General features: G+C 65.8%; 6 protein-coding genes across 12 annotated transcripts; 1 reads left to right on the top strand and 5 right to left on the bottom strand.

Moving 5' to 3' along the window:
• Positions 1 to 9,541: 9,541 nt before the first annotated feature.
• Positions 9,542 to 11,088, top strand: PAXX (PAXX non-homologous end joining factor). 5 transcript variants are annotated; one of them, XM_082842222.1, is made up of 7 exons: positions 9,542 to 9,715; positions 9,787 to 9,847; positions 10,089 to 10,138; positions 10,240 to 10,342; positions 10,507 to 10,578; positions 10,715 to 10,799; positions 10,903 to 11,088. In XM_082842222.1, exons 1-7 carry the CDS (start codon positions 9,591 to 9,593, stop codon positions 10,956 to 10,958), a joined length of 552 nt encoding a protein of 183 aa, XP_082698348.1. In that variant the 5' UTR covers positions 9,542 to 9,590; the 3' UTR covers positions 10,959 to 11,088. The 5 variants fall into 5 exon arrangements, with proteins under 5 accessions (XP_082698348.1, XP_082698350.1, XP_082698347.1 ...); XM_082842224.1 differs by having other exon boundaries at positions 10,899 to 11,088; XM_082842221.1 differs by having other exon boundaries at positions 10,240 to 10,430.
• Positions 11,089 to 11,760: 672 nt separating this feature from the next.
• Positions 11,761 to 13,607, bottom strand: CLIC3 (chloride intracellular channel 3; the record flags this gene model as incomplete). Its single annotated transcript, XM_082843717.1, has 6 exons — positions 11,761 to 11,919; positions 12,003 to 12,172; positions 12,244 to 12,359; positions 12,470 to 12,623; positions 12,675 to 12,780; positions 13,572 to 13,607. 6 exons carry the CDS (start codon positions 13,605 to 13,607, stop codon positions 11,761 to 11,763), a joined length of 741 nt encoding a protein of 246 aa, XP_082699843.1.
• A 2,862-nt stretch (positions 13,608 to 16,469) lies between these two features.
• ABCA2 (ATP binding cassette subfamily A member 2) lies at positions 16,470 to 37,436 on the bottom strand. 2 transcript variants are annotated; one of them, XM_082842887.1, is made up of 48 exons: positions 37,319 to 37,435; positions 33,616 to 33,709; positions 32,513 to 32,624; positions 32,268 to 32,431; positions 31,846 to 31,973; positions 31,605 to 31,715; positions 31,077 to 31,295; positions 30,426 to 30,796; positions 30,049 to 30,208; positions 29,081 to 29,209; positions 28,833 to 29,000; positions 28,665 to 28,761; positions 28,371 to 28,544; positions 28,200 to 28,302; positions 28,007 to 28,121; positions 27,001 to 27,191; positions 26,751 to 26,901; positions 26,471 to 26,675; positions 26,190 to 26,354; positions 25,922 to 26,102; positions 25,611 to 25,823; positions 25,328 to 25,524; positions 25,056 to 25,238; positions 24,716 to 24,900; positions 24,212 to 24,332; positions 23,709 to 23,945; positions 23,424 to 23,630; positions 23,069 to 23,171; positions 22,650 to 22,969; positions 22,364 to 22,577; positions 22,168 to 22,273; positions 21,958 to 22,069; positions 21,821 to 21,881; positions 21,564 to 21,738; positions 21,308 to 21,423; positions 21,076 to 21,223; positions 20,851 to 20,974; positions 20,596 to 20,728; positions 20,336 to 20,453; positions 20,044 to 20,222; positions 19,822 to 19,963; positions 19,618 to 19,752; positions 18,503 to 18,606; positions 18,328 to 18,420; positions 18,125 to 18,227; positions 17,912 to 18,049; positions 17,631 to 17,837; positions 16,470 to 17,204 (listed from the first exon to the last, which is right to left on the bottom strand). In XM_082842887.1, the coding sequence occupies exons 1-48, from the start codon at positions 37,382 to 37,384 to the stop codon at positions 17,169 to 17,171; spliced, it is 7,314 nt and encodes a 2,437-aa protein (XP_082699013.1). In that variant the 5' UTR covers positions 37,385 to 37,435; the 3' UTR covers positions 16,470 to 17,168. The 2 variants fall into 2 exon arrangements, with proteins under 2 accessions (XP_082699013.1, XP_082699014.1); XM_082842888.1 differs by having other exon boundaries at positions 22,364 to 22,969; positions 37,319 to 37,436.
• A 2,538-nt stretch (positions 37,437 to 39,974) lies between these two features.
• On the bottom strand, positions 39,975 to 41,088 carry FUT7 (fucosyltransferase 7; the record flags this gene model as incomplete). Its single annotated transcript, XM_082842941.1, is given in 3 exon segments — positions 39,975 to 41,003; positions 41,006 to 41,034; positions 41,037 to 41,088. Coding segments are annotated over 3 exon segments (1,110 nt in total).
• A 5,362-nt stretch (positions 41,089 to 46,450) lies between these two features.
• On the bottom strand, positions 46,451 to 52,249 carry NPDC1 (neural proliferation, differentiation and control 1; the record flags this gene model as incomplete). 2 transcript variants are annotated; one of them, XM_082842943.1, is made up of 9 exons in its annotated part: positions 46,451 to 46,613; positions 46,682 to 46,778; positions 46,911 to 46,993; positions 47,078 to 47,162; positions 47,252 to 47,318; positions 47,389 to 47,559; positions 47,647 to 47,781; positions 48,943 to 49,089; positions 52,138 to 52,249. In XM_082842943.1, 9 exons carry the CDS (start codon positions 52,247 to 52,249, stop codon positions 46,545 to 46,547), a joined length of 966 nt encoding a protein of 321 aa, XP_082699069.1. In that variant the 3' UTR covers positions 46,451 to 46,544. The 2 variants fall into 2 exon arrangements, with proteins under 2 accessions (XP_082699069.1, XP_082699070.1); XM_082842944.1 differs by having other exon boundaries at positions 46,911 to 46,990.
• Positions 52,250 to 54,737: 2,488 nt separating this feature from the next.
• ENTPD2 (ectonucleoside triphosphate diphosphohydrolase 2) lies at positions 54,738 to 59,970 on the bottom strand (the record flags this gene model as incomplete). The annotated part of the gene is given in 10 exon segments (XM_082842929.1): positions 54,738 to 54,941; positions 55,061 to 55,195; positions 56,135 to 56,254; positions 56,344 to 56,598; positions 57,055 to 57,118; positions 57,120 to 57,262; positions 57,316 to 57,475; positions 57,657 to 57,807; positions 58,306 to 58,423; positions 59,857 to 59,970. Coding segments are annotated over 10 exon segments (1,464 nt in total).
• Between the last annotated feature and the right edge of the window lie 3,548 nt (positions 59,971 to 63,518).

Below are 63,518 nucleotides of genomic sequence, written 5' to 3'. Positions count from 1 at the left end.
AGCGGCAGCTGAGCCGGTTCTGGTCAGGTGCCCACAGCCTGCCCCCTGCCCCCCGTCCGGGAAAGGCCCGAGGCCCAGGGCAGTTTTTGAAGGCGTGGGATTAGTGCACTCAGGCTGGGCAGAGATACGGGTTTGCGGGGACCAAGAGGAAGGTGGCCGGAGTGTCCGTGCCCCGCTGGACTGGGACAGACTGACTGAGTGGGCTGGAGACAGGCCACCCTCCCATCTCCCATGGCTACCTGAGAGTCTCCAGTCCCCTGGCCTCTGGCCTGGGCCTCAAGGGCACGGCCCTGCCCGTTCGCCAGGCCTCTGGCACCAGAGCTGAGCCAGAGACCCGAAGCACGGTCTCCCCTCCCCGCAGTCCCTCACCGTCTGCTAGCCCCCGGACTCCTGGCCGGCGTGGCCATTCTCAGGCCCCTGTCCTGGGCCCTCCTGGCTCGCAATGTGCAGTGCCCACTGCAGCCTGCCCACCAGACCCCACCCAGGCAGACGTCAGCCAGGCCCCGCCCGGGCACCGAGGGTGTGAGGCTCAGAGGTGAGGGTGGACTTCTGGGACTCTTCCTGGAGGAGGGGACCTGAGGCTGTACCTTCGCCAAGGGCTGGGGGCCACGTCCCAGAGCGCCTGCCGGGCCTTCGCCTCCCCTTGCTTCGGGGCATACGGCCCCTCCCCAGGAGGAAACACCTGGGCTGGCCGGGGGTGGCTGGAGGCCACTGGGCCAAGGTGCTCCAGGGTGCACCTCGATCGTGAGCCCATCACAGTGGGCTCCGTCCCAGCATGCCAGCGCCCCAGGGTGTCTCAAGGGCCTAAAGGCGCAGTGGGAGGGGCCACCTCAACTCTCCTACCTCACCCCTGAGCCCGTGCAGTCGACGAGAGACACCCTCCACCACGCTGCAGGTGCTGCTCGCGGCATCCCCAGGCCAGGCCCAGGTCCCCACCCAGGCCAACTCTGACACCAGCCAGGTGTGTCCAGACTTCCCTAGGCCAGACCTGCTCCTCACAGACAGCCTCTTCCTGGCTGCGTTCTACCCAGAGAGGCCGGAGGGCTGGGGTAGCCCAGCCCAGTCCCGCCCATGCCCTCTCTGGCCCAAGCTTAGCTCATGTCTGGGGACGGGGGACAGAGCTCGCGTCCGTCTGGTCGTCCAGCTTGGGGTGGGTGTGCTGCGGAGGACGGCAGGCCCCTCGGCCCCGCCTCTGGGCTGTGCTCACTGCCACTCCCCAGGCCTCAGACCGGATGAGTGGCAGCTGCCCCGCCCCCCGATTCCAGGTCAGGGAGGCTGTGGCACAGGGGCTGCCCCCCAGCTCTCCCTGTCCCCTCCCTGCAGTTCCAGGGCATCTGGTGCACGGCTGGGGCGGTGTCAGATGACCAGGGCTTCCTGGACTCCAAGGACAGCATGAAGATGCCCGTGGTCTTGGTGACCCCCTTGGCCAACGGCGACCTGGGCCTCAAGTTTGGGTACCCCACGTAAGGGATCCCAGGAGCCCCACCTCGGACTGGCCGTAGGCCCGGCCGGCGTGAGGTCAGACGTGAGCCAGCAGGAGCCAGAGGTGTCCCTGACCCGTCAGGGAGCCAGAGCCAGGCCCGACCCTGACCCTGCGCCAGGCTGCGGGGGCCGTTAAAGCAGCAGCTGCAGCTCGCCTGCTCCCCGAGGGGCCCGCCTGAGGCCTGGGCGTGGAGGAGCAGCGTCCTTGTGCGTGCGTGCGTGCGCGTGTCGTGCGTGTGCGTGTGTGCGTGAGTGCGTGCGTGTGTGTGCTGTGTGGGGTGTGCGTGTGGGTGTGCGCGTGCGTGCGCTGCATGTGTGCGCACGTGCACGCATGTGTGTGGGTGTGCGCGTGCGTGTGTGTCTGGAGGGGAAACCGGAAGGCCCCACAGACCCCGCAACCCCAGGCTGTGTCCCCCTGCCCCCCACGGTGTCTCCTGACCTGTAAGTGAATTATAAAACACCTGTGTGATTAAGGTGTGACGGCGGGGAAAGGTGGGCCCTGGGACAGGCTGGACACCATCACCCACGCGCGGCCGTTGGCAGCACCTAAGTGGCAGCCGTTTGTGTCATGGTCGGGCAGCGTCCTCAGGGGCTGGGGGCTGGCCCGGACCCTCCCCGCTCAGGGGGCCCAGTGGGGCCGCAGCGGCCTGGCCGGGGCTGCTGTGCAGGCTGCTGGGGTCCTCCTTCCCAGGCCCGATGGCGGGTGCCAGAAGACGGACGTGACCCTCACCAAGGATGCCGTGGACGGGCGGCTCAGCAGCGCGGGTGAGGTGGGCAGTGCCGGGAGAGAGACAGAGGGTGGGCAGCGGCAGGGCTGGCTCGGCCAGGGCCGTGCGGAGGGGACGGGGCGTCCTGAGCCGGCGCCCAGCTCAGCAGGCTCTCGCTTCCCCAGCCATGGCCCAGACCAACATCCGGGTGGCTTTCACCGACTACAAGCACTTCACCGTGTTGTACTCCAAGACGCAGAAGGGGGATGTTAGGAACGTCTGGCTGCGGCTCTACAGTGGGTGATGGGTGGTGGGTGACCCAGCTAGAGCGGCAGCACTCCTGACGTGTCCCTCAGCCCATCACGGCCTTCTCTGGGGGCCACATGCAAGGTTTGGTCTGTAGTGCCCACGTGCCCTTCGCAGCAAGCTCTGACTCGGTGGCAGGTGGAACCACCATCTCCCAGTGTCTCCTTGGGGTCCCTCCCCACCCCCTGCTCCCCACTTCCCCCTCCCTCTCCCAGCCCTGCCTCTCTGCTCACCGGCCCTCCCTGCTCTCAGCCCGGGCCCCAGAGCCATTTCCTGAAGATGCCCAGAAGATGCAGCAGCTGGTACCCCAAGTGGGCTTGAACCCCAGCCAGGGCGCCCTGCTGCCCAAGTCAGGTGAGCGCTGTCCCCGAGCCGGCTCAGGGCTGCAGGAGCTGAAAGACCCTAGACCCTGATGGTGGGGGGCGGGTCGGGGGGAGCCAGGGCCCAAGCCTCACTCCACTGGCCCCGGACCCAGAACAGGAGGACCCCGGGAAGGTGGGCGGTGCCCTGGCCGGTGCCCCTCAGGAGGGGGTCACAGGCCAGGAGGCTTGGCTATTCCGGGGAGGGTGCAGCGCCTCCAGCCCGGGGAGGGGGCACTGGGTGTCTCCTCGGGCCCTGCTCTCTTCCACAGGCCAGTGTGCTGGCGCCCTCGCCTAGGTGAGTGCATGGGGCTGGCCCGGACCCAGTGCCCTGCTGACCCAGGGAGGCCCCTCCTGGCCAGAGGGCTGCACTCTGGGGGTCCTCCGTCCTGGGGCAGCGGCGGGGAGGGACAGAGTGGGGCCCCGGGGCGGGCCCAGGGAGGGCAGGAGGAGGTGAGAGGCTGCCGCCCCTCCCCACAGCTGCTGTCCGGTTGGTTTGCAGTCAGGGACCCAGCCCAGGGGTTGGAGCAGAGGGCCGTGATGCTGGGCCTCAGGGTACCCAGCCCTCCTCAAAGAGCGGCGGCCTCCCTCCACCCCCAGGCCCCAGCACCATAAACTGTCTCGAAAAGCCAGCGCTGTGCTTCTCTTGGGTGGGGGCAGGAATAGGGCGTTGGGGCAGAGGAACCGTGTGGACCAGGGCAGGGGTGCTCTGGGTCCCCCTGAGGCCTGGGACCCGCCCGGAGAGGGACAGTGCGGGGCTCAGCTCCAACCCTGCAGGGAGGCCCCTCCATGGCCGGTTCTGGGGACCCAGAGGGACTGGAGCGGGACTCCTCCCACCCAGGCAGGCGTTAGGCCTGGGAGGGGCCGAGGCTTGGCCCCACGGGTGGTAGGATCCTCCATCGGTCAGACAGGGCATCACAGTGGCTTCCCTGGGACCCCACTGACCCCGGGCGCCAGGCCAGGGGTGCTGCCCTCGCTCCATGGCGCAGACTTGCGTGCAGTTGCCCGACCCACACCCAGCGCGTGCCTGGGCTCCACAGGCCCTGGGGTCCTCCCAAACCGAGCCCGAGGGGGTCTGCGCCGCTTCCCACCCCAGGCGGCCTTCCAGCACCCCTTCTCCCTCGACCCCCGCCCTCAAGGCAGAGCTCTGTCCTGCCGTTGTGTTTCTGAGGGAAACAGCGCGGTCCTTCAAGGACTGGTCCTGAAGGATTTGAGGGTAAAATGGCACAGTACCTGTCACGTAACTAGTTCAGAAGAAAATCGTACCAGCTGTAAATATGTCAAAATGTTGATGGTGGTTGCATCTGGGTGACGGTTTGTTATACTATCATTTCTGCTCTTCACTCGGTTAGACAGTTTTCCTTAGAAACACAGCCCTGTCCTACCAGACGGCGAGGTCGCTGGGATAAAGAGCCCCGCATCCCAGGGACCGCAGACAGCCCCTCCACGCCTGCACCCAACACCTGGAGGCCCCGCCGCCGCCCCTGCCGCCTGGCCGACCTGCCGGCCTCTGGGCCTCTGCAGACACTACAAGGGCGGGGTCTCCCCCCTCCCCCCAGCCTGACACCAGTCCCACTACGTGGGAGCAGGTGGGAAGGCCCAGAGATCCAGCACCTCCCACCCAAGATGCCACCTGCCAACCAGCAGAGGCGCCGCAGAGAGACTGGTGATGAACTCGCAGTCAACTTGCTTTTCTTTTCTGCCCCTGGCAGCGCCGTGTGGCTGGTGGGATCTCTCTTCCCCAACCAGGGATCAAAGCCGGGGCCCCCGGCAGAGCAAGTGCTGAGTCCTAAGCACTGCACCGCCAGGGAGCTCCCAGTTGATCTATTGACCGACTGATCTATCGGGTGTCATTCAGCTTCCACGTGGCGCAAGAGAAGACGTGGTGGAAATTGCCCAGGAGCAGGGATTTAAGGCGGGGCGGGGTGGGGGAAGAGTCTCCAGCAGGCTCTCGGTCCCTTCCTTCCCCACTAACTCATCCCTCCCATGTCCCCTGGGAAGGATGTGGAGTGAGGAGATGCAGTTTTCCCTTCACGGCCCATTGGGGGGCAGTCCCCAGGGCCCCTCTGGACCCAGGAAGGGTCATGCCCCTGGCGGCTGCGGATCAGCCCAGTCCTGCATTCCCAGCTCCGGCCACACGGGGGCGGACTTCAGCCAGTTCTCCACCCGGAAGCCCAGGGCTGCGTGTGTAAGATCTGTCGGCTGGCACCCTCCTCTGCTCACAACTACTCCAGTGGGTCCCATCTCACCGAGAGTAAAGGCCAAAGTCCTTAGGTGGCCAACAAAGGCCCCCCGATCGGCCTTCTTCTGACCCCACCACTATGACTGCAAAGAGCCGGGTCACTGGAAAAAAGATTGTCCCAAACCTCGGTGCTTCGGGTGCCTTCAGCCCTCGGACCAGCCTTTCCAACGCCCTCCTGACCTCCAGAGACGGGGTCCGAGGAACCACGGGGGCTCTTCCCAAACCTCCCTCTTTTTTTTTTTTTACTTAAACTGTGTCTTGTCTTTCTTTTTAACCCTCCCTCTCAATCAGCTGAGGTTGGTTACTGATTATTTATATTGACGAGAGGAAGAGACGAGTTTTGTTTGAGCTAAACTGAGGACTGCAGAGCAGAGACCCAGATTCAAGAAGCACTTGACTTGTGTTCCCCAGGCTACACAAGGGGGGAGGCCTATACAAGCAAAAACTGCAAAGTTACGTAAATTGTCAAGAATTAGAACTGGAGCTGGCAATAAGGAAGGTGCTTATAGAGCAAGAATTGGTTGGGCTGCAAAATGCATAGTTACCAGGAGAGATCTTGAGATTAGAAGGTTGCTGGTGGCAGCAACTAGCAGATGCTATTTTGAGAACAGTTGGTCATGACCTTGAGTCTGATACAGTTCAGAAAATTCAAGTCCCCAGTGATGCAGGAACTGTCTGAAACCACATCCGCGATGGCCACCTGGCTCCAATTTGGATGCCTGAACCACAGTTTAATATCTTGTCAGAACAACAAACATCAAACGTGACAAGGGTACATTTCTTCAAGTTTTCAAAACAGATTAGCAGGTACACAGCAAGTCAGCATGACCTTGGCGTCTGGGAAGGGAATCCCATCTTCGAAGGAATACTGGCATTGGTGTTGCTGGGGAGGGGGCGGCACGCAGCATTTATCCCTGTATTCAAAGTGGACATTCTAAACAATCAGGTAATGCATTTTTCTCCTCCTCCTCCTTATTTTTTAATGGTTAAAGCAGATATACAGTTTACGTTTGACGGGCCATAAGACAGACTGTTCTAATTAGCATAAAGTTCAAGCCAAAGTATGTCTAATCCAGAATAACTTCCCCATACCTTAATATGTGCAAATTTCTTTCATCAGCTGTGTCTTCCCGAAGTACTTGTTTAATTCTTTCTGTGTTGAGTGTGCTCCTGCTCTTTTCGCTGTTCTAAGACACAAACTTTAGATGGGAAATTCCTGAGAGATCTCCTTCCTACCCCTCCTTGTTACGTGAATGTGACCGCAGTGGGCTTCTCATATGTGCACTCTCCCTTCCACATGGGCATGGGACAGGACACCCAGGAAAGGTCCTCCCTGGCGTCAAGGGACGAAAGTTGCTGAATCTGTAAAAAACCTGACCGTTGACCAGCAATGCTTTTAGAGAAAGCATGTAAAGATGAATAAACAGAAACCTTATTTAAAATAGTCAGGAGGCTACAAGGGGGAGACCTCACCCCATACTGTGCAGCCTCAATTGCAGACCAACAGGAAGGTTACTAGTTACTACCTAGCGGGAGAAAGGAAGATTTTTCTTCCCACCCAGCAACGGCCCAGCCAGTGAGAGACCAGCACAGTTCAGCCAATGAAAAGCCACCACACTTCCAACTCCCAGTTTCCTCCAATGGACTCTTCTGTTTAGAACACCCCACCCCATTCCCCCTTCTCCTCTATAAAAGAGTTTCCCGTCTTTTGTTGTTCAGATTTGCCTGTGGTTTCCCCTAGATTGCAGGCACTCGATTGTGATTCTTTGCTCTTCCCAAATAAACCCACGCTACTGGCAAAATAACTGGCTATTTTATCGTTTTAGGTCAACACATACAAGATAACACAAGTCCAGGGATTAAGGACCTGATACCTTTAGAGGTCATTATTCAGCCTACCACGTTCTACCTAGAGACAACTTCCTAGAGCCTGAGCACTGTGCCTGGAGGGACTAATGTTTAAGGCTGTCCCGGGGGCTGGTGACTCCACACTCACATCTCTGGGCCTGATCCTCTAGAGTCTTGTGTACACAGCAGCTTTCATTCATCTCCATCAGACATACAGCCATATCAAGAGCTCATAAGACGAAGGAGAGGCGCCCACGTCCTCTCCAGTCCTGCCTTAGCCCAACCATCTTGGAAAGAGCACTTCTTTTTTTTTTTTTGGCTGCGTCAGGTCTTAGTCGCAGCACGCGGATCTTTCTTTGCAGTGCATGGGCTTCTCTCTAGCTGTGGCGTGCAGGTTTTCTCTCTCTAGTTGTAGCACATGGGCTTAGCTGACCCTTAGCATGTGGGATCTTAGTTCCCCAACCAGGGATCGAACCCGCGTCCCCTGCATTGGAAGGTGGATTCTTTACCACTGGACCACTGGGGAAGTCCTGGGAAGGGCATTTCTACTCTTCCTAAATGCAGGGGTCACCATGATCTCTCCCCTCCTCCCCTGCACCTCTCTCCAGCTCCACTCTGAGCCCCTGGCACAGCTCTGTCCTGAGGAACTCAGCAGCCCTCTACTAGTCTCCCTGCCCCCTCACCTCCACTCCCACAGCCCTTCATCCCCTCACCTCATGGCATTCAACATGGGCTTTATACACATAAATCAGAAGTGCCGCTCCCCAGCCCACCCCCGCTTAAACCCTCCAAAGGCTCCCCACTCTGCATTCACTCACTTACATATTTATTGAATATCTCTATGTGCCAGCCACTGTTTAGACACTGAGGATACAGCGGCAGATAAAACAGAATGTCCTGCCCTTGTGGACCTCATGGGGAAAATTGGCAATAAACAGGATAAATAGCTATATTAGTCACCTACTGCTGAAGACCAGATTACCCCGAAACTCAGTGGCTTTAAACAACAGCGTGTATTGTCTCCCAGTTTCTGAGGGTCAAGAATCCAGTCCTGGGTGCTCTGGACCCTCGGCGCAAAATCTCTCGTGAGGCTGCAGTCGAGCCACTGGCTGGGGCTGTGTTCTCATCAGAAGGCTCAGCTGGGAAGGGGTCTGTGTCTCAGCTCCCTCACTGGTTGTTGGCCAGGCCTTGGTCCTTTGCCACGGGACTCCTCATGTCATGGTGAGCAATTCCAGAGAAAGAAAGAAGTGACAGCCCATCACTTCTGCCACATTCTATTGGCTAGAAGCCAGTTACTCAATCCAGCCCACACTCAGGGCAGGGCTACACAAAGGTGCAAACGCAGGAGGCACGTGGTTGGGGGCCATCGTAGAGGCTGTGTCACAACACGTTAATCAGAATGTACTCTATGTAGTGACAAGCTGGAAAACAGATGAAAGAGGAGAGAGGACATGAGATGTTGGGCCGGGTGCTGAAACTGGATATAAAACAATAGGGAAGGCCTCACCGAGAAGGTGACTTTTGAGTGAAGACCTGAAGGGAGTGAGTAACTCTGGGGAAAGGGGGTGCCGGGCAGAGACAACCGCGAATGCAGAGGTCCTGAGGCAGGAGCCTCATGGGAAGGGGCTTGTCGCGTGAGGGTTGTCGAATAGGAGGAAGCAGGCGACGAGGCAGGCCTGGCTGCAGCCATACTTGAAGTGCATCAGCACAGCCTACAAACCCACCTGCCGCCCTCGTACGCCTCGCTGCGGGCACCCTGGCCTCTAGCAAAGCCCTGAGCACAGCTGCTCTGTGTCCACTATGGGGCTTCCGCAGAGGCTGCCCCCTCTGCCTGGTACCCTCTTTCCTGGCGCGCTCCACCTCTCTCTTCTTCCAGGTCACAGGCACTTGGCACGACCTGAGGATTGCATGTTTCGTTTGTTTATTTGTCCATCCCATGAGCTCTCACAAGCTCCAGGAGATCAGAGACCTTGTCTCTTGATCAAGGTGTGCCCAAGGCCAGGGACAACACGAGGCAAAGAACAGGTGCTGGGTAAACATTGTGGAATGCATGAACGAGTGGCGGAAGCCTGTTGCACCGGTTACCGTACTTTATTCACTTTCGTATTTTGACTTGTTTCAGTTGACAATAGGAAGCTGGGTGCGAGGGGGAGGCCGCAGCGATCAGCGAGGGGGTCAAAGCAGTCTGAGGCCAGAGCAGTGGCCGGCGCGGCCTGCGCCCAGTCAGGGTTTGCGCGAAGGGGGGAACCCCGGACTCAGCGGGGACAGAGCAGGGGGTAAGGCTCAAAGAGACCCCGAAGTGTGCGCGGGGTCCCGAGTCCCCGAGCGCGCTGCACAGCCCTTGTCCCGTAAAACAGCTCTCAGGACACGCCGGCCCAGCCCGGGAGCCCCGCCCTGCGCACGAAGCTCCGCCCCCACCGGTGCAAGCACGGTCCCGTGAGTAAGCCCCGCCCAGCTAGCCCCGCCCCGCGCAGGCCCCTTGGGCACAGCTCGGCACTGCCCCCCCCACCCCCAGCCCGCCCACTGGCACGGGCCCCGTCCCCGCTCCGGAAGCCTTCCGCCCGCGCAGGCGCCCTAGGTCCCGAGGCGGCCCTAGGTCCCGAGGCGGCCCTGGATCCGCCCGGTCCCTCCGCCTGCCGAGGTGCCATGGTTCCGCCGCCGCTGTCGCCGCCGGTCTGCACGCTGCCGCCCGGCCCCGGACCCCCGCGCTTCGTGTGTTACTGCGAGGGGGAGGGCAGTGGGACGTGGGAACGCGGCGGCTTCAACCTCTAGTGAGTAGCGGGGTCCGCAGGGCTGCGGGCAGCTCTGCGGGCGGTCCTGCCTGACAGCCCCTCCCCTGCAGTGTGACGGACGCCGCGGAGCTTTGGAGCACCTGCTTCACGCCGGACAGCCTGGCGGCCCTCGTGGGTAACAGGGCTCCTGGGCGGCCGGCAGCCTCCAGCACCCCACGCCCGCAGCGCGGACCACGTGTGGGATCGAAGGGGGCGGCCTGGGATTCCCCGGAAGGGTCAAGACACCCTTCCCACGGCTCTGTAGCTGTAGTCCTAAGATTGGTCCCGGGCGGCTCTGGGTCGGGCAGGTTTGGGGTGTCCCCAGTATTCCTAGGGTGTCAGGCACCTGGTGACCAGTCCCTGTGCCCTGTAGAAAGCCCGTTTTGGCCTGAGTGCGGCTGAAGACATCACCCCCCGCTTCAGGTGAGCCCCTGAGCGGGGTGGGGGGGGTGGGGGGGCAGGTGGGATGGGGAGCGAGCGGCGAGTGGGTCTGGTCACAGCGCTCAGCCCGCCTCCTTTCCCAGGGCAGCCTGCGAGCAGCAAGCTGTGACTCTCACCCTGCAGGAGGACAGAGCATCCCTGACCCTTTCAGGGGGACCCTCTGCGCTGGAATTTGAGCTCTCCAAGGTGCCGGGCCCAGAGGCAGCCTCCAGGTTGCAGGCACTGACACTGGGCCTGGCAGAGCGCGTGTGCATCTTGGAGCGGCGGCTGGCAGGTAGGGTGGGGGGTAGGCATCTCACACTCTCACTGGGGTCCCCCTGCTGGGGCCTCCATTCCTGCTTTCTCCCCAGCTGCTGCAGAGGAGACGGCCACCAGCCCCAGGAAGAGCTCCCGGCAGGTGGGCCCTCCGCTCTTCTTACCAGGTAAGGCCTGTCACTGTGACTTGGGTTGGGTGACTCAGTTTCCCCAGAGAGAGGATCTGTCTGTGTGGAGAAGGGGTTGTGGCCTTGGCATCCTGCTAGATTCAGGAGCCGCCCTCCCTCATCCTCTTTTCCCCAGACCCGGATCCTCAGAGAGGTGGCCCTGGACCTGGGGTCAAGAGGCGGTGTCCGGGAGAGTCTCTCATCAACCCTGGCTTCAAGAGGTGCCCACCCACTCCCCCTCCCTCTTGTGCCCAGGGTCCATCCGTGGACCCTGCCCGCCCGTCCACACCCCCATGGTGTCATTCCCTCTTTTCTCCCAGCAAGAAACCAGCTGGTGGTGTAGACTTCGACGACCCCTGAAGGTGCAGCAAAAAGTGTGACCGTCGGGAGGCTGCTTGCCAGGGGAGGGGCAGCCCCTGGGACCCTCCCACTGGCACCTGCCCATCCCGCTGCCAGGCAGGAACAGGCCTGCTCCTCCAGCCCCTTCCCCATCAAATAAACATCTTCATCTGGCGGAGGTCACAGAGGTCAGGGCCAGGCTCTGGTTCCTGGGGGCTGGCTCCAGGAGAGGGTTCAGGGATTGCCAGGCCTGCGGTCTGGGCGTGGGGCCGCGTCAGGCTCTGCGCTCCATGGTGGAGCTGCCCGGCTCTCCCCACCTGCCCAGCTGTCCCTGCCTGGCCAGCCCAGGAGCCAAGAAGGTTGTGTGAGGTGGGGCTGGGGCTCTGAGAGGCTAGAACTCTGCTCTTGTCCCTCCGGGCACACGCCTCCCTGATGCAAACCCCACGTGATGACCAGGGAGATGGGGGTGGCCTGCCTGCCACCTGGGGCAAAGCTGAGGAATGTGGGCCCGCCCTCCGGCCTGGAGACCCGAGTTGCCCAGACGGGGCTCTGTTCCCCACCCTCCCCAGCCATCCTGCCGCCCCACCCTGGCCTGACTGGTTTGGGAGCCCAATCCAGTCCCGCCATCCCTGAGGAGTGGGGGTATGGACCGCGCGCCGCCCACTGGGTTCTCTGCCGGTCCTTCCTGGCTGTCATCTGGAGCTAAGCGTCTCACGGTGGGAGTTTGGGGGTGGCAGAAATTGCGGGGCTTCTGGTCCTCGTATGTCCGTACCCACTCACTGAGGCAGAGATGCCTTTCTGGGGCTGCAGAGGAGCGGGCAGGTGGCGGGGAAGGCGGGCGCGCTAGCGGGGGCGCACGGCGGGCCGGTAGGCCGCCAGGATCTCGGCGCTGTGTGGACACGTGTAGTTGAACTCTTTCTCCTGCAGGGCGTTGTCCGGGTAGCGGCGGACGCTGCGCAACTCAGAGGGGATGGGCGCCTGGCGGAAGTGCGCGCACACCGTCTGCGGGCGAGGGGCGCGGTCGGGGTCTCCTCGAGGGTCCGCCCCGCCCCGCCTTGCCCCCCCGGCCCGGCGCTCCCGTTCACGATGTGCAGCTTGGGCAGCAGTCCGCAATCGACCAGCGTGAGCTGGTCGCCGTCCACAAAGCGGTGGCGTGACTCGCGCAGCTGCGGCTCCCGCGCCAGCTCGTGCTCCAGGGGCGCGCGCAGGTAGCTGTCCAGCTTGGCGAGAGCGCACAGCAGATGCTGGTACAGGGCTGGGGGCGGGGAGCGCGGTGAGGAGCCGGCCGGGGGCGCCACTCCCCCCAGCCTCGCCGTGTCTCCGGACCCTCCTCATCATTGTCCAGCGCGGGCACCGGGTTCTTGATGAAGGCGGAGAATTTGTGAAAGACGTCATTGCCCGCCGCGGTGGACTCCCTGTATCTGGGCGCTAGGCTGGGGAATCTGAGGGTGGAGGGGTTTTGGGTCAGACCCTTGCGGGGCCCCGGGCTCTGTCCTGGGGGTGTCCTGCCTGAGGGCCCCATCTTGCCCCTCCCACCGCACCGGGCCCTCACTCTGGGGGGCCCAGCGTCTCCTCCAGAAACTCCTCAATCTGCAGCGTGTCCGTTTTGGCGTCGCCGTCATACAGCAGGACAGGCAGCTGCGAACCCGGGGCAAAGTCTTTCAGCACATCTGGGGACCTGTGGGCACAAGGCAGGGTGCCAGCGGCTGGCCCAAGGAGGGCCAGAGCCAGCAAGGGGTTCCCAGGGCAGGGCTCACCTGCGGGGTCCACGGTGGCGAGTGTGAAGGACACGCCTTGAGAAGCAGGATCGTGGGGCCTCTGACAAGAAGGGCAGTGACCCACGCTCTCGCTGTCCTCACTCGCCTGGATGGGAGGCGTAGAGGGACGTTGGAGCAGGGAGCACACCCAGGAGCCCCGCGGCCTCCCACTGCCAAGAGGTTGGAGCAAGGCTAGGGCTCCAACTCAGTTGGGCATGGCCTGGACAAGCGGCCGCGAGGGCCCTTCACTCGGTCCCTGGGAGGCGGGGAGGGCTGCAGCACTGCTGAGAGCCTGGAGGCTGGGCCAGGGCACCGGGGTGAGGGGTGCAGAGGCGGGAGCCTGGCTCTGGAGCTTGGTCCCTCGGCCCTTAACTTCAGAGCCTGGGCTGAGGCCAGGCCCCTGGGCACCAGGGCCTGCAGGCTGGTCGCAAGGGTGGGGTGGGACAAGTGAGCTGTTTCCGGAGTGATTTACTTTGCTGCATCGGGTACCTCGCTGCCCCGGGCTTCAAGGGTGGCAGGAGGCCAGGCCCTGGCAGCCCCTCACTGGGGTCGGCAGATCTAGGCACGGAGGGCTGCCTGGCACAGCCCCTCTTCTGCTGCATTGACCCCAGCCTCCACCGGGCCTCGGCACTGCTCCCTGCCTGCTACGTGCCCGCCCCCCAGGGGCTTTTCCTTCAGGAGGGCTGGGCTGTGCCCGGGAGTCAAGGCTGGGAGTCAGGGTGAGGCCACCCCAAGCCCTTTGGGAATGGTTCACCGGCGCTACCCCCCTCGCCGCCCCCACCTACGCAGCCTCCAAGGACAGCCGGAGCCTAGCGCAGGGCAAGGGGTGCGGACCGTGCCGCAGAGACCCACCCTTCAGCCCTCCCCAGACCTTCTGCAGCCCGGCCAGCCCGGCACCTTGACAAACAGCCGGAGCTTGGCGGTCTCAGCCATGGTGGGGAGCTTTGAGCGGCGGCAGGGCCCGGGCGAGGACCTGCGGAGCGCCCTTTAAGGTTCCCCGAGCGCCCCGCCCTCCCCGGCCCGGGAGCCCGCCCTGTGGCGTCACCTAGGTGGCGCACAGGCAGCCAGGGCTCAGTGCCGGCGTGAGGGCGTGACCGTGGAGAACTGAGTGCTGGGAGCTGGAACCGGGCGCCACGGCTTGCGGGGCGGAGTGGTGGAGGAGGCCAGTGCACTGGCAGTCGGGGTGCCGACCTGGGAGGGGGCAGCTCTGGAGCAGGGCCACCCCCACCGTGAGCCCAATAGCCCTCCCTGCAGTGGACACCCCCGCCGCCTGTGAGGGTTCCCAGCCCAGAAAGCCGAGGAGCGGGAGGGAGATGAACAGCCCGGCCACAGCCTGTTTCCGCATCTGCCGACCAGGGCACTACAGGAGTGATAAATCCTTGGGAGGGACGCCCCCCGCCCACGTACTGATCTCCGTTAGATACAGCCCCCCCCCCCCACCCAGGGCAGGGCCCACATTCCAAGCGTGCCCAAGGGGGACGGGCCGGGCTCAGGTGTCTTTACCCGGCCGACCCCACACCCCTGCCCCTCCGTTGTGGGCTCAGGGCGGGTTTCTCCCTGCTCTTAACCTTTAAAAGAAAGAACGTTTGGGGTTAGAAGCCACAGTCTTCTGAGCCATGGGGACCTCGCGCCCCCACCCCCGCTCCACCCCCCCACCTTGGACTGGAAGGAGGACAGAGGAGGCTGGGGGAGTTGGCAGCCTCACAGGTGTGCGCCTGCCGGCCCGCCCGGATACGCGCCACTCACTGGACTCCCCGCACGGGCCCAGCGCCTGGGGGGAGGGGGGCTTAGGGAGGAGCCATCGTGGGGCAGCGCCACCTGGTGGCAGCCAGTGGGCTATGCACGGCGCCTTCCACTCCAAGCCCAGGGCCTCGTTCCCCCGTCAAGGCCCCCAGCCCGACAGACCCTCTCCGGCAGCAACAGTGGTCAGCGCTCCTGGCAGAGGCCCCCTGAGCCTGGGGCTGACCTCGACATACTGTGGAGTTGGGGCCTGGGCCTCCGGACCACCTGCCACCACCATGGGGCTGCTCCTCAACAACTGGGGGGTCTCCCGGCTCCCTTCCTGCTTTCCTGCCACCCTGGAGAAGGGCCGAGGCCCCTCCACACCTGCGCCTGTTCGCCAGACGTCCTGTGTGTAAAGGCAGCCTTACGCGTCCGTTAGAAAAATGGTGGCATGGACAAATGAACACGCGGTGCAGAAAAAAGGAAATAAAACACCAACAGGACACATGACAGTGTGTTCCGTTGTACACGTATTCCAAGAACAAATCAGACCGACATGCATACGGTTTGTGGTTACAACGGGCAGAAATGTGGCAACCACGTTCTTGGCAAGCGTGGGGGAAACACACTCTGGGGGCGTCCCTGGTAAACAGCACCTGCCACTGAGTCGTCCCCATAAGTACACGAGGGACAAACGGGTGTGCAGTCCCCCGGGGTGTGGCAGAGTCCCGGTGCGTCCACAGGGGCGGACGGAGGAGGTGGGTCTCACTAGCCTGAGATTTACTAGCGTTACAGGCTGAACTGTGTCCCCTCCAAATTCATATGAAGTCCTCCTCCCCAAGCCCCCACCCCTCAGAATGTGACCATATCTGGAGAGGGGGTCTTTACAGAAGTAATCAAGTTAAGATGAGGTCATTACGATGGGCCCTAACCCAACATGGCTGTGTCCTTATAAAAAGGGGAGGGACTTCCCTGGTGGTCCAGTGGTTAAGAATCTGCCTTCCAAAGGAGGGGACCTGGGTTCGATCCCTGGTTGGGGAACTAAGATCCCACATGCTATGGGACAACTAAGCCTGCGCGCCACAACTACTAAGCATGCAGGCCACAACTAGAGAGAAGCCCACGCACCGCAACGAAGATCCCGAATACCGCAACTAAGGCTAGACACAGCCAAAAATACATGTTTTTAAAATATATACATACATATAAAAAAGGGGGAGATGTGGACACACACACAGGGAGAGAGCCCTGTGTGAAGGTGGAGGCAGAAATGGGGGTGACGCTTCCAAAGCCAAAGGCCCCAAAGAAAACCACCAGCACCTGGCAGGGCAGGGAGCAGACCGTCCCTCACAGCCTCGGGAGGCTCCAACCTGCCGACACCTCGATCTTGGGCTTCTGGCCCCCAGACGGTGTGAGTAAATTCCGGTGTTTAAGGCGCCGCGGTTATGGTACTTTGTTATGGCAGCCCTAGCAAACCAGGCCAAGTGGGAGAGAGAAACCCAGCAAACTGAAAAACTACCCATTAGTGTATGTCACTCTGAGCCTATGCTTGTGTGTATCCTGCAGGCTGACCTCTGACGAGTACAAACACAGACATTCCATTTGTGTTTTCTATCCACTTGCATTGTATGAAATTTCTACCATGTTTCAAAGTTTTTAAAGAAGTGAGAACAAACCTGTCGTTACCAACATTAACCAGACCACAACCTACCCCAGCCATTTGCACTGTCCCTAAGCAACCCTCCCCGCCATCCCTGCCACATGCACAGAGCAGCCCCCCGAGGGCCCTTGGGGGCTGCCCGCCCTCCTCCTTTCACAGTCCCTGCGGGGCAGGCTCGGCCTGGCCCGAGGTCCCAGGGCTGCTGTCCTCGACCTCATCCCTGTGTTGGAAACTTCTCTCCTGAGCCCCGGCCTGCAGGGGGAGGAGCCCACCCCTCCTCCAGGCTGACCCAGTCACCCTCCCCCACCCTGAGCCTGGCCTACGGGGCAGGGGCTGTACCTTGGCATCCAGAGCGCCCACCTTCACCCCACACCCCACCCTACACACGCAAGCTGGCGTGAACTTTTTTGTTTATTTATTTAAAACAAACATCTGTGCGCTCCGTACGGGTCTGGCTCCCGGGTGGGCGGGCAGGGGGCCAAGCTGGGTGGGAGAGCAATGGCAGCTGGAGTGGGTGGGGAGGGGGTCCGGCCCCTCACCGGGCCGGTGGGGCCAGCTTCCCCATTTCTGCTACCCGGCCCACTGCCCCGTGGCAGCCCCCTCCCCGGCCCACGACAACGGCTCCCTGTGGGAAACCGGGGTGACGAGGCTCGTCCTGAAGCAAAATGAACAGACGCCTTGGGTGGGACCTAACCCCGCCCCCCAGTCCCAGGCTGGCAGCAGCCACCATCCAAACTGGGTGTAAGAGATCCGCCCGTTCAGGAGGGCAGGGGTCGCCAGGAGAAGTCGGGCGGTGCCTGGCAGCCCGGTTCACCCCGTGGCCCTGGGGGTGGTAGGCAGAGCTGGGCAGGGGCGAGGGGCTGGCCAGACCCCAAGGCTTTAAGGCAGAGCAGGGTGAGGGTGTGCGCAGCCCGGGGCCGGGCCAGCCTTTGGCACAATGAGGGGAGGGCGGCGCGATGGCCGAGGAGGGCGGGGCTGGAGGGGCCTGAAGCCCTCGGTCCTGGACCTCCCACTCCAGGGCCTTGGCGGGCGGGCACTGGGGGCACAGGGTGAGATCTCAGCCACCGCCCGACTTCCGTTCCCACAGCGTGACCTTGACCCAGCTCCGGCGGTCAGCAGAGCGTGTCCGTGTTGAAGGAGAGCTGGGCCTGCGGGACAGGGACAGGCCTGGCTCGGGCGTCTGGCCCCGCGCCTGCCCCAGGCTGGCCCGCACGCAGGCTCTGCCACCTCTGTCCGCCCTGAGCTTCCTCTCAGGGGTCAGCTCCCCGCGTGGCCTGCCTCTGCCAGGCCGGTGGCTGCTGTCCCCAGGCTCTGCTCCCCCCACCTCCGCTCTGCCTGTCTCTGAAATGCCCTCCGTTTCCAAGCTGTGCTGAGTTCTGTGTGGGTCTGTCTCCTCTGCCTGTGCCCAGGCCTCCTGTGTCCACTATAGTCCTGACCATCAGGCGGGTCCCTCTGTTCCCGTGAGCTCAGGACAGCAGGGGCCCCGGGGCCACCCCCCAGCCCCACCCCCACCCCCACCCCGAGCCTGGGCTCTCTGGCCGGCTTGGCTGCCCTGACTCTAGGACCCCGCTCACCCTCTCCTCCTCGAAGCTGATGAGGCCCTCGTCCTCCGTGTCCAGGTCCTCGGGCTCGTCGGCCACGAGCGCCCGCAGCTCCGTGGTGGGGGGCCGAGGCCGGAAAAAGCTGAGCAGGCGGCCCAGCGGGGACTGCAGCGCCGAGGGGGGCTCTGCCTCCTGCGGCTCCAGGTTGTCGCTCTGCTTCTTGGCGAAGTTCACGAACACCTGGTGGGCAGGGGCAAGGGGGTGGGTGGGGGCCAGCCCAGGCGGGCCCGGCGGCCCCGGCCCAGGGCACTCACGTTGTCCAGGGTGGTCTGGCTGACTGAGTAGTCCTCGAGGCCCAGCACGCCCACCACCTGCTCCATCTTGCTGAACACCTGCGCCAGCGAGATGTGCTCCGACTTGAGCTGGTACTGCACCTTTGTGTGGTGCCGCTCCTGGCGGGGCACAGCGGTCAGAGGCCGCTCGGCAGTGCCGCCCCGCCCCGCCCCTCGCCCCGGGGCCCCGCCCACCTTGAGCACGGCCTCCGGGAAGTTCCTGCTGAAGAACCGCACCACGTCCTTCACGTTCTGGCTGCCCTTGGTCCTCACCGTGATCATGTAGCCGTCCCCGAACCTGCGGGACAGGCCCTTGGCCCCAGCCCGGCCGCCAGGGGAGCCCAGCCTCCGCCTGCCGCGGCCCACAGCCCACCGTCCCTGCCGCCCCCGCTGCTCACCGGTTCTTCAGATGCTGGATGCTGCCCAGACAGCGCAGGCGCCCGTTCACCATGATGGCCAGCCGCGTGCACAGCGCCTCGCACTCCTCCATGCTGAGGGCGAGACGCACAGGCTGGCACGGGAGGTGGGGAGGGCCCGATGTGCGGGGGCGGGGGGGGGTGGGGGCGAGCGGACCTGTGCGAAGTGAGCACCACCGAGCGCCCTGTCTTGATGAGGTCCAAAATGAGGTTCCAGAGGAAGCGCCGAGCCTTAGGGTCCATGCCTGTGGTGGGCTCGTCCTGGGGGTGGTGCCAGGCTCAGCTGCTGGACCCGTTCACCCCAGCTAGCCCCACCAGCTGCTTCCTGCCCGGCCCCCCAGGAAGACAAAGGCGGGGCACCCGACCCCCGTCCCACCCCCAGGCTCACCAGGAAGACGAATGCAGGGCACCCGACCCCCGTCCCACCCCCGGGCCCCCCACAAAGACAAACACGGGGCACTGGACCCCCATCCCACCCCCGGGCCCCCCAGAAAAAGGGGGGCACTTGACCCCCATCCCCCCAGGCCCCCCAGAAAGACAAAGGCGGGGCGCTTGACCCCCATCCCACCCCCGGGCTCACCAGGAAGATGAATGCAGGGCACCCGACCCCCATCCCACACCCGGGCCCCCCAGAAAGACAAAGCCGGGGCACTAGACCCCCATCCCACCCCCGGGCCCCCCAGAAAGACAAAGGCGGGGCACTGGACCCCCATCCCACCCCAGGGCCCCCCAGAAAAAGGCGGGGCACTTGACCCCCATCCCACCCCCAGGCCCCCCAGAAAGACAAAGGCGGGGCGCTTGACCCCCATCCCACCCCCGGGCTCACCAGGAAGATGAATGCAGGGCACCCGACCCCCATCCCACACCCGGGCCCCCCAGAAAGACAAAGCCGGGGCACTAGACCCCCATCCCACCCCCCGGCCCCCCAGAAAGACAAAGGCGGGGCACTGGACCCCCATCCCACCCCAGGGCCCCCCAGAAAAAGGCGGGGCACTTGACCCCCATCCCACCCCCAGGCCCCCCAGAAAGACAAAGGCGGGGCGCTTGACCCCCATCCCACCCCCGGGCTCACCAGGAAGATGAATGTAGGGCACCCGACCCCCATCCCACCCCCGGGCCCCCCAGAAAGACAAAGCCGGGGCACTAGACCCCCATCCCACCCCCGGGCCCCCCAGAAAGACAAAGGCAGGGCATCCGACCCCCATCCCACCCCCAGGCCCCCCAGAAAGACAAAGCCGGGGCACTGGACCCCCATCCCACCCCCGGGCTCACCAGGAAGATGAATGCAGGGTACCCGATGAGGGCAATGGCTGTCGACAGCTTCCGCTTGTTGCCTCCGCTGTAGGTACCGGCAGGCTTGTCCGCGTACTTGGTCAGCTCCAGCTTCTCCAGGGCCCACTTCACCACCTGGGAGGGAGAACGACGTCAGGGGCCCTCGCTACACACCAGCCCCCTCCCCCGCCGGGCGACCCTCACCCGGGCCTCATCCTTCCAGGGGATGCCGCGGAGCCGCGTGTACAGCTGCAGGTGCTCCCGGGCCGTGAGCTCATCGAACAGGGCGTCGAACTGTGGGCAGTAGCCCAGGCTCTGCTGCACCTGGAGCAGCTCCTTGAGCACGCTGAGGACACAGCGCCGTCAGCACAGGTCACTGCCGTCGCCCCGCCCACCCGCCCGCCCGCCCACACCCGCGCCCCGCACCTGTGCCCGTTGACAAAGGCCTCGCCCCCCGTCGTGCTCTCGTCGCCCGTCAGCATCTTGAAGGTGCTGGTCTTGCCCGCGCCGTTGACGCCCAGGAGGCCGAAGCACTCGCCAGGACGCACGCCCAGGCACAGGCGGTCCACAGCCAGGATGCGCCCGAGCTTCCGCGACTTGTACACCTGTCAGAGGTGAGCGGGCGGCCCACTCAGCGGGGCAGGCGGGCCGCCGCCCGGCCGGACTCCACCTGGGCCCACCCTACCCCGAGCCCCGCCCCCACCCGCCCAGGGCCCACCTTGGTCAGGTTCTCGATTTTGACCATGTCGTTGTCAGCGTCGCCCCGCAGCACTCGCTGCCGCTCGCTGGCCACGTCCACGTCGTCCTCCACGGGCTTTGTCGACACGGGCATGCGCCTGGGAGAACACGAGGGCATGGCCGGGACCCCCGCCATCGCCCAGCGCTTGCCCCACCGCGGCCACGGCGGGAAGGAGGGCGGCGCCCAGCCTGGCCCCCCCCCACCCCGCCCCGTGAGTCGCCCGGCGCGCGCCCACTCACTGCGGCTGCCGCAGGAAGTTATACTGGCACATGATGGTGAGAAGGAAGCCCACGAAGCCCTCGACCGTCATGGCCACCAGGCCCCTGGTGACAATGTCCCACTCGAACGGGGACTTCATCTTGTCAAACTGGCCTGTGGGGCAGCTGGTTCAGGGCTGGGCCTGGGGCCTCAGGAGCCCCCATTCGCCCCCAGGCCCGGAAGCCCCCCCAGCCTCCCCGCCCAGGGGCGCACGCTGTCACCCCTGCCGGCCTCACCGATCTTGGCGTAGTACTCGTTGATGTACTCGTTGTAGGCCATCTCCATGAGTCCGTGGCCCAGGTTGTAGTTGGGGAAGATGAGGAAGCAGCTTTTCAGGTAACTGTTGACAACCTTCAGGTCCTGGAGGCTCACGGGGGTCAGGGCACAGCCTCAGCCCCGCCGCGCCGCCATCCCATCACCCCAGCGCCCCGCCATCCCATCACCCCGCCGCCCCGCCCCACCTTGTCATGCTCAAAGAGCTGCAGTAGGAAGGTGGCCACGGTGGCCGTGATGCCGATGAAAAGGTTGATGACAATAAGAAACACATAGGCCGAGCTGGGGACCTCGAACCAGAAGGAGGCCGGGTACATGATGGGGGTGATGGACCACCTGCAGGTGGCAGGCGGGCGGAGGTCACTGGGCGGCCTGAGCCTGCCCTGCGCCCACTCCCCCCGCCGGCCCACTCCCCCTTACCCGTAGAGCAGGAAGAGGGAGAGTACGGCGGGGAAGTTGGTGGGTGACGTGTAGGCCGGCAAGTCAAACACAAATAGGATGATGACACAGCAGGTGGCCGGGACCAGGTAGTTGAGCTACCAGAGCAGGGGTGGCAGGTGAGGGGCCAGGGAGGGGGTGAGGCCCGGGGGCGGGGGTGGGGGGCCCGGGGGCAGAACCAGGGGCCCAGCAGGGGACGGGGGTGGGGGACGGGACAGCCAGGGGTCTGGGAGCACACCATGTCCCACACGTAGTTAGCCAGCCAGTAGATGACAGGGTTACAGCCGCTGACAAACTGCAGGTGCTTGGCCTTGGTGGACTTCTCAGCCACCAGAAAGACCACGAAGCTGGCCGGCACGAAGGACATGGCCACGATGATGAAGATGGCGATGACCACATCCGTGCCCTGCAGCCTGGGGGCGAGGCGGCCCTCAGCCCTGCGCGGCATGCAGTCCCACAGCGGCACCCCCCGCCCCCGCCCGCCCCCGCACCTACAGGTAATCCAGAGAGAGGCTAGCGCTCGTCTTGTTCATGGGATGGTTGGTGACGGTGATGCCTGCGGCACAAGGAGGGCAGCCTCAGGGGCCTGCTCTGTGCCCGGCCTGGCCCACCCCCCGCCCCAGCTCACCCACCATAGGCCGCAGGGCTGCCCTTGCTCTTGGGCAAGTTGGCACGCAGGATGGCATTGTTGAGGCTGTTGAGGTAGGTGGGCATGCTGTGGTAGCCCTTGTTGTTGTAGAAAACCTGCGGGGAGTACACAGAGACCCCGAGAGCCATGTCGGTCCCTGCAGACCTCAGGCGAGGGCCAGAAGGGCCGGGGCCCGGGGCCAAGCGGTGCTCACCTGGGCTGCCCGCCGCACCGCGATCCTCCGCACCATGGCCGGGGCCCGGGCGCCAAACGAGGCTGGGATGGACTTCTGGACGTTGCCGAAGGTGATGGCCCCGTACCTGGGCAGCAAGTCGAGGACCGGTGAGCCAGGCGGGAGACGGGCGTCTGCTCCTCGCCCACGGCCAGCGCGCCCCTCCCGCCTGGCTCACCGGTGCAGCCGGAAGCGGTCGGAGGTAAAGAGCAGGTACTCAGAGACATTGTGGCCGGTGATGTCGGTCAGGATGTCACCCGTGACCACCCGCATCTGGGGCGGGTGCCCGCCCACACTGCCGGGACAGGAGAAGCCGGTGCCCTGCCCAGAGCAGGTGCAGCGGACGGGCTCCCGCACCAGGCGTGGCAGGGAGGGTGCCGACGTCCAGTTCTCTGTGGGCACAGCGGGCAGAGTCAGCCCAGCCCGTGCTGCCCCGAGCCCCAGGCATCCCCACCAGCCGGTACCTGGCGAGGAGGTGGGCAGCAGGGAAGTGTTCCAGGCCTGCGGTGGGTCCTCGTCCAGGGACACGGGGGAGTCAGACGGGGCAGGCGAGGGTGGGGGCGGCACAAAGTTGGACAGCGGCAGCCCCTGCGTGAAGGACTCGAGGCACATGCTGTCGAAGAACCGCGTGGCCAGCAGGCGCGACTCACCACTGCTCAGGTTCAGTGTGGGCCCCAGCGAGCCGTTAGCCGGAGACTTGAGCACACACGTGGCGCCCACGCCTGACGGCAGCCGGAAGGTGCTCACCAGCTGCTGGGGTCCGGCGTCGGGGGACAGCCGCAATCTGGGAGAGCACAGAGCCAGTCTGGGTTCGGGGACAGGACCCCCCCCCAGCTCTCGCACCGGCCCCCACCCCGCAGGGCAGCCTGTCCCACGGCCTCACCGGTATTCCCGGCGCTCCTCGTTGGCATAGGGGATGAAGTTGCCGCGGGGCTGGGTGTAGTTGTGGTACTGGGAGGGAGACAGGACCAGCGGGGGCAGGTCGCCTGGTGGGGTGCACGGGGAAGCCTGAGCAGGTTCCTGTGGCCTGCCAGCATCCCCTAGGCCCAGGTCCCCTCTTCCCAATACCCACAGGGCCCAAGCTTGGGGTCTGGACCCCAAGAAGGCAGGAATCCCAGATGAGCCTAGGAGCATGCCCACCAGCCTCAGGCGCAGCGCCCAGGCCCAGAGCAAGTGTGGGTTCCCCACACGGCTCCCGAGCAGGGCAGACGTCCTGATGCCTGGCCGGGCAGCCATACCGATCTCTGGGACGGAGAGTGCCACCGTCATAGCCACGCAGACAAAGAAGGCAGGTAGCAGGATCTGAGAGGACAGTGCCTTGGAGTTGCGTCGAGCACAGTGGAAGCGCTTCACCAGGAGCCCGTGGAACTGGCGCACCTTCAGCCACCAGCCCTCCAGCTTGCGGCTGCCCTGGCCGACCCGCAAGAGGGTCTCCGCCTCGGCCTCTGCACGGGAGGGGCTGCTGAGCAGGGGGCCCTAACCACCCTCCCGGGACCCTGCGGCCCCACCCAGACGCCGCCCACCTTGCAAGCTGACGTTGTCAGGGTCCTGCAAGTTGTCACAGAGGGGGCGGTAGTCGCCACAGACATCGGTGTAGCCGGCCCCCTCGTCACCACGGGCAGAGCCCACCGAGGACGCAGACTGCAGCGACACCTGTGACTGTGCCAGCTCTGTGCACCGGGCCAGGTTGCCAGCGTGCCCCTCCCTCGACAATGAGTCCACGGCCCCAGGCAGCACGTCTTTCCTGGACTCCTTCACGTCTGCAGCGGCAGAGAAGCCACGGAAGGGGATATGGGGCTCAAGGCTGCCTGCCACCTGCAGGCCTGTCCAGGACCCCAGCCTCCACACTCACCTACCCACGGAGGGGCCCAGACCCAGTCTGACCCTGGGGAGATCTGGATCCTTACTCCCACCTAAGACCCTTGGCCCCCACAGACAGAGGAAGAGTGAGGCCCAAGTCCGGACCTGGTGGAGTAGGGGGGTGGGGGCAGGGGCAGAGCTGGTCAGTCGCTCTGGAGCCTCTCACCTGCCTCGCTGTTCTCCAGCGACTGGTCCTCCTCCGATACCTTAAGGAACACCTCCTCCAGTGTCGTGTCCATCAGCCCAAAGCTGCTCAGGTGCAGGGCATCCAGACTGCGCTCCAGGTGCTGTGAAAGAGCTAGGTGAGGCCCACCTCAGGGTGGGAGGGGGGACCGCACAGGGAGGGTTGGGCCCACCTCCCCTCCAGCCCCGCCTCTTCCACTGGCCCCGCCCCTGAGCCCAGCCCCGCCTCCTCCAACAGTCCCACCTCCCCTTCGGCCCCGCCTCCTCCACTGGCCCCACCCCTGAGCCCAGCCCCGCCTCCTCCAACAGTCCCACCTCACCCTGCAGCCCCACCTCTGCTGGCCCTGCCCCCGAGCCCTACCCCAGCTCCACCTCCTCTACCAGCCCCACCTCCTCTGCTGAACACACCTCCTGGGCAGCTCCACCTCCTACACTGACCTCTCCCCTGAGCCCCAACCCCTCCACCAGCCCAGCCCCACCCCCACACCTGAAAGAGGCGCTCAAAGGCTCCCTTCTTGGCGGCCTCGCTGGGCAGGATGTAAGAGAGCTCGGTGCTGGTGTCCGAGACCAGCAGGCAGGAGGCCACGTGTTTGCGGATGAACTGGGAAACCTGGGGCTCGGAGCAGCTGCTCAGCTGGGCCCGACCTGGGGGGCTGGCTGTCAGCCCTGGTTCTGGGAGGGTAGGGAAGGCTTCACTCAGGGGCTGGCGGAGGGTGTGAGCCAGGCCCAACCAGCACCCTGGGCCCACTGGGGCAATGGTGAGGGCCCAGCCCCTCCACCTCACTGGTCTTGGGAAGGGGTCCGGGGTAGGCGGCCTCAGCACAGACCTTGGGGGTCCCCGGGCTCGGCAGGCCGCTTGACCAGCGTGAGGCGGTAGCCATCCCCGTAAGCACCCTTGAGAAACAGCGGGGAGCCACAGCACTTGAGCTTGCCGTGGGAGATGATGGCAATGCGATCTCCAAGCAGGTCGGCCTCGTCCATGTGGTGGGTGGACAGGAGGATGGTGCGGCCTGCGGGAGGTCAGGATCGGGGTCGGGGGGGGGGCGGCCGGGCAGGGCTGGGCAGGGGGCTGCTCACACCCACCCCGCGCCCCGCCCACCTGGCTTGTACTTCAGGATGAGGTCCCAGATGGCGCGGCGTGCGTAGGGGTCCACGCCGGCCGTGGGCTCATCCAGGATGATGGCACGGGAGCCGCCCACAAAGGCGATGGCCACGGAGAGCTTGCGTTTCATGCCGCCGGACAGCGTCTGCACCAGCGAGTGCCGCTTGTTGGAGAGCTCCAGGTCCTCGATCATCCTGAGAGCAGGACAGGAGGGTCGGAGCAGCCCTCGGGAGCCGGCGCCTCTGCCCGCAGCCTGGCCTCCCACCCGAGCCCCACCCACTTGTCCATCTCCTTGCGGATCTCCCCCTGGGCCATGCTCTTGAGCCTCGAGTAGAACCAGAGGTGCTCCTCCACCGTGAGCCGGTCGAAGAGCACGTTGTGCTGGGGGCACATGCCCAGGTTCTTGCGGATCTCGCCCATCTCCGTGCGAATGTCGTGCCCGTAGATGGTGGCCGAGCCCGATGTCGGTGGGAACAGGCCGGTGAGGATAGACCTGGGCGGGGAGGCGGGGTCATGGCCCCCACCTCCTGCAGGGAGCCCTCCCTGCCGCCCGCTCCGTCAGGAACTCCGGGCCGACCCCCACACACTCACATGGTAGTGGTCTTGCCAGCCCCGTTGTGGCCCAGGAAGGACACCACCTGGTTCTCATAGAGGTTTAGGCTCAGCCTGTTCAAGGCCAGCTTCTTGTCGTTCTTGTAGACCTTGGTGAGCTTGTCCACGCAGACCACCAGCGGCAGGTGGGTGGGCTCCTCCTCCATGCCCCGCGTCTCCTCTGCACCAGGGCCAAGGGTCAGCGCCAGGGCTGCCTCCAGCCGCTGAAGCTCAGCCACTGCCCGTCCCCGCCCTGGTGCCCGCTCACCCAAGCGCCGGCTCTCCATGGCACAGGCCTGGTCCTCCTCCATGACACTGAGGCGGGGCGCGCGAGCCCACGGCCAGCTCCACTCCCACGCTTCCGTCCGCCCGCTGCCCAGCCAGTAGGACTTCTGCAGTGGGAAGTACCAGGGCCGGGGCAGCCCGTACATGCCTATGGGGTAGAGGGGAGGCTGACCCAGGGTCTGGGGTCACTGTCTACCCCAGGCCATGGGTCCCCCTAGAGACAGCCTCCTCCTCCCCTCCCACACCCCTCCCAAGGGCTGGCACCTGGGTGCACGGCCTCGATGTACCACGTGAGCACACCGTAGACGACTGCGTCTGCCATCAGCATGGTGACAGCCAAGAGCAGGTTGAAGTCGTCCCCTTCCACGGGCGACTGGCTGAACGTGTGCCACTGGATGCCTACGCCCGCCACCTCGTACAGGGCGAAGTACTTGGAGCCCAGGCCGAAGGCTGTCGTGGACATCAGGGACTGAGGAGACGGCGGTGTCAGTGGGGGAGAGGAGGCTGGACACCTCCACCCCTGGCCCACCCCCATGACCCTCACCGCGATGCACTTCTCGAAGGCGGTGATCTTGTCGTGGGCCACCTCCTCGCGGATCGCCACATACATGTAGGGCACGTAGCTCAGGAAGTAGATGATGCCGCCGCAGGCCGAGGCCAGCTTGGCCTTGGAGTACAGCACGGACACCAGGAAACTGGGGGCACGCAGGGCCACGGCTGTCAGCCACACCTTGAGCGCTCGGAGCCACCCTCGAGGCCCACCCTGCGCCCGCTGCCAGCCACACAGCGCTCACCAGAACATGATGGTGGCCACGGCGTAGACGGCCAGAAAGAGCCAGATGATGACCACGTGGCTGTGCATGAGGACCTGGCCGTACTTGAGGATGGCGGTCAGCGCCGTCACCGAGATGGAGAGCTGCACAAAGCCCGTGATGAACCAGGCCACCCAGTGCACGGCATTGTTCAGGCCCATGGTCTTCATCACCTGTGGGCAGGCGGGCGGGCATGAGACCCTGGGACAGGGGCACCAGGGAGGAACACCCTGCCCCTGCCTTGACAGCCCAGGTCCGGGGAGGGAGGGCTGCCCACAGCTACCCCCCTCACCTGTAGTCCTCCCCCTTCTCTAACTTCTATCTTTTTTTTTTTTTTTCCTGCAGTATGCGGGCCTCTCACTGTTGTGGCCTCTCCCGTTGCGGAGCACAGGCTCCGGACACGCAGGCCCAGCGGCCATGGCTCACGGGCCCAGCCGCTCCGTGGCATGTGGGATCTTCCCGGACCGGGGCACGAACCCGTGTCCCCTGCATCGGCAGGCGGACTCTCAACCACTGCACCACCAGGGAAGCCCTAACCTCTATCTTTACCGCCCCCATTCCCCACCTCCATCCCTCCCCTCTTCTCTCCTCCCCCATCTTCCCCTCCATCCCTCCCCTCTTCTCCCCTCCCCCATCTCCCCGCTCCATCCCTCCCCTCTTCTCCCCTCCCCCATCTCCCCGCTCCATCCCTCCCCTCTTCTCCCCTCCCCCATCTCCCCGCTCCATCCCTCCCCTCTTCTCCCCTCCCCCATCTCCCCCTCCATCCCTCCCCTCTTCTCCCCTCCCCATCTCCCCCTCCATCCCTCCCCTCTTCTCCCCTCCATCCCTCCCCTCTTCTCCCCTCCCCCATCTCCCCCTCCATCCCTCCCCTCTTCTCCCCTCCCCCATCTCCCCCTCCATCCCTCCCCTCTTCTCCCCTCCCCCATCTCCCTCCTCCATCCCTCCCCTCTTCTCCCTCTCCTTCATCTCTTCAGCTCCAACCCCGCACCTCCTTTAGCCGATGCTCCTTCTCCGCCACAATGTGCTGGATGGTCATGGCCACGGAGTAGACCCAGGAAATCACCATGCAGAGCGGCATCATGTGCTCGATGACAAACAGAAAGCTGGGGAGGGGGAGGGGAGGGGCGTGAAGGTGGGGCTCCACCCCAGCCCCAGGCACCCAGCACTCGGTCCACACTCACTCGTCCCGTGTGTAGCAAGGGTAGGGGAACATCTGCACGTAGTTGCCTGGCTCCACCACGTCGTGGCCCACGAAGGTGTCAATGATGGCGCGCTCCATCATGTCTGCGGTGGGGGGCAGCGGTCAGCGGAGGCCGCGCCCCGCCCCCCGCGGCCCCAGGGCCGGCCCTCACCCTGGATCCAGACGAAGCCATACAGGAAGTAGAAGCGGCCGCCGGTGTTGGGCCCCGGCCGCCAGTAGGCCCTGCGGATCTCGTTGGTTTTCTCAGTGAAGCTGGAGTTCTGGCGGATCTTGTAGTGCACGTGGGGTGGCAGGGAGCCGTCCTTGCGGGTCTGGAAGATCACGCCTGGGACGGGACGGGGGCGGGGCCGAGGACCGGGTGTCAAGGGGTGTGGGGCGGGGAGGGACTAGGGGAGGAGGGAGGCAGAGAAGCAGGGGCCGGGACCTGCCCAGGGGACTGGCTCACTGGCAAACACGGTGACGTTGTCCTGGTAAGCCTGGTTGAGGGTGTAGTTGACGATGCTCTCCTCGTCGGGAAAACCCTTGAAGATGTCCACACTCACCTGCGGGGAGCGAAGGGGCATCCTCAGAGCCGACCCCAGGCACCAGCGGACCGCGGGGCTCGCCCACCCACCTTGGACATGAACTGGATCCAGCCGCAGGCCGCATTGTCGATGGTGTCCAGCTGCTGCAGGAGGACCGAGCCATTGGGCAGGGAGAAGTTGTCCTGGCGCAGGGCAGGCGGCAGCTCCTCTGGCGACAGGCTCAGTGCCTCCGGGTGCAGCCGCAGCTCTGCCACATACTGGGGGGTGAGGGAGGCCAGCTCAGAGGGTGGCCTGAGGACAGAGCGGGCTCCGTGCCACCCCCACCCCAGCCCAGCACCTGCTGCAGCCAGCGCAGGTGTTGCTGCAGCCGGCCCTGCTCCAGGTAGCTGCGGATCTCAGCTGAGATGTTGAGCCAGACCTGGGCGTAGTGAGTCACGTTGCCTACGAGGGCGAAGGTCTCGTTGGCCTGCAGAGGGTGAGGGCAGAGCATGGACTCATTCAAGGACCCCAGCCAGCAAGGGGATTCTCACTCCTTGCCTCCCCCCATGGCTGGGGGCCAGCCACTGGCCAGTCCCCACCAAGCACTAATCTTGGTCTGGCCAGATTCCACCTGGAAGCTCCAAGCCCTCCCCCTCCAGGCCTCTCTTCAGCGCCTCCGCTGAAAGCCCCTCTGCCCAGCTACCAGAGAAGCACGGCCTCCGGTCCCCGCCCCACAAATACCTTCCCTGCTCCTTTGGGGGACCGCTCCACGCATCTCTTGGGCAGCCCTGACGCTTGGTCCTCGTCCTCCCCCGTGGTCATCCTAGGGACCCCCTCCACAGCCTCTCCCTTTCCTGGGCCATTTCCAGCCCTAGTTTCTACTTTTTCCAGACAGGAGCTCTACCCTGGGATGGCCACAGACACCGTGCCCTCAGCTGGCCCCAAACCACCCAGCTGCCCCGCCCAAATCTCACCCACTGGATGCTGCTCTGGACGGTTTCTGCATGCGGCCCCTCCTCTATCCTCACCAGCACTGCCCGGCCCTGGCCATGTCCAGCCAGGCCAGGACCCTGCACCACACCAGCCATCCAGTGCCTCCCCAAGGCAGCCTCCAAAACGTCCTGCCTACAGGTCCCCTCACCCACAGAGCCGAGCCAGAGCTGGAGAGCCAGGGCCGCACCCCTCCCGTGCCCATTCTACGAACCACACCACCTGCCCCCTTCTGCTCAGGGGACCCCAGCCTGCAGAACCCTCTGCTCAGCTCCTCCAGTTCCTGTCCCAGACGACACACGCAGGCCAAGTGCATCACACGGCGGACGCGCGCACCTTGAGGATGACGCGATCTGCCTCGGAGCCCGCTGGCGCGTACAGGACCTTGGGGTTGCTGGTCATGAGGTGCACGAGGAGGCCCAGGTTCCGCTGCTCCTTGCTTGTGAAGCCCAGGGAGCTCATGTTGCCCCTCCGCAGCGCCTCGGGCTCGATGGTGCTGGGGCGGGTGGCGGGTGAGACCTCAGGGGGGAGTGGGGCGTTGGCAGGGAGGGGCGAGGGGCGGGGCTTCAGAGCAGGTCCAAGTGTCAATTGATGGAGGTGGAGTGGGGGCAGTGGACCGAGCCCAGGGAGGGGGCATCAGAAGCAGGCCTGGGGTTGGGCCCCGCCCCCACCTGTCTTCCCCCCACCCTCACCTTCTCCTGCCACCCACCTACCGGTTGTTGCCACACAGGATGGGCTGCAGGCCCGCCCAGAGCTGCACAAAGGCTGAGCACTGGCCCTGCAGCACGTCCGAGGAGGAGGCCGGGGCTGCAGCGGACGGGGCACCCTCCTCGGACGTGGTGTTGGAGCCCACGCCTGCCCCAGCCCCGGTGCCGTTGGCCGCCCCGCCAGGGCCGTTGGCTGGGGGCCCAGGAGGCCGGCCCGTGCAGGCACCCTGAGGCAGCAGCCGGGCCAGGGCCGAGAGGACATCCACATCCTGCAGAACCTTTTGGGCGTCCAACAGGTCTTGCAGCAGCGCCTGCAGCCGCCGGGGAGGGGCTGGCTGCGGCTGCGGGGCGGAGCCGTTGGGGGCATCCAGGCCCAGCTGAGGGGAAACGGGGCAAGTGGGGAAACACAGGCCCAGGGAAGGGAACAGCGTCTGGGGGCTGGTCTGCAGATGGGTGATGAGGTCAGGGTAGAATGAGGAGGACACCCTCCGGGGACACGAGATGGGAGGAGGGGAGCAGGCTGGGGGGCAGGGGGCACAAGGCACAGCATTTATAGGGCCGCAGGCACACCCGTGCACAGCCTCAGGCCCAGGAGTGCCGTGACGCCGTGGAGCCCTGGCAGCAGACCTGTGGGCCAGCTGGCAGGCAGGGCCTCACCTGCTGGGCAATCTTGGCCACATCCAGTTGGTTCCGGAGCTCAGCGGCCAGCCCAGAAAAGCGCTGGGCACGCACTGCAGCCTGACCCCTGCAGATGGCGTCCTGGTAGCCCTGCAGCGCTGTCTCCTGACCCTGGGGCACCGTGAGGATCCGGCCCAACTCCCTGGAGCCTGGAGTGCAGGTGAGCTGCTCCAGGAGGGCAGGGGTCAACAGCAGCTCCTGGGGCAGGGTGCGGGGGAACAGCTGAGAAGGAGCCCCCACCAAGAGGAAACCAAGGGCCTGGCCCAAGATGGGGACCCTGCCCCACCCACTGTGCCAGGTCTGAGACCACCCAGGTTCTGCAACAATAGGTTGGGGGGGGCGGGCGGGTAGGGACGGAGACACATCACCATCCCCTCCCCGTGCCAACCACAAACTCCTGGGGACTCTCCCTCACCCCTAAGGGGGCCCCTATCTTACCCACCCAAGCAGAGACACCCACCCAGAAGCAGGCAACATGTCTCCCATCCCACTAAAAGTCCCCCTCACCTCCATCCGGAATAGGGGATTGCTGCCCCGGCGGCTCCAGGGCTCCGGATCCCTGGGGATGCCTGACCCCGCATCCAGGGCAGGTGAAGAACCAAAAAGCAGGCGATACACCTAGAGCGCGCGGGGGCCACGGCTCAGGCTGGGGGCGCAGGCTGGCGGCCCTGCATTTCCCACCCGAAACCAGGGGAGGGCAGAGCGGAGAGGCCAGGGCCGGGAGCGTCCCCGGAAGCAGACGCCTCACCTCAGGCAGGTCCACCTGGGCGGCCAGGAGAGCCTGGGCCGTACCATCAGGCAGCGACAGGTTCTGCGTCAGGAAACGCCAGAGCTCCTGTGGGTCCCTGACCGCCGAGTCCAGAGAGAAGGAGGACACTGGACAGGTAGAAGGATGGGGCTGAACGCCAGCCCTGCCTGGGGCCGACGTGCCCCGGACAGCCTCAGAGCTGAGCTCCCGGCATCACAGCTCGGTCACAGTGGCGGGTGGCGCGCCAGGCCCCAAGCACGTGCACCCTGAGAACTCAGAGCCAGCGTGTAGGTAGCAGGGCCCAAGGCACACGCAGGCCCAGGGCAGGAAGCGAACGAGCTGGGCCTCAAACCCAGCTGACACTAGAGCTCGGGGCTTGGCCGCCTGCAGCAGACGCACTGCCCCACCCACCCAGGGCGCACCTGCAGGTCGGTCAAGGTGGCTCTCCCAGGTGTCCAGGCCAGATCTGAGGGCCTCCAGGTGCTGGCGCAGCGCCTCGAGCTCCGAGCCCAGGCTGGGCCTCGCGGGGTCAAACAGGTTGCCCTCCTCCACCACGCGGTTGAGACGCTCCAACAGCTGCGTGACCCTGCACCACCACCACTGGATGTCATCCGCAGGTCGCCTAGGCCTGGGATGGGGGGCAGCCGAGGTCCGAGGGGGCACTCACGTGGAGTTGGCGTACTGAAGGAAGCCAAACTCGTCCCGCTGGCCATCCGGGCACAGCGACTGCATGACGGGCAGGATGCCGGCAGAGGTGAGGGGGGCTGCCGTGTAGAAGGCTGGGGGGCGGGCAGGTGAGAGGGCCCAGGGCGGGGCCGGGGGGAGAGAGGGAGGAATCAAGAAGGGGGAGGGAGACAGGCCGAGAAAAGAGATTTAGAGAAAGTCAGGAAGGAAAAGCAGCTTCAGGCAACAGACAAGAAACAGAGGACCGAGAGTTCTAGTGCAAATGACCCAGCAGGTCAGAGGTCAAAGGGCATCTCACCATCCCTTCCCGACAACTCCCGGAGCGCCCCCCTTCCCTCGGCCAGTCAAGGCCAAAATGCTCTGACACCTTTCCCGAGGATTCCGATGCGGCACTGCCCACAGGGCCCAGGGGAGCACGGGGGCCCCTCCTGGGCAGCGACCTCTGACCTCTCTGGCCAGCTGGTTAGCAGAGTGAATGCAGGAGCCCACAAGGGTCTAAGTGGAGAGTGGCCAGGCACCCCAGCCCAGCAAGGCGGGGCCAGGCAACCCCACAGACAGAGGGTTGACCCCGAGGAGCTTGACCTGGGAGCCACTGTGGTCCAGGGGCCTCCACCCTTGACCTCCCCCCACCCCCACCCACCGAGAGCCAGCCGCTCCTGACAGCGGGCAGGGGGCCCTGCAGGACCCAGCTGGCCAGGAGGGGCTGTTAATGCAAGCGAGCGGGCGGGGGAGGGCTCAAGCCGCACCAGGAGGCCCCGCAGGGCTCCCGTGGCTGCCGCCCGGGCCAGCCAGGAGGCGGCGGCCGCGCACTTACAGACTGCATGCAGGCCCGGGAGGAGGACAGAGACCGTGCGGGGGAGGGGCAGAACAGAACAGAGGAGAACAGTGAGAAACGGGCGCCTCGGTCACCTCGCAGCCGCGTGGCCAGCCACGTCCTCCGGCCCGGCCAGCAGGCATGGCCAGGGCCCGCGCCGGGGGACGGGCACTCAGACTGCACCGGGACGTGCGTGTGTGCTGCAGCGAGGGCCTGCCCTCCCCGCCCACCCGGCTGTGCCCGGGCCCCTCCCCTCCCCCCAGGCCCCTCACCTTCCTTCACAGAGATGGTCGGCTTCTTCTGCCGAAGCCCCAGCAGGATGAAGAAGAGGACGAGAGGGATGAAAATCTCGAAGGCCAGGACCCACTGGGAAGGGCAGGCTGAGTGAGCCACTGTGCGGGGCGGCCCGGCCCCCCACACCACCTGCCCAGCGCTGGGCAGGACAAAGCCAAACTCTCCTCTCCCTACGAGACACACGCCACCCTCCCCGCAGGGCCAGCCCAGCCCAGCCCGGGCCCTCCATGCCCCCAGGGCCACAGAGATCACGGCCCCTTCTTTCCAGGACCTCTTTGAAGAGTGAGAGGGCCAGCGTCATCCGGCTCAAGCAAATCAGGTCTCCCACCCCCAGCCCAGACTCTGCTTGCCACACTGAAGGCCAGCAGAGACAAATCAGCCAGCTTGTGGTCTACTCTGACCCTCGTGTCTGCCCAGCTCATCTTCTCTCCCATCCGCAGGGGCGCCTGGGCAAGATCTCGGAGGCAGTCTCTGGACTGGCCTGCAGCTCCCGCACGCCCCCAGGGTCAGCCCTCCTTCCCGCCACTGTGGCGCCGTCACACCCCCACACAAGGGCCTAGGCGGGGAGGCCTGGCTGTAGCCCAGGGCCCTGAGCCTCCCGGAGGACCTGCTCAGGGGTCTGACAGCCCCCAGTCCCTGAGGCACAGGTCCCTCCTTCTGCCCCGGCCCCTCTCCGTCACCCCAGGTGACTCAGGCGGGCGCGGTGGCCCTGCCTGCCTGGGGCATCAGCTCAGGGCTCCCAGGGCAGCTCCTGCCACTCCAGGCTGGGTACCAAGGTGAGCCCTGCTGGGACCTGCTCGGAGTGGCAAAGAAGTACCAGGGGCCTAGGAGCCCAGACTTCTCTCTGTCTCACCTGGAAAACGGAAGGACTTTGCCATTCCTACCTCCACCTCTCCTGGCTCGGGCAGGGAGGAGTGCAAGGGGGAGGAGGACCTCGGGCCGGCTGCTCTTTGGGGGACCACCCCCAACCCTTCCCAGAGGCACCAGGGTTGCTTCACCCTCACCCCCCACCCCAAACAGACTTCAGAGCCCCCAGTGAGTGGCGCTCCCTCTGGCCCAGGGCCCGAGCCTGGTGCCCCGGGGCGGGGGCAGCTGCTGCCCTGTTTACTGGGCTTTGACAATAGAGCTCTGTGGTCTGGAACACCCCGCCGTGTGTCTGCGCCCCACGCCCGCGCCAGCCCGCGCCAGCCTCCACCCCCACCCGGAGCCAGGATCCAGCCCAGGGCCAGCCAAGGAGGCATCGTGGACTGGGAGAGGCGCCTGCCACACGCACGCAGCGCGAGGGTGGCTGTGTGCAAGCGGCATGCGGGAGGCCAGGGTCATGGCCGCGGGGCCAGCCCCAGCCGCACCCGCCCTGCCACCAGGCACCTCCACCAGTAACTGCAGCAACAGGCCTCGCTGCCTCCTCATTGCTATAGCAACGGCCGCGCACGTGCTGCTGGGAGGAGGGAGGCCTGCTTGGCGGGCGGGCGGCCAGAAGGGCATCTGGTTACGGCAGGCAGTACAGGTTCAGCCCCACCTGGGCGCCCCACCCAGCGGCCTGCAAGGCGGTCAAACCCCTGTTCCTGGAGACCAGCCTGCCACCCCATGCTGTCCCACTCCGGGCCCCCTCCTCCTGCGTCAAGGGGAGAATAGGTGAGGCCTGAGGATGGAGGTGCTGCCCCCCGCTCCAGGGGCTTGGTGACAGTGACCTGGTCCCCCCACCAGGAGTAGCCTATGGCCCCAGGGTAGAACGATGTCCAGCTAAGAGGGCACAGGCCACACTGACAGATGGAGAAACCGAGGCACAGAGCTTGGGGAGAGGAAGCAAGCAGGGCACAGGGATCCTTGGTTGCTACCCCCAGACCAAGCTTTCCACAGGACACACGCCCCCCTCAGCGAGGCACACAGCACGCAGGGTACAACCTCTGCCAGCCAAGCCCAGGGCTCCAAGTGTGAAGCCCAAGACCCTCCCAGAAAAGTGGGGGACTGTGCCCGACATCTAGCCAGCCCCAGCCCATGGCGTGGGCCCAGCAAGGCCTCAGCCACCCTGGAGGAGGAATTTCTGGTTTGCTGTGGCCACAGACCGAGCACCTCCAGATGCCTAACCGTGCCCTGGAGTGCCGCGGGGCAGGGGCAAGGAAGGCTCTGGGGGAGGTCCAACCTGGCACGCGGGAGCTACTCCTGGGTGTAGGCCAGCGGGCACCTCCCACCTGCTTGTCAGGTACCCAACGAGCCACTGCTCCCTTCCCCGAGCCTCGGGGTCCCCCGTGGATGCTGGGGCCGTCATTGGAGCCTCTGCTCCCAGCCCCTGGGGGTCCCTCCTGCCAAGAACTCTGGGGCTGATACTACTGCATGCCCATGTCCCAGTCCCCCTTCATCCCCGATCCCTGCCCTGCTGTCACCAGTGACCCAAAACCTGAGGTGGAGGAAGGTGTGCCAGAGGCTGCCCGAGGCTGCAGGCCTGATCATGGAGCCCAGTGCCAGCCAGCCCCGGGCGCCCCGGGCAGGGAGTGTACACAGCCCTGGCTCCCTGCCAGGGCCAGGTGCCCAGGGGAATCCTGCCAGGCCCCGGCGACGATGGCCACCCTGCCCAGCTGCAGGCCTGGGTTTCCCACTGTGCACTTCAAAACCCCTCTCAAGGAGGGACCCAGGCAGGAGCTGGTCAGCCCAAGGGGTCCCGGGGCCAGGGGGAACAGGAGCCCCCCAGACCCCAGACGGGCAAGAGGATGCCTCCGCCTCAGGCTCCATCTCCAGACCCTGACCTGCTCTGGGCCCCATCCTGGAAAATCCCCAGGGCCCAGTCAGGAACCCGAGCTGCCCAGGCCTCTCTGGTGTGTGTGGCTGCCGCCGGTTGGGCAGGCCAGCAGGAGATGCCCCTGTCCTTCCCAGGGCCAGAGCAGTGACGGTCGGCATGATGACATCCGTCCCACCCCGGCACCGCCCCTCACCGGGGCTTCTGCCCCTGACAGCTGCTGTGCCCTGCAACCTCAGGCACAGGGCAGAGAGCTGGGGTGGTCACAGCTCCAAACAGCACGACCCAGTCCCCAGAGGAGGTTGGGTGGGGGAGATCAGAGAGTGGATCAGCTTCAGGGAGGATGGCCCCAAAGGACAAAAGGATGCAGGGACTCAGGCTGGCTGAGGCTGGCACAGCAAGGACACTGCCGGTGGTGAGAAAGCAGGAGCAAGGGCCAGTGGATGTGGGCGGGGGAGGGGGGAGGAGAGGTGCCTGCCCAAGGACAGAGGGCTGCTGCACGGAGGGGAGGGGCAGGGTCCCTGCAGGGGCGCCAGGGGGCTGGGCCCAGAGACCACAGAGCCTCTGAGCTGGACCCATACACCCAGCCAGCCCTCTGCCCCGGGAAGCAGAGCCTCTCAAGACCCCAGGGTCCCAGGGCCACCTCCCACCCTCGAAGCTGGCCCCGGAGAGCGCGTTGTGGAGGACGCCCGCTCCGTGACTCATCCGAGCACCACGAATGTCAGCGGACGCGGGCGGCGGGCCGGGCACTGGCGAGCCCCCTCCCCGGAGGCCGGAGCGCGGGCAGGGGCGGGGGCGGGTGAGGGGTCTCCGGCCCTCCGCCCCGCCTGCCCGGGGTCCGCGCGTGCCCGGCCGGGCCGCCGCACGTGCTCGCGGGGAGCGCGCCGCTGGCCCCGGTGCGCGCAGCCTCCCGCTCCCGCAGGCCCGCGGCGCGCGGGGTCGCTCACCGGGCTCCGGCGCTTCAGCGTCACGTTCTTCCAGAGCAGCAGCTGCAGCTGGTGCAGGAAGCCCATGGCGGGGCCGCGCTCCGGCCGCCCCCGCGCCGCGGCCCGCTCCTCTGCGCGCCCCGCCGCCCGCCGCCCGCCGCGCCGCTCGGCATCGCCCGCGCGGGGCGGCGTCTCGGGCGTCCGGGACCGGTTCGGCGCTGGCTCCGCCCCGGCGGCCGCGGCGACAGCCGCTCGCGCCCGCCCCCCGCCTGCGCCGCCCCCGCTTAAAGGGGCCGCCCGGTGCCCGCCGCTCGGGGCCCCCGCCCGCCCCCGTCCGGGCCGTTCCTGGAGCTCTGACCCGCCAAGAATGGCTTTCTGGTCTCCCCCCACCTCGCTAGGCGTTGAAGTGACGCGCCCAAGAGCCCACATCTAAACCAAGACCCCCGACTCACTCCCTTCCAGGGCGCTCTTCTCCCAGGGGCGCCAGGCCTGTGCGCAGCGCCCCACCCCCTTGAAACCCTCCTCCCACAGAGGCACCCCAAGGTCGTCACTGGCCCTGGCCGAGGGGGCCCTGAGGGGATGCTGGGAGCGGTCGTCCCCCACCAGGTCCCCACCTCCGCCTTGCCCTCCCCGCAGAAGGGCTGATGGCAGGAATTTCATCTGGACCTAAGAGACAGGTCTCAGTGCCCAGGGCACTTGGGCCCTGGAGGGAGGCAGCCGCCCACACCTGGGGAGGGGAGCTCCGCCTTGCATGCAGATCCCACCTGTGCACAGGGCGGGCCCTGCTCTCACCTGCTTCAAGGCTCAGCTTTCCTGCCCCACTGGGTGCAGCCCCGACCTGTACCCCTTACGAGGGGGTGGGGCTGGTGAGAGGGGCTGCAGGTGGGCTGCCCTACCCCTGTAAGAGTTTCCTGCGTTCCTTGTGAATGAGCCGCTTGGTGACCAAGTAGCAGGACTGGCCTGGCTGGGCTCGGCCGGGGCTGCAGCTCCCTGGGCCCAGCGAGGAAGGGAAGGGACCCAGAGAGAGAACTGCTCCCTGCAGGCGGGGTAGGCCGGAGTTCGGGGAGACTGAGGCTGCTCCCTCTGTGAGTGGCTCATTTTTCTCCCTATATGCGAGGGTGAGTCCGGCCTCTGCACAGGGAGTCTGGGGTCCAGTGAATTCCGCAGAGGTGGTTTGGTGCCTGCCGGAGCCAAGTGGCGGGACAGCCGGAGGCTGGGTCTGAGCCGGGTGGGGCGGTCCATTCCCAGGGAGGCCAGCAGAGGTCAGGCCGGCCCCTGCGGGGAACAGAGGCCTGGCGGTGGGTTCTGATGGCTCCTCCCAGCCTCAATTTCCCAACTTGTGAACGGGACGGGCAAACCGAGTGGTGTCCAGCGTCTGGGCTGCACAAAGAAGACGCATCCTAAACTGAGTGGCAGATCTGGGGGCCGCACCTCCCCACCCCGTCCCAGCTCCTTCCTCACCGGGCGAGGAGAAGCAGTCCCGGGAAGAGGGGCAGAGCACAATCCCCAACCGCTCCACCCAGCAGCCTGAGGACACTTCCTTCTCCTCGGCCAGTACCGGGTCTAGGGCAGGGCCGGAAGTCACCGGTGGGCCTTTCCCACAAGCCACGCCAAGGGGGCGGGCAGCTTCCTGCCTCCACCTGCTGCCCACCCCACCTGGGGCCGGGGCGAACGCGCTCCTGGGGCCCTGTCGGTACCACCCGGAGGCTCACCGTCGGCCTCCCCTCCCCCCGCACAGCCTGCCACGAGGGCTCTCTCGGCTGCAGCAGTAACCCTGGTGCCTCCTCGATGCCCGTGCTGCCGCCAGCCACTAGTCAGAGGGAACCCCCCGTCAAAAACCAGACCTCGTCACACCTCGGACACCCTGCAGCCCGAGAATGAAATCCCAAGGCCTTCGAGATGGGGCACCTTCCCCCGCCCCAGCCGCCCCAGCCGCATTTCTGTCCTTGGCCTCTGCTCTCCGCCCCCAGGCCTTTGGGGAGTCAGGGAAGGCTCTCTGCTGCGGTGCCTTTCAGTGCGGCTGAAGCAAGCTGGGAGGACAGAGGTCTGGGATGGAGAGGGCGGGATCCAGCCAGGACAAAGGCCCGTGTGGCCAGGGTGGCAGCGGGAAGCAGACTCGATGCGTGCCATGCCATCCGTGTCCTTTGTTTCTTTATTGATTGGTGTTCCCTCCCCCGAGGGGACTGACTGCAGGCTGCCAAGAGCCCAAGAAGCTGGTTGGCTGTCTCGGGTCCGGGCCACACAGGTCTGTACGCGGGGCTCCAGCCTGCACATCCCGGACGAGGGGACCGTGGCTACAGAGGTCGGGAGCCCAGGTTTTGCCCCCACAGACCTCAGGAGGACAGCCTTGACCGGCCCAAGGTATGATCAAGGTGGGGAGGGAGGGCCTCCGTAGCCTCTCATCTCTGATGGGCCCCAGCGACGTGCACCCCCATTGCTCCCTCCCTGCTCACACCTCTGTCCCCAAATAGTGGCTCCGGTGCCCACCCGCCTCCACCTCCGGGCAGCCTGCCAAGGCTACTCCTGCTTCCTGGCCTCCATCCCCAGACCCCAAGTCAGCCTGTGGGTTGCCCATGGGGGTTGGTCGGATGCCGGGGGGTTGGATTTCAACACCCAGGCCTCCGCCCACACCTCCGGCTCCCAGCCACCTTCCCCTGCCTCCTCCAGCCGGCAGAGTTCAGGCCTGGAACCAGCCCTCGAGGTCCTGGTAGGCCTGGCCACGGGGCAGGTGGGGGTAGCGGGTGCAGATGGCGCAGAAGCGTTCCCGCCAGTCGCCGAACAGCCGCACTCGGAGCCGGTCTCGCCAGGCGAAGTAGCGCCGATAGCGGCTCTCGTTCATGCCAGCGAGGAAGGCGGCCAGCTCGTGGGCCGAGCCGAAGTCGTCCACGTGCACAAAGGCGTCAGGTGGGGCGAAGGCCTCGTAGGTGACCCTCGAGGGGCCCAGGACCACAGGCACCGTGCCGGCCAGCAGCGCATTGCGCCAGAACTTCTCGGTGATGTAGTCTCGGTGCTGGGAGTTCTCGAAGGACAGGTAGAAGAGGTACCGGGCCACGGTGGGCAGCAGGCAGTCGGCGCACAGGGGCTGCTTGCTGGCACGGCCGAACACGTCCACCTGCAGGTGGGGCGCCAGCTGCCGGTACAGCTGCACGCGCCGCTGCCGCTCCTGGAAGTTGCTGACCACCCAGGCGGCCACCCTGCTCTTGGCCGGCAGCGGCGGCGCAGGCCCCTCACGGGGCTCCAGGCGGCCGTAGGGCACGAAGATGTCTGAGTCACGCCGATAGCTCAGCACCCAGTTGAAGACCCCACGGAGGCGGCCGAGGCCGCGGGTGTGGCTGGGCGACTCCATGGAGGCCCACACCCAGGGCTGCCCTTGCGGCCGCTCGGCCAGGGGCAGGCGGGCCTGCCGGGTCTGCAGCTCTCGGTGGTGGAAGACCACGGCGTGGGCGCTGGCCAGCAGGCTGCGGTTGGTGGTCAGGCGGCAGTGGGCCACACCGTAGCTGCTGCAGGTATTGCTGGGCAGCTCTGGGGGCTGGCTGGCGAAGGGCCAGTGCCAGATGAGGATGGTGATTGTGGGCTGGGGCGCCGGAGCTCCCCCAGGGGCCGATCTGAACAGCCACAGGAGCCAGAGGGCCGAGAGAAGAGCCGCTACCGCCAGGCCCCCCAAAGCCCGAGGCCTTGGAGCGGGGCTTACCCCTGCACAGGACACAGGAAGAGAGGCTGTCTCCTCGGGCTCACCCCAGGCCCCATCCTCCCAGCCCAAGCTTCCCCGAAGACCAGACACTCACCGGCATTACGCATTGGCAGCTCCCAGATTAATTACTCGAGAAGCCGGAGGTTCTCAAATCACAGCCGCGGCTGCACGGGGATGCCCCGAAATCACGGCTGCACCCCTGCACCCAGCCCCACCTGGAAACGCCGTCCTTTCATATGCTCAGGAGGAGGGCAACCAGGGTACCTTCCCGCCCCCGCCCCGAGGTGACCTATGGCATCGCTGCCATCCTCACCCCGCCTCCCCCTCTAGCCCTCTGGCTGCTGAGGGGAGGCGGCTACAGGAAGGGCGCCCAGCCAGGGTCCAGGACCGTGTCCCCCACCCGGCTGGCCTCTGGAAAGGCCTGGAGGTGACGCACGGGGCAGGCACGGGAGGCAGGAGGAGGAGAGGGCCCGTGGGACCTCAGGGAAAGGGAGGCCATCCTGAGCGGAGGTGGCCCCCGCCCCAGAAGGGTGGCCCAGCCACTGAGCACCCAGCTATTGCCTGCTGCCCAGGCCTGGGGTGCCCGTGGACAGCAGGCACGCTTCCCTCGGAGGCCAGCCGAGCCCCGGCCAGCACCACCTCCCCCAGTGCTGTGTCATCACCCACTTCCCCTGCTCACCGCCCGTTCAGCTCCGCTGTGGGCTCCCAGACCCTCTTGCCGCAGATGTGCTGCACTCAGCTGTTTGCCAGGAGGCTGAGGTCTGTCCTATTCTTTGCTTCTAATTGGGCCACTCCACCCCACCCCACCCCTGCTGCCTCTAGGACACCTTTGTCCCAGAACCCAGGTTCCCAGAGAGGGGTTCCGTCCAGGGGTCCTAGGAGTGTCTGCCCACACAAGGCCCCAGCACGTGCCCATGGTGGGCAGGTGCCGGGCTGGGCCTGGCCCCGGCGTGGGCTGTGGGGCTGCCACACCTTCTTTCCCCTCCCAAGGAACCGTGTCTGTGGAAGCCCCGGCGGCGGGGCCCAGGTTCTGGCCGGGCCGGGAAGAGCTGCAGGAACCTGGGGTGGGAGGCCTGCCCTTGGGGTCTCCAGGTCTCTTCTTCCAGGTCCCACAGCCCAGGGTGGGAGTGGGGGCAGGGAGGGGGCTTTCCAGGCTGGAAAGGGAAGGAGTCGCTCTGTCCCTGACGTGGGCAGGGGGCTGGCACCCGCTCCAGGAAAAGGAAGGCTGAAGTCCAGAGTCCCTCTCCTCCCCCGCCGTCCGGCCAGCCCTGGAGGCCCAGGCATGGAGGTCCTGTTCCTTCCCCTTTTGCTCTGGTTCCTCGGAGCTGGACGGCCCTGGCTCTGGCCTGCACCCCGCGCTCAGCCATCAGCTTCCTTCAACCTGGCTGGACGTGGCTAGGCAAGGCCCAGTCCTCATGCTAGTGTCCTAAAGGCCTCAGGCCAGTCCAGTTTTTGGAGGCTGCGGGCTGGGTGTCGTGGAAGGAACAGCAACCAGGAACCAGTGGTCGGATCTGCCGCCCACGCCATCCTGGGCGCCTCCCATCGCCCCGAAGTCCCTGTCCTGATCCACGAGGGCTCCCGGGGCTGCTGGCCTCCCCCAACTCCCGCCCTCCGGTGAGGACTGGCTGGTTCCCTCAGGGCAGGAACCGGGGAGCTGGTGGCAGACCCATGGAGGGAGACAGAGGCAAGTCCAGGAGAAGGGGGGCAATCTGGCCCCTCTGAGGCTCCCCACCCCCTGCATAACCTCTGAGCTGCGGTGAGGCCTTGTGCAACATCGTCCGGGGGGCGGAGCGGGGCCTGCGGGATCGGTCGGAAACCATCTGGTGGCCCAAGGTGTGGATGCAGCCGCCAGGCCTGGCTCCCGCGGGCCAGCGTCAGGCCCTGACCGGAGCAGACAGCTGCTGCCACCCCTGCCCTTCCGGCACCCTTCATTTAGAGAGAGGACCACAGTGGCACTGGGCCTTTGGTCCCACCCAGGCGTCTCTTCCCTGGCACAGGGGCCCCGGAGGAGACCACCCCCTCTGCCTGTGGCAGGCGCCCCTCGGGCGGTGGGGGAGAGCAGGAAGGAGCTGATCCCGCCACAGCCTGCCAGTGACCTGGCTCCTGGCTGCCAGATCCTCTGCCCTTCCTGTTTGCACTGCCAGGCTGGCTGGGGCCCTGCCACCGGCCTCACCCACACCCGCAGCCCACTCCCTTCCTGGGTGGACTTGAGGGAACCTCCCCCACCCTTACGTGAGGTCTGCTGCTCCTAGGGGCCCCTGGCATGCCTGCCAGTCACTGGGGCCCCCCCCGTTCGTGAGAACCTGCTGGCTGGGAAATGGGGCTCCAAGGTTGGCCCAGAGATGGGTCAGAACGAGAGGTTCTCAGAGGAAAATGCAAAAGGTGAGAGCGTCTGAGTCAAAGGGAAAGTGGCGCCTCCTCCTGCCAGCTCAGCCCTGGGCCTCGGAGTCACTGGGATGCCGGCGGGCACCCACCTCCAGCTTAGCAGCCCGTGAGCACCTGGGACCCAGGAACACAGGGTCACTCCCGCAGCTGAGCGCAGGGCTGCTCCAGGGCCAGCCTCCTGGCGGGCACCGATCAGACGGCCCCCAGCCTCTCCCCAGGGTCCCTGCTTCCCACTGCCCAGGGCCCAAGGGAAGAGGATCCCCCTTCCGGCAGCCTCCGCAACGAGTTAGGGGCCAGCAGACCGGGTCAGGGAAGGGAGGGCAGGGGCTTGGGGTCCCCCAGGGAGGAGGGCCTCCCTCAGCCCACTCACCGGGCGCAAGGCCCCGAGCAGTTCCATGTCCGCTCCCCATCTGGCTTTTTTGGCCTCCACTGGCCCCAGGCGAGCTCAGACAGAGCCGGCCCCTGCTTGGTCAAATCCTCAACCACCCTTCCTTTCACAGGCCCTGGGGTGCAGGGGGCTGCCCTGGGGCTGGAGCTGCTGCTCCCGTCCCCAGCCCAGGTGCCCTGCCCACGAGCACTTTTCCTGGCCACCGCACCAGGAGCCCTGAGCCCACCCGGGACTCTCACAGGCCCCATCTCTGGCAGCCCTCACCCCACCTCCACCCGGTTCTCACTAGAGGGCGTGGGGGGGGGGGAGCGGGGCCGGTGATGCATGTGTGCCTCCGCTCCTTAGGAAGCTTCCCTGGCCTCTGTCCTCCCGAGTGCAGGTGCCAGAGGGTGACACTGCCACAGCCCAGCATAGACCCTGGGGCCAAGATGGTGCTCGGCACAGGCCGCGGGGTGGGGTGGCCCCCTAGCCAAGAGCCTAGGCAGTGGGAGCCTCCCCAGCTGCAGACCCCAGGAGGAGATGTCCTCCCGCCAGCCTGGGTGGCTGAGATGCTCCGGGGTTCCGAGTCCCCACCCTGCACCCCCCCAGGGCCCTGGAGGAGCCCCCAGCAGGTCCTGGAGCTCCCCCTGGACAGGATGTGGCCATGCTCCACAGCCTGGGCAGGAAGGGAAGGAGGGCTGGCGGGGCTGGTGGCCTCCAGGTGGTCCACGGGGAGGCTGCTGCCTGCTGTGACTGCCCTCCGGCACTGCCCTCGTGCTGCTCCCTCAGCTGCACCCCCAACCTGGGGCGCCCTTGGCCACCTGCCAGCCTGGGCGCCCACCTTCCCAAAGGCACTCCCTGAGCCCCTGCCTCACCCTCTCTCTGGGAGTAAAGGGTGTGCGGGCTCCCTCTGCCGCCTTCAGCCCGCTCCTGCAGGAGCCGGGGGCTGGGAGCATGGCCACCAGGGGGCCTCTGGGCACGTGTCTGGACTTGGCTCTGCTCAGGCCCACCCCTGGGGCAGACAGCTGGGTAGCCAGGCTCTGGCCCTCTCTCCCCGAGGCGCCCCTCGGGCTGGGGCTGCGTGCTCCCCACTCCTGCTGCCTAGGTGCTGTCGTCTGGAAGGTGACAGTGGTCAGCACGTAGGGTGGCCGCTCCCTGCCCCGGTCAGGCCAGCACGAGGTGGGAAAGGCAAGTACCAGGAGCCCGGGGACTGACCCCAGGGCTCCAGGGGAGCCGCCGGCCCTGGGTCTGCAGGTCCCGCTGGCGAGACGGACTGGCCTGGCCGGATCAGCTGGGTACCTTGCTCTTGAGTGAGAGCTTAATCTCTCTGCCCCCCAGTTTTCTTCGTGGCTATTTCCCCTCACGATACAGATTAGATAACAGTGGACAGCGGTCCTCGTCGTCCTGCCTGCATCCCACCCTACCCTCGTTCCCAGCTCCCTGTACCCGGCCCACTTCATCTCCCACACCAGTGCCTCAAAGGAAAACTGAGGCTTCCGGCTGAGGGCCAGCGCAAGGCCACGGCCCAGGAGTCAGGGGTGGGCTCTAGCTCCAGAAACATGCCGCTTTAGGACAAGCCATTAGCTCTAAGCAGAGCCAACCCCACTTCCCCGGCCCAGCCCCACCTCAGGGACCTGACTGTCCCGAACTGGCTTTGTGCTCCCCACGCACGGCTGCCCCCATCCATCTAGGAGCCAGAGGTCCAGCATTCTCCAGACGCCCCACCCCTAGGAATCACTAAGGGGCTTCTGAACGCAACCCATCCCTCATTCCCAGCCTCGGGGAGGCAGACAGGTCTGATAGCCACACCCTGTGTGCACCAGGCCCCGCTGCCCCTGGACCCCGGAAACCCCGCTGCCAGGCCCAGTCTCGGCACTTCTGACCACGAAGCTCGGCCACCACTCCGGGCCTTCAGCTGGAGGTCCCCTCCCCCTCCACTGGCCTCCTTGCTCCCTGGCGGGGGATTGGGGTGCACCAAGACCCAGCTCCTGACACTCAGGGCCCCTGCCACCTCTGTCCCCTGACCTGGCCCACCCACCTGTGTGCAGCCTGTGTCGCTCCGCCTGGCGTGCCCCCCGCACAGGCTGCAGGGGCCCACAGTCAATCCTGCATGCCGTCCCTCCCCGCCCTCCAGCCCATGTGGACACAGGGCAGGAACGGAGGCCTGGGGTGCCCGCTCCCAGCCCTTTTTATCACACAAGAGGACGGGGTCTTGAGGGAGGGGCACCAACTTCAGACTGGCCTGGCCCTGCGCCGCACTCCTCCCCTCCCCGGCTCTGGGGCACGAGTGTTGGTGGGGGGAGGCCTGGAGGAGAAAGAGGTTAGGGTGGTCCTCTGCCTAGGAAAAATAAAGCCTCCCTTCCCCAGCGGGCGGTGACAGGGTCTTCCCACGAAGGGCACAGAGATCCCGCCTCTCTAGGGGCGTGGAAGGAAGCCTGAGGCCCGCTCCAGGGTCCCTCCCAGCGGCGGGGAGGGGGGAGGTCAGTCGCCGGCACACCCAGCCAAAGTTGTGAAATGTACTTTAATTGGCTTGTCGCCCGGACTCCCAATCCATGCCTTGTCTCTCGGGTTGTCTTCCTCCCCTCGACTGGGGGTGTCCAGATGTGAGGGGGCAGGTGCAAGGAGCAGAGAAGGTCCCTGGCAGCAGGGGGAGTCTCCCCGGCAAGGGCTTCCCAGCCGCCCCGGGGCCCCAGCCGCAAGCACACGCGTGTCAGGACACAGTCTCTTTAATGGCAAAGGCTGGGGCCTGCCCCTCCCCACCCGTGGGCCGCGCATCCACGAGAGGGTGGACATCAGCCTTCGGGTCACTGCAGCGGGGGCGCGGACAGCGAGGCGTGGTCGAACAGTGGGTTCCGCACCTCCATCTCTCCAGTCTGCGAACGCTGGCGTTAGGTGGGTCCAGGGCTGGGGAGGGACACCCACCGCCCACCCCCGCACTCACCGGGGCCAGGCCGGGGCACTCGTACACCGTGAAGTCGCCGTCTTCGTTCTCCTCGTCGGAGGAGGCGGAGTCCAACTCCTTGGGGGGCTCCTTATGCCTGGGTGGGGGCAGGATCGTCGGGTCCTCCCTCACCCTCCAGGTGCCAGTGGCCCGGGATAGGGGCGGGAGCAGCGGGCCGGGGTAGGGGTGGCTGGGCCAGGGGTGGGGCGGGGCGGGTGGGGCTTCTCACCGCTCCAGGCACCGCATCTGCTGCCTCTGGTGCTGGTAGTGGTACATCTCCGCGCTGTGCGCCAGCCGCTGGTCCCCGGGCTGCTGCGGGAGTGGGGAGACGGGGTCAGGCCGAGGCAGAGCGGCGGAGCGGGACGGGGCGGGACGGGGCCGGGCGCGGCCACACACCGAGATCCTGGGCGTGGCTGGGGAGCTGGGCGCCTGCGGGGCCGCATAGTCGGCCTTTTGGGTCAGGCGAACGTCTCGCTGCAGCCTGCGGGGAGTGGAGACACCACACCTGAGACCCGCGGGGTCACCGCCCAGCCGCCCAGCCGCCCGCCCCCAGTCCGGCCCCATGCTCACCGACACCAGCAGAGAACGGCCACGGCAAGGGCGGCCGCGCCGGCCACGGAGCACGCCACGATCAGCACTGCAGGGAGGGGGCGCAGTGAGGGCAGCCTTTCGGGCAGGACCCTGCCTCCCCGCCCGGCCAGACTTACGGAGGGCAAGGCCGTCACCGCGCCCGCCCCGCGGCTCCAGCGGGGACATGTGCACAGGCCCAGATGACACAGTGGAGCGCAGGGAGGAGGTGCGGGGCGTGGGCGCTCCCCGCGTGGAGGGGAGGCCCAGGTTGGGGCCCCGGCCACGCTCTGAGAGCCCCAGGGTGGATGCTGCAGAGGGAGAGCAAGTTAAACGGCAAGACCAGGCCGGGGTCGAGGGCGGTGGGGAGCTGGACAGGGAAGGGGGCGGGGTCTCACCAGCCTCCGGGAGCCGCAGTCGCCCCTCAGGCTGGGGCGGGGCCGTGAGCCTGGAGTGCCCCGCCTCCTGCCGGGCTAGCTCCTGGGCCAGGAAGTCGATCTCCTCTTCCAGCCTGGGCCGGGGCAAGCCCTCCCCTGGGGAGGGTGAAGGGCTGTCAGGTGGAGAGGCCCCCAGCCCCTCCCTGGCAACACCAGCTGCCCGGCGTCCTCCGAGAGGGAGAGAGGGAGAGGCCCATCTGGGAGCCAGCCCCAGGCCGAGGCCTCCTTCTCCCTGCAGGCTCCTCCCAGGCACCTGTGGCCAGAGGACCAGGTACCAGCCTACCTGCTCCTGGCCATCCCGGTTGCCATGGTGACAACTGAGGGAGCTCTGTGTGAGCACCAGCGTTCCCAGGAAAGCGGGCAGGGGGTGCAGGTGCTATGGGAACGTGCAGAGGCCAGGAGAAGGGCAGGGGTGCTGCCCCACACCCCACGCATTACCCACAAAGTGGTGGGAGGAGCACGGGGACAATGCGTCACCTGGCCCACTGCCTCCGCTGCCAAGACGAGCAGGACCCCCCAAGGAATGTGGAGAAGCCCCATTCTGCACCCCCGCCCCCACCAGGCCATCAGGAGGAAGGGAGGGCCGCTGCTGGGGCGGGGCCGTGGCTGGGTCCCCCTCGGCCCTGCCGTGGGCACCACAGTCCGGACAGGGGCTCCGAGTAGATGCCCCGCTCAGCACCCAGAGCGCAGAGCATGCGCCTTCTGCAGCAGGCCCCCGCCCCGCTCGCGGCCAGGAACATGCTCCTCCAGGAAGCCCCTCCCAGCCCACCCGACTCTTCAGCCCCCAGAGCACCCTCTGCAATGCCCCATCACACCTGGAGTCACTCTGGCACCATCCCGACAGACTCTGGGCTCAGGCCGGCGGGCAGGGCACCGCCAGCACAATCAATCAGACAGGACAGGTGAGCGATGGAGAGAGAGGGGTCGCTGGGCAGGGAGCAGGGGCGGCCCAGCGGGCGGAGAAGTGGGTGCCTGAGGGGTTTGGGACCAGCCCTGTGGAAACCCAAGCCTGGGGAACTCTGACCCCGCCTCTCCCAGAATCACCCAGCACTTCACACTGGATACCTCTTGCCCTGGGAGGGGCTAACTGCCCCAGGCCTCAGCCCACCACCCAGCTCTGGGCTGGTACCATCTGGAAAGGATCGCCAGGCCACTTGGAGGGCGACTTGAGAGTCCCTGGCACCCCACAAAGCGCAGGAGACCTGAGAGCTAAGGCTGGGGTCAAATGTACCAGGTGGGGGAGGGAGGAAGCCATACCCTGGGACTGGCGCATCCTGGGCACACAGAGCCCCTGCTGGTCCTCCTGGAAGGACTGAAGGCAGGGCCCACAGACACGTGCACCCGGGGGGCACCGCGCCCGCCTCTTCAGGGCACAGTCCAGGCTCCCAGGACAGACGGCTGCATCTGAGAAGAAAGCGGAGGCAGAACAGGGTCACGGCCAGCCTGACTCAGCCCCTGCACAGTAAGTAGGACTGTCCTGGCCACCCCAACCCCTCCCTACAGAGCCGGCCAAGCCTGGTTCCGGCCATTGTTCTGGGCAGGCCCTTCCTCCCCTGCACCGGGAATCAGAACCAGGAAGACAAACAGTCCTAACACTTATCGGAACTCTCTTGCCTCACTCCCTCCCCAGAGTCCACTCCCCTGACCTGAGCCAGCTCTCCGCACAGGAACTGTCCCCTACCATCCAGAGAACGTTAGGGCCTTGCAGCGCTCCAAGTCCCATCTCCAGTCTCAACCTGTCCTAGAGCGAGTCTCTCACCCCTGCCCAACCTGGGAGCCCCAGAGGGCGGGGCCCAGGTCGCTCCCTCCCCCCACCTCGGGGCTGTCTCCTATTTCAGGGCTGCCTCCCCACCCCACCCCCACCCCACCCCACCGCAAACCTCATCATGACATCCTACAGCCCTAGAGGGCCAAGCTGGGAGACAGCACAGGTCGAATCACTGCCCCCACATCTAACCACTGGCTTGTCCCCAGGGCACAGCCGAGCCGCTGGGGCTGGGGATACATGCGACGGAGTCTGCCAGTCTCACTTGCTTCGGAAACACAAGCCAGGCCGGGGTCACTCCTGCAGCCACCACTGCCAGGGACTGGGGAAGGCCTGGGACTACAGGCCAGGCCATTTCTAATTTGGGGCCCAGACCTCAGTGTCCTGTACACGTGACCAAGGCTCCCATTCTGATGCTGGGGGGTGGAGGGCGGTGGCCCTCTCTGCCTCAGTTTCCTCTCTGGATGCAGAAGGTGAGTTGCCTCAAAGCTGGGGAATGTCTCGGGCTTCTCTGGTGGCGCAGTGGTTGAGAGTCCGCCTGCCGATGCAGGGGACACGGGTTCGTGCCCCGGTCCGGGAGGATCCCGCATGCCGCGGAGCGGCTGGGCCCGTGAGCCATGACCGCTGAGCCTGCGCGTCCGGAGCCTGTGCTCCGCAACGGGAGAGGCCACAACAGTGAGAGGCCCGCGTACCGCAAAAAAAAAAAAAAAAAAAGGTGGGGAATGTCTCAAGACCTGGGACACTAGCCCCATTCACGGGACAGCAGAGCCAGTGGAGCCAGGGGGAGACCCAGCAGAACTGTCAGTGGTGTCTGGGGAGGTGGGGGTGGGCACATCTCGGAGAACCAGGACAGTCCCTGCTGCAGGAGGGTGACATGGGGCATCCGGGAATGCCCGCTCTGTCCTTCTCCAGACTTTGGCTGGCCTGGCCTGGTTTCCTTGGTAACCTGACACCCACAGCCTCTTGGCTGTAGGCATCCCTTCAAGGAAGTTCCAGCAGCTCCTACAGCAGGTGGGCAAGTGGGCTGAGGTTGCCATCCCAGGGATCCCCCCTCCAGCACAACCTGGGTCGGCAGGCGCCCCTATCAGTGAGCTGGGCCCAGGGCCTGGGCTAGTTAAACATTAAGCCTGTGCCAGCTGGTCCGTCTGGACCCCACCCACCAGCTGGGCACCTGGGGAGCCAGGCAGCCCCGGCCCCTAGTGCAGAGAACCCAGACTGCGCCAGAGCAAGGGTAGAGGCCTGAGTTCCAGAGCTGGCTCTGGGTTCCGGGTTCCAGGGCCTCCCTCCACTCCCAGTCCCCCACCCTGGGACCATGTGGCTGCTGCCCATTTAGCTCTGGGAAGGCCCCTGCTCCAGACTCAGGGTGAGGGACGAGGTCCCAGGAACAGCAGCAGCTGGAGAGTGCCTGGCACCCTGCCCCGGACCTGGGTGCAGAGCTGATGAGCAGCTGGAGCGGCACCGGCCCAGCCCAGAGGCTCAGTACTGGGACTATAAGCCGTTTCCCCAGGAGGCCCCACCCTGTACGCCCTGGAGCCAGGCCGGCAGCAGGCAGCCTCCACCATCCCTGGCCAGCCATGATCTGGCCCTCAGGCCTCCTTGGGAGCCTACCCTGGTGGTGCCAGGCCTCTGTCCAGGGCTGCTGTGGCCAGGAGGAAGCCTGCCCTGCTCTGGCCTCTTGAGGCCACACATGCAGACCACACGCACTGCCCAGGTTAGCATCCCAGCGGCATCATACAGTGGTCACTTCTCTGTGCCTCAGTTTCCTCATCTGTAAAATGGGCTGAGAACAACACTTCTCCTATGGGGCTGCCAGGAAAAATGAGTGAAGTCATGGGTACGAAGTCTCCCAATTCTGCCACCTGGCAGAGTGCATTCTGGGTTCTGCGTTCCTGCAGACCTTTGGAAGCTCAGTGCCCACCTGGGGAGCCAGGAGCGTCTCCCAGGACCCTGGGCTCATCCCTTTCTTTCTCAGTCTACCTTGGGAGGTGCCCTCCAACCCCAAGCACAGAAGACAGAATGGAGGGGCCCTGCAGAGCGGAGGGTGAGTGTGGACGCAGAGACTAAGCTCCTCCTGTCCCCACTGAGGCCAGAGCAAAACCCTAAGCCTGGGACTAGCTGTCAGATAGATGCCCAAGGAAACTTCAGACCCCACCACGGCAGCAAAGCAAGGCGCATGTCCACCACCGAGGCACAGGGACCGACCAGCACTGCGACTCCGACTCCAGGACGGACACCGGCAGTAAGGACGGCAGGCACCCAGGGCCGGGCCCGCACCCGCGGTGCCCGAGACGCGCACACACAGAAACGCCCACGGGGCAGACTCCAGGCCGCGGGGCCACGCAGAGAGAGCCCTCCTGAGACACCGACCCACCAGGCTCACGAACCCAGACAAAGACATGAAGCGAATCAACACCAGAAGCCGGCAGAAGCCCCATCCAGGGGAGCCCCTCGGCAGCCCGGTGCCGCGCCCTCCCCGCCGGGCCTGTTTTCCCGACCCGCGAGAGGCGGGGCCGGCATGGTGGCTCGCAGGCTGGGCCGCGGGGCCTGCGGGGCCTGCGAGGCCTGCGGGCCCTGGCGAGGGCGGCGGCGGGGAGGATGACGGCGGCGCCGCGCGGCCGGACCCCCGCCCGGCGATCCCCGGCCCCGGGGCGCCCCGCGCGCGGCCTGCGCCCAGTGCACTCGCTCACCCGGGCGGCGGGCGGCCGCACCGCGCAAGGCCGCGCCGAGGATGAGGCCAGAGAGCAGCAGCCGCAGCAGCCGCAGGTGCCGCGGGGAGGGCGGAGGGACAGGCGTCGCCATCCTTCAGCGCCGCCGCCGGGGCAGCATGGCACCGCGCGGCCGGGGGCTGGGCACGGGCTCCGGGCGCCGCGTCGGGGGAGGCGGCGGAGGCGGAGGAGGAGGGGGCGGAGGAGGAAGAGGAGGCAGAGGCCGAGGAGGCGGAGGATGAGGAAAAGAGGCGGCGGCGGCGCTGACGCTGCGGCAAAGGATCCGGGACGGAGGCTAGGCAGCGAGAGGCGCGCGTGCCGGGAGTGCGCCTGCGCGCTCCACCTGCGGGGGCGGGACGACGCCGTGAGGCTGCGCCCCCTCTCCCTCCCTCCAGTTCTGTTCCCCCTTCCACCCACCCAGCCAGCCAGTCCTCCGGGTGCCTCAACCACTGCCGCCTGTGCTGCCGGGGATGTTCTCTAGGCTAGGGACTGGTTGGGGATGGGTTTCCCCGGGATGCGCTTCCCCCGGGCCCCGTCCCTCTCGGGCTGCTAACTCCCACCCCACCCCCACCCTCCGGGAGCGGAGGACCTGCCTGGACCTGGAAGGACACCAGGCGCACACAGCTGGACAGGTGCACAGAGAGGCCCAGGTGTGCGCAGAGACCCACCAGGCATTCAGACACACTGTGAAGGCAAACACACACGCGCAGAACGAGGTCGGTGCCGGTGGCCACGGTGGTTGCAGTGGGACGGCCGCTCTCAGTGAGGCCACCAGGGGGCAAGAGTGACCTGGAGCTACTGATGACAGCCAGCTGAGAGCTGTCCACGGTGCCCAGGTGACAGCCTTTTAGCTCCAGGGTGCCCCACGACAGCAAGCACTGTGATGCCCCCTCTTACCCCCCACCGGCTGCCTCCTGAGAGCACCCGCACCCCATCCCACCTGGAAACCTCCCAGGCTCACGTTACTGAGAGAACAAGTGCGGGGGGGGGGAGGGGGGGCCCCAGCACGGTGCTTCCTTTCAGCCCTTTGTGTTTCAAAACTTCGAAGATGGGGCTGGCTGCCCTCAGGTTTGTGAAATGGCTCAGAAACCAGCAGAAGGGTACGTGGTGCGTGCGTTGGGCAGGGGGGTGATGAGCGAACAAGGACTGCCATCCTCCCACATAGGCATGACCAGACAGAAATAGTGTCTGAGCTCACTTCCCAGAAAGGGGGAGGCGGCGGGGAGATGCCGCCAAGACCATGCGTTCCCACGCTGGAGAAAACAGTGCTTAGGGAAGGGGGGTTGCAGGAGCGGCAGGTGGGGGTGGCTGATGTCTCTTGAGGACGCGGAACACAGCACCCAGGCAGCAGGGACGCGACGTCTGGTGTGATTGCACGGCTTGGCGCCAGATCCAGGCTCCTGGCAAGGGTCATCCTTCTGAGCAATGGGCCCTTCGTCCGTCTTGGCCCCGATCTCCACATCCCCCGACACCACCTCCTGTTGAGGGTTTGCCCCTCACCACCCCCCCCCCCCAGGTCTTGAGCATTGCCTGCACCCTAGGCAGCTGCCTTGCCCACTCACTCTCCTGCCTGCCATTCGCACCTGCACCCCAGGCCAGCTCGAGGCCAGGGCCCAGACTCCAGTCTGGCCTAGGTCACTGCTGCAGATCTGCCATTGCTGCAGGGGCTCTGCTGGCCAGAGAGGACTCAAGGGACTCAGGGACTCTTTTAGGCCAACCAACTGGCAGCTACTCCAGGCCACAACCGTGGAGCAAGAGACCAGGGTCAGTCAACACCACCCCAGGTCTGGGCCCAGAGAGGAAGGAAGTAGAAACAACCGGGGTCCTCCCTCGGGACCAGGAGGGGGCCTGTGCACCCAACACAACTGTGGGGAGGGCTTCCCTGGTGGCTCAGTGGTTAAGAATCCGCCTGCCAATGCAGGGGACACGGGTTTGAGCCCTGGTCCGGGAAGATCCCACATGCCGCGGAGCAACTAAGCCCGCGTGCCACAACTACTGAAGCCCGCGCACCTAGAGCCCGCGCACCGCAACGAAGAGTAGCCCCCGCTCGCTGCAACTAGAGAAAGCCCGTGCGCAGCAACGAAAACCCAACACGGCCAAAAAAAATTTTTTTTAACTGTGGCGAAGGAGGGCCGGCAACAGCAGAGACGCCCCACCCCACGGACATTCTCTCCACTGCTCTATGAAAAACTTTCTACTACAAAATTTTTACAAGTAGGCGCTGGGCTGGCTCCCAGCTTGTGGGCTCTGACCCTCCCCCAAAACCCAAGACTGGGGGTGGGAGGGGACTCTCAGGACTCCATTCCCTGCGGACCCAACCCCGCATTCACAGGCTGAGGGCTGCGGGGTGTCTGAATCCCCACCCACAGTAAGAGGAGGAGGCACACTAGGCCCAGCGATGAAGCCAAGGCAGTAGTGGGCAGGAGGGCGCTGGAGCCGGTTGCCTTCGCCGATCCGGCCAAATGTGGGCGTGGGGTCGCCAGAGCCTTGCTCCCGGGCTTCATTAGGGACAGAGATGTTGAGAGTGGGGTGGGGTGAGGCATGGGGGACTTGGGGCTGGGGCAGCTGCCTCCAACCCGCCCCTAGATGGCGCTCGGCGACTTGGCAGAACACGCCCGGTGCAGCAGAAGGACGAACGCAGCCAGGGTCATGGCGGCGAATAGCAGAAGGAGGACGACCCAAGAGCTGAAGTCTGTGCCCTTGCGCAGCCCGGGCGGGTCGGCGGGGATCAGGTTGGTCAGGTTCAGCATGTAGCCGAGCGCCCAGCCGACAGCGGTGTCCCCGGCCTACGGGCGGGAGGCGCGGCCTCAGCCTAGGCGCAGCCCGGGAGGCCCCGCCCCCGCGCTCGGCCCCGACCCCCCGCGCTCGGCCCCGCCCCCCTGCGCGCGGGCCCACCGGCTCCCACCTTCTTCTGGAAGGTCACGCCTCCAAAGGTGCGCTCGTCGAAGCCGTAGCCGCGGCACAGCAGCGGCTGCACGAATGTGGCCCCAGCGCAGTAGTCGGGCAGGCGGGCCCGCTCCCCCGGCGCCTGAGCCTGCAGCTGGAATGCAGGTGGGAGACTGTAGGGCCAGCGGCCACCGGGAGATCTCCGCCCCACCAGACACAGAAAGGCAATGCAGGGCTGGAGACCCCCCCGCAGGGCCCAGAAAGAACGAGGCTGAGGGGGCCTCCCCCAGGCAGAGCTCTTTCCTCAGGGCAGAACAGCGTGACTTCCGGATGGCAGCAAGAACCTGCGCCTGGGAGGGGGACCTCCAGGGGACAGCAGGGGTGGCCAAGCGGCGGGCAGAGGGCTGCAGCAAACTTGGCGATGGTCGGGGTAACAGGAGAAGCTCTAGGCTTGACCCCAGGCCCCTGGGCTTGCCTCCCGATCCCCACTTTTCCAGCAGCCCCAAGACTGACTGAGACTAGCCACGAAGAGGACAGGATGGGGCCTCTGTCACCACCGAGCCCCACTCCAGAGACACTCCAGTGCCTCTCCCGGAGTCACCTCTTCCTCTGCATGCCCGAACCCCTCCATCCTTCACCTGAGCCAGTGTCCAGTCCATGGTGGCAGCCAGAAACCTGGGGGTTTCTCACTCCCCCACCCCCAGTTCTATCTGCTAAGTCTCCCCTGAGTCCTCTGCTTCTCCCCTGCTTGGCTGTTCTCCCCCACACTCTCCCAGCTACACGCCTCCCCACCCTGTCCACTCCATGCTCCCTGCTGCCCCAGGGCCTTTGCACTGGCTGTTCCCTCTACCCTCCTGATCTTGGTTCTAGGGTCAGGCCTCAGGGAGGCTTCTGCAATCTCATCTGGCTCCCGGCCTCCTTGCCGTAGCCTGGCCACTTTTCAAAGTCTGATTAACAGTGTATCCCCCACTGCAGTGGGCATTCTGAGAGGCCTAAGACTCCCTCTACTCGTAGAGCAAACGAATGATCAGGACGCGTGACACTGGCTGGCTGAGCCCCCTGAGCAGCCCTGGAGGAGGGGTGCAGGCCTCACCTCACTCCACGTCTGGTTGCAGATGGTGACCACGGCCGCCTCTAGTTGCTGCAGGGTTGCCACGGGCAGCCCCATCCCAGTTCTCAGGAAGTCCACCGTGTAGAAGAAAGCAGAGAAGGCCTGTGAGGGGGGTACAGTCACACCGTGACCAGACCCCAGGCACTTCGGGGCACGCCCCCGGCCCCCCACCCCCAGTCCTCTGGACTCGCAATGAACTTTCCAGCCAGAGGGGGCTGGAAGATGCCGTTGAAGGAGCATCCAGAGAAGCGGCAGGAGGAGAAGTTAAAGAGCTCAGAGATGAGGCCACGGCACAGGGCAGGGTCGCTGCTTCCCGACAGGCTGACCTTGGCGCTCCTGTTGAAGGTCTGGGGCCGCTGGGCTGCAGTGCATGGCGACTCATACACATCCTGGAGCAGCACATGAGTGGAATAGCCCTTCGGCCAGCAGGGGTGGAAGCCGTGGGTCTGGGCAGATGACAAGGGTGTGTGTGGCAACACCGCCACTCCAAGCACTGCCCACCATCCCCACCCTAAGACCCTAGGAGGGCCTCCCCAGAGGACCAGCTGATAAATCTCCCACAAGTTCCACTTTGGCAACATCACTTCTGAGCTCAGGAGCAATCCATGGCTCCCCCTTCTTGCTGGACAAAAAGCAACCCCCTTAGGCAGGCAGTCCAGGTCCTCTGAGATGTGGCCCTGGCCCTCCTTCCTCCCCAGCCAGCCACTCACCAGGCTCACCTCCAGCCCCTGGGCCTTTACCCATGCTGGATCCCTACCCACCTGTCCTTACAGCTGATGAAAGCCCGACTTTGGTTCCTGGAGAAGCCGCCCTCAGTACGGCTGCTGTTCGGGCTCTGCTCTGGGCCCTCGGCCCCCACTCCCCCTGGCTCCCTACCTCCAGAAGGACTCAGTGGAGGGTACCTGGAGTGCACTGGCCAGCAGCCTCCAGAGGACCTGGTCACGGCCATAGCAGAGGAAGCTGTGGGCCGTAGAGCCGCAGCTGGACCTCATTGGCCGGATCCTCAGCTGCGCTGGCCGTCTCGAAGGTGATCTGTGTGGAGGCGCCCCCCAGGTCCATGGCCCCCAGCGTCCCCTTCCTTGGCCGGAACCACTGGCCCACCCAGCCATACTGTGGGAAGTGGAGGTTGAGGTCAGCCAGTGGGTGGGGGCCACCGGGCCCACCTTGATGAAGTTCTCCAGCAGGTAGTTGGCGGCCACCCAGCCAAACACCCCCTCATCCTGGGCTGAGAGGATGCGGGCATCACGGAAGTCAAAGGGATACTGGGTCAGCGTCTGCGTCGCGGCCGCGAGCACGTTGGCCGCAGCCTCTGGATTGGTTAGGCTGTGACGCAGGGAGGATTCTAAGGGGCATCTTCCCCAGATGGCCGTGATCCTGCTGCTGGGGTGCACAGCCAGCCGAGGGGGCCCCAGCCCAGGGCTGCTGCGGGGGACATGCAGGGCCCGCCCTGTGCTGAGGCCGTCGTGGTCCCCGGGGCCAGGAGGTCAGGGGATAGCACACTCACTTGAGCAGGCGCATGCCCACTGTGGGTCCCAGGTAGAGGGGCGTGCCCGCGTGTCTCTCCTTGGGCACATCCCGAAGCGCCTCGTTCAGGCATTCCACAAGACTCTGCCCAGCCCCAGAAGGGTTGTCAGCGTAGCTAGAGATGCCCCCACCTAGAGGGAGGCAGCAAGAGGGGCCTAAGCCTGGTGGGCAGCCTCTAGGTGGACCATAGGCCAGCAGGGCGGGGGCGGTGGGGGAGGGGCTTTGCTCCTAAACCAGGCGGCAGTTGAGACCAGTTCAGAGACAAAAGGGCCCGCCCGTGTGCCACCCACAGTCTCTGAGCTGCCACCTGTCAACCCAGCCTAGCCTGCCCAGGGGCCTGCCGGGGTGTGCCCACTGGCTCCTTGGAACCCCTCCTGCCCCACCTGGGATGTAGAGGCCAGTCTTGGGCCAGGGAGGGCCCAAACCTTCCAACTGTTTCCTGGGGCTTCTCTTCTAGGAAAAGAAGGGACGCAGCCTGTCTTTGGGGGAGCTCCTGCAGCTCCTGCCTGGATTGGGCCCCACCTGGCATCAAGCAGCGGGTTCTGATGGCTGGTGTCTGCAAAGGCTAAGGCCGGAGAGGGCTCCTGAGACCCTACAGTGAGTGGGTGTCCAGGCCAGGGGACCCTTACCACGCACATCACAGGAGCTGTGCTGGCCCACGATGCCTGTGTCGTTCTCTTTGTCCGCTGGCCACTTGTAGATGAACATGGATGTGTGGGAAGAGCCGGCGTCCAGAACGATGCCATACTGGGGGTGGGGGGAAGGTCAGCCTCGGGGGGGGCGGGGGCCTGAAGCCATGCCCTTTGACTCTCTCAGCTCTCCAGCCCACCCCACCCCACCCTGTGTCGAGGGTGGAAGCTTCAGAATGAAGCTCTGAGGCTCAGAGAAGGCCAGGGACAGTCACTGTGCCACAGCTTGCCTGGGGGGAGAGTGGGAGTGGAGGCGGATGGCCCTCTGACTGCGGGAGCCTTCCTGGCAAGGGCAAACTGAGGGGCAGGATCAGAGTCAGGGGTCCCGGGACCACGCTTGGAACCTTGCCCCGGGGGGCATGAGGTCCCCAGGCTGCAGGAGAAAAGCTAGAGCTTCAGGAAGCGCCCCTTCGGGCCTGCTCTTCCTTCCTCCCCTCTGTCCTTATCTCTCTGACCTCAGCCCAACCTGAGGATGTGGAAGCGAGGGGGAAAGCTGGACTGAGGCTGCGCGTGGGCCTGCGATAAGCAGACACCCCCTCCCTGGGCCTCAAAGGCAGGGCCAGAGAGAGCTGCCCTGGCGCCACACGGGCCTTCCAGGCAGGTCGGGGGCAGGGGGGGGGGTGACGGTCAGCACCCAGGTTGCAAGAGCCACTTTCCAGCACCTGCCCCCAGGGGCCTGGATTCCAATAGGAGGAGGCGGTCTGGAGAGCATGCCCTCCTGAGCCGGGAAGGGGGACCCTCTGGTCCTCTCCCTGACACAGGGAACTCCAGCAGCAGCAGGCCAAGTGGCCCGCCCCACCGCACCCCTACCGGGTGGTCGCCCTTGGCTACAGGGCACCCACCCCAGCGATCTCCATCCTGGGCTCCTGGGCCTTAGAGCACCCACCATCCACCCACGCATCAGGCCGGCCCACAAGCCCAATAGAGGGTTAGGGAGGGCGGGCTCCTGGAGGCTGAGTCTGGCGGGGATGCGTGGGGGGATCAGGCCTAGCCCGCTCCGACCCCTTCAGGACCAGCCAGGGCTGCCCCCGCACTGTGGAAGCCACCGGAGAGGCTGGGGAGGAGTCCCTGGCCCCAGCGCCTGTCGCACCCCATCTGGGCCAAACCCCGAGGCGATGCCTCCCTGGAGGCCGAACGTGCTGGGGGCGCGGGCCGGGCCGCGGTCAGGGAGCCGCGGGGGTGCGGAGAGACGCCCCTCGGCCGCGCCGCGAAAGGCTCCGCGGCGGGCGCGGCGAGCGGAGAGCTCCCGGGACTTCGGCCTCCCGCACCGCGTGCCCCGGAAGCGCCGCTGCCGCGCCCCGGACCGGGACCCGGAGCGCTGGTGAGGGGCCTGGGACCTCATCCCGCCGGGCCGGGAGCGGAGCGCGCGGGGTCCCGGCTGCCACGCGGGCGCAGCCTGGCCCTGCTCGGTCCGAGCCTCTCCGCCCGGCGCCCCGGCCCAGCCAGCAGCTCCCGGACTGCGCCGGGTTGCCAGGGCGCTCCAGCGTGCACCTTGAGGGCGGGCGGCTCCCGAATGTCGCGGGTGGGGACACACAGCAGCAGGAGGCCGGCGAGGGCCGGCGAGGCCCGCAGCGGCGGCAGCAGCGACAGCGCCTTCCCGGCCATGGGGGCGCGGGGCGGACCAGGCGTTGACGGCGCGGCGTCGGGGAGCCGGAGGCCGAGGTCCCGGGACCTCGGGGTAGGCGCCTGGGGCGGGGCGCGGACCGGTCCACGGCTGCCACGCCCACTGGCGGGCCGCCCCGCCCACCTCCCGCTTGGCTCCGGAGCACAGGTGAGAGACGCGGCGGCTGAGTCACCCGCGCTGCCCCTCTCGGCGCCCTGGTCTCAGCCCTGGCGCCCTGAGTCTATGTCCCACCTTCTTCCTGTCCGCTCAGCCCCAAAGATTCACCCCTTCTGACCTGTCCCCCTGACCTGTAAGCGCCTGCCGACCACGCTGTGCCTCTGGGCACTCCGCTCCAGCAGGACCTAGAGAGCCCCCAGCCCCTCGGGCCTTAGGGCACGGCGGCAGAAGGCCTGGCCTGGGGGTGGGCTGGGCTGCCTCCCAGGCAGGCTTGTTCCAAGGGTCTTGCCGCTGCAGAGCCGGCTTTCCCCTGGCCTGGTCGTGGAGGAAGGAGGCAACGCCAGCTACAGGAACCACGTGGGCTCCCAGCTGGGCCCCTGCCATGCCCTCCCGGCAAGAAAGGGCTGGCCAGCCTGCGATGCTGACCCAGTCCTGGGCTGCATGGCAGGGCATCGCCCCGGTCACCGCCCAGGACACTGAGCTGACCCAGGCTGAGCCTGCTCTGGAGGTGCTGAGACCTCAAAGCTGAGTGCCAAGCAGGGTGAAGCCAGACCTACTTCACACAGTTCCAAGGTGACAGATGAGGGCACAGGCAGAGAGAGGGACAGGATGGCCACAGCCGCACCATGCCCAGAAACAAGAGAACCCACGCTCAGGCTGGCCCACCCCCCATCCCAGTGGCCCCCTTTTCCTGGGGGACCCAGAAGCCTGGGCTGGGGAGGCCAGAGGCTTCCCAAGGAGGGAGGAGGAGCCTCTGCGGATGAGGGAGAGGGTCCCCCAGGCCGGGCTTAGTCAGCACCCAGGTCCCTGCACACTGGGCTTAGTGCTCAGCTGGTCGCAGGACCCAGCTCAGCCCTTCCACCCCATGCAATGCCTGGCCGCTATGCTTGGAATCCCCATGGGCCCTGTGTGCCACCCTGGCCAAGCATCACCCCCTTCTCTGGCCAGGGGCCACCCCCATTTTGTGCAAAATAGGAATTCCAGCAGCAGGGAGCCATGTGGCAAGACCACCCAGGAGAGCCAGCAGATGGGGGCGGGGTTAGGGGACCAAAAGGACAGCCTTTGATGGGCACAGGGTCTGGGCAATGGCCCGGCCGGGTGGAACCGGCAGGGACAATTGGGATCGCTGGGACGGCTGCCCAGGCTGAGGGTCTGGTGTCTCAGGCCCAGCAAAGGAGCCTTTCTTCCAGCTCAGGACCCCAGTGGGAAGGGTGGGAGACTCGGGACGTTGGTGGGCCTCCCCAGCCCCGCCGGGCTGGGTCCCAGCAGAGAGACACTGGGTGCGGCAGGCCAGCACAGGGCTCCAGGCCCCGTTTTCCTGCCAGCTCTCCTCCCCCTCCCCCAGGCCCTTTCTTCCACCCCAGAAAGTTCAGAGGAGCCAGAGGCCTGCAGTCTAGGCTGAAATGTAAGAGACAAAGGCGGCGCAGAGAGAGGCCAGCACATGAAAGGGCAGCAGACACTGGTGCTGCCGGCCGGCCCCTGCCCCCTCCTCACCCCTCTAGGCCCAAGGGAGCCCCGCCAGACCTGAGAGGAGGGGTCCTGGAGAACAGAGAACTGGACCCTGCCCTGGTGCTCGTGGCAGGGGCCCAGACTAGCCTGGGGAGAGAAGAAGGGAAGAAGCCAGGGGACATGGAACAGCCACGGCGGAGACTGGGAGCGAGTTCTCTCCCAGGGAGACCAGGGCGGGAATCCCCTCTTGGCCCAGAGACTTCCTTCGATGGGACCCTGGAAACTGGGCTGGGGGACAGGCGGCAGGGAGGCCCTGGCAGGAGCCCACCGGCAGGAGGGGGCTCTGGCGGGGCAGCCCCAGGCCTTGGGCCTCAGGGAACCTCAGCAGGGGTGGGGCTCCAGATGTGCTGCACATGGCTTGGCCCTGGCTCCAAGCAGAGGCATGCGGCTGCAGAGAGGTGCCGGGAGAGGCCCTCAGGAGAGGGGTCCTCAGAACCCTCCTCCCCCCCGACAGGATCCAGACCTCCCAGGGGGGCCGGTTAAGGTCTTGGCTGTCCCTGGCTCAGTCTCTCCATCGGAAGCCACAGTGTCTCGTGGCTGAAACATCTCCTTCACTCACTGCGCCCTTTCTACACGTGCTCATCAAGTCATTCAACAGACGTTTGCCGAGCACCTCCTATGGGGCCAGTGGCATACCAGGCTGCGTGCATGCACAGTGAGCGAGGGATGCTCACGGACTCCATGGCATGTGGGGGGACCCACCACCGGTCCAGGGGAGAGCAGGCTTGTCAAAGGCTCCCCGGGTCAGGGGAGGCCCGTGCTGCCTCGTGAGATGCAGCAGACAGACAGGAGAGCAAGTGCGGCACACATGCCCTGTGGAAAGAGTCACAGTGCAGGAACAGGCATACCAGAGAGCCTTCGGTTGTCCTGACCGGAGGTGTCTCCTCTCTTGACTTTTGTACTTGCTACTCTCTTGCTTTTCTTTATAGTTTTCCATCTCTCTAAATAATATATTGTGCTGTTTCTCCTGGTTGTTTCTTTTTTTAGAGTTTTACCTTTTATTTATTTTTGGCCGCGTTGGGTCTTTGTTGCTGCGTGCGGGCTCTCTCTAGTTGTGGCGAGCGGGGGCTACTTTTGGTTGTGGTGCGTGGGCTTCTCATTGCGGTGGCTTCTCTTGTTGCGGAGCATGGGCTCTAGGCGCGCAGGCTTCAGTAGTTGTGGCGCACAGGCTCAGTAGTTGTGGCGTGCAGGCTCAGTAGCTTTGCGGCATGTGGGATCTTCCTGGACCAGGGCTCAAACCTGTGTCCCCTGCATTGGCAGGGGGATTCTTAGCCACTGGGCCACCAGGGAAGTCCCTTTCTTTCTTTCTTTTTCTTTTTATACTGGAATTTGCTTCTTTCACTCTCACTGTATTTTTGAGATTCAGCACGCTGGCTTGTGAAGCTGTAGATGGTCCGCCCCGTGGCTGCATCGTCCTCTGCTGTGAGTGTTGCAAAGCTCACGTTTCAGCTGTGAGTGTGTCGGGGGTCCTGGCTTCAGGCTGTTTTCACTAAGATTGCTCCTGTGCACCTTTGCACGCGGGCAAGCCTTTCCCTGGGGAATAGCCTAGGCGCTGGTGACCAGAGCGCACCTGTGTGTGCAGGTTCACCTGCAAATAGCTGCACTGTTTTCAGGATGGTGGCGCCACCTGGCGATCTCAAGAGCGCACACCACCATTTTGGTTGGTGGTGTGCAGCTCTTGGCTTTCTCTAGTTGCGGTGGGCAGGGGCTACTCTTCGCTGTGGTGCGCAGGCTTCTCATTGCAGTGGCTTCTCTTTTTGCAGAGCACGGGCTCTAGGGTATGGGGGCTTCAGTAGTTGTGGTTCGCGGGCTTCAGTAGTTGTGGCTCACGGGCTCTAGAGCGCAGGCTCAGTAGTTGTGGCGC

Source organism: Leucopleurus acutus, assembly GCF_964270905.1.
Source record: "Leucopleurus acutus genome assembly, chromosome: 7".
In the NCBI taxonomy this organism is placed as follows: Eukaryota; Metazoa; Chordata; class Mammalia; order Artiodactyla; family Delphinidae; genus Leucopleurus; species Leucopleurus acutus.
This window is presented reverse-complemented; position numbering and strand designations above follow the sequence as displayed.

Coding starts and splice junctions, on each gene's coding strand:
- ABCA2 (XM_082842888.1), bottom strand. CDS start 37,384: ATGGGCTTCCTGCACCAGCTGCAGCTGCTGCTCTGGAAGAACGTGACG. Junction 26,676..26,750: donor CCTTCGAGAAGTGCATCGCG/GTGAGGGTCATG, acceptor CCGTCTCCTCAG/TCCCTGATGTCCACGACAGC. Junction 20,729..20,850: donor CGAGTACTACGCCAAGATCG/GTGAGGCCGGCA, acceptor GCTGCCCCACAG/GCCAGTTTGACAAGATGAAG.
- PAXX (XM_082842220.1), top strand. CDS start 9,591: ATGGTTCCGCCGCCGCTGTCGCCGCCGGTCTGCACGCTGCCGCCCGGC. Junction 9,848..10,088: donor CGGACAGCCTGGCGGCCCTC/GTGGGTAACAGG, acceptor TGTGCCCTGTAG/AAAGCCCGTTTTGGCCTGAG. Junction 10,579..10,714: donor CCCTCCGCTCTTCTTACCAG/GTAAGGCCTGTC, acceptor TCTTTTCCCCAG/ACCCGGATCCTCAGAGAGGT.